The sequence below is a fragment of the Caretta caretta genome, chromosome 1, assembly GCF_965140235.1.
Source record: "Caretta caretta isolate rCarCar2 chromosome 1, rCarCar1.hap1, whole genome shotgun sequence".
In the NCBI taxonomy this organism is placed as follows: domain Eukaryota; kingdom Metazoa; phylum Chordata; order Testudines; family Cheloniidae; genus Caretta; species Caretta caretta.
This window is the reverse complement of record NC_134206.1, coordinates 15,332,100-15,404,188: the sequence shown is the minus strand read 5'-3', so window position 1 is coordinate 15,404,188 and position 72,089 is coordinate 15,332,100. Positions and strand designations below refer to the sequence as shown.

Genomic DNA, 72,089 nt, shown 5'->3' with positions numbered 1-72,089 from the left:
AACACTTCTAGGCCTGATTCTACAGCAATTCAAATAGAATATGTCTATGGTAAATCCTAGAATATGTCTATGGTAAATATGTCTATGGTAAATGGTTCGACTTTAGATTACTACAGCAAAAACTTCCTGACAAATAAACTAGACAAGTTCTGGCAATGCTGGCAATAATTGGTGCTGTTGTTAATGCATGTTACTCATTTACAATGCATGAAATAAAGTTTACCAACAGAAGCAGGAGGAGAGCCTTTTCAGGAGACAGACTGTCCAATTCCTTCTGGCTTCCTGTGCCAATCTGATGGAAACAAAGGGCATGTTCAGATACTACAATAATGAGTGTAGTATAAATGTGTAGCAGTACAGGTGTGATGGACAGAGTTTCAGGATAAATTACAAACCCTTGAGTGGTAGGTAACAAAGAGGAAATATAGGTCAGAACTAAAGCAAAAAGACCCCCAAAATCTCTAGGAGAAATACCCTCTACCTTTTCACAGTGATCTAAACACAACATATCCCAAGTGCCCCCCTGTATCCTCACTGTCAGCTACTCCAATATCTTGGAGGGGCTCAACAGTGACTCCCCTCAGGCTGATTAAACAGCTGCCATTCTTTTAGAGTTACCATGAGAAGCAGTAGTAGAAGTGGCTTCTCAGTGTGGAGGACTGTCTGTGTGGTGCAGACCAGTTCATCTGCTCAAAGATGGCAAAGATATCTCTACCAATTGAGGGTTCTTCATCAAATAGCAAATAGGCAAGAGCTGAAACGAAGAGCACAAAATGGAGGTCAGGAGACTCAAAGAAATGGGTCATTGTCCCCAGATATTCTAGGGCAGGAGTTCTCAAACTGGGGGGTCGGGACCCCTCAGGGAGTTGCGAGGTTATTACATGGGGGGTAGTGAGCTGCCAGCCTCCACCCCAAACCCCGCTTTGCCTCCAGCATTTATAATGGTGTTAAATATACAACAAAGGGTTTTTTAATTTATAAGGGGGGGGGGTCGCACTCAGATGCTTGCTATGTGAAAGGGGTCACCTGTACAAAAGTTTGAGAACCACTGTTCTAGGGGATCATGCATCTTCACCATCAAATATCTTGGGCCATCCAGAAGCCTCCATACATCCCCATGATCAATACTACAACCTAGGGGGATCCCATAAGGGATTTACACAGAGGGGTGTCTTCTCATCTTGCCCTGCCCTGGCTTTATGCTCTTTCTAAAAGTCACATTGTTATTACTGCACAGGGGACAGTGAAAGGGAATGAATATTTGTCTGGGGTGGATTGATCTGAAATATTTCCACTCCCTGCCCCTCATTGCAGACCCCCAGGCATGCAACAATAAAAAGCATATGCAGATTGGCACACAGACATGCCTCCACTCATGTAAACACCAACACTCAAAGAAGTTCACACAGTATTATCATCATTAATTAATTATTAGAGTGCTGTATAAACATAAGAACGGCCATACTGAGTTAGATCAAAGGTCTATGTAGCCCAATATCCTGTCTTTGACAGTGGCCAATAAATAACACTTCCTTATTTACTTTCTCCACACCAGTCATGATTTTATAGACTTCTATCATATCCTCCCTTAGTCGTCTCTTTTCCAAGCTGGAAAGTCCCAGTCTTATTAATCTCTCCTCATACGGAAACTGTTCCATGCCCCTGATCATTTCTGTTGTTCTTTTCTGAACCTTTTCCAATTCCAATATATTTTTTTGAGATGGGACGATGCAACAGGCACTCAGTATTCAAGATGTGGGCATACCATGGATTTATATCAAGGCAATATGATAATTGCTGTCTTATCTATCCCTTAATGATTCCCAATATTGTTCGCTTTTTTGACTGCTGCTGCAAATTGAGTGGGTGTTTTCAGAGAACTGTCCACAATGACTCCAAAATCTCTTTCTTGAGTGGTAACAGCTACTTTAGACCCCATCATTCTATATATATATAGTTGGGGTTATGTTTTCCAATGTGCATTACTTTGCATTTATCAACATTGAATTTCATCTGCCATTTTGTTGCCCAGTCACCCAGTTTTGAGAGATCCTTTTGAAAGATAAAACAGCAAACATCTAATTCTGCACCAAAGATCTTACAATCTCAATGTACTTCTCACTCAGGGGCACTTCTGCAGACTCCCTCAAAGAAGTGCACTTGAAGAAAGACACAAATCTGGAAACACACCTAGATTTACACCTACCTATCTTAGCAGTATCTGAGCACCTCACAATGTTCAATGTACGTATTCTCACCTCACCTTTGTATAAAAAGATTATCCCCATTTACAGATAGGGAACAGAGGCTCAGTCACTTGTCCAAGGTCACACAGGAAGTCTGTGATAGAGCTGGGAATTGAACCCAAATCTTCCTTGCTAACATCATTACTTACCCTGCTGAAACAAGTCTACTTCCTTTTTCATGTATCTTCTCTTATGGTGGAACACCAACTCCACAAATATTATTACAAAAGAAACTGGGGAGGGGGGAAATAACAGAAGTTCCATCTCTTGCAAACAGAAGAATATCTATGAGTCATCATCAAGATTTACATATTGGACTTGCAAATTAGACCTACGAGAGGCCTCTATCACTAAGCAAAAGGAGTATCTGACCCTATATGGCCCATGGTCACTAAAAGGGACCTGACATACATTGCCTGTGGGTTACACAAATATTTGCTAGAAACAGAATAATGGGAATCAGGATTCCTGGGTTCGGTTCCTGGCATTGGGAGGGGAATGTCGCCTACAGCAGGAGTTACTGACATTGTTACAGAGAGGGTAGCCAAGCACATACCTTTGATACATTCAATGTAAAAAGACAGTGTGACTGAGTAAATGAGAGCTACAGTTTGCCATTTTGCGGACTTGATCTCTATTCCAGGCAGTGCCAGAAGTGACCTTGTATGACTTCTTTCCACAGTGAGCCTCCTCCAGCCTTCCCTTGGGAAAGGCACACAAAACACTTGCTCTCAATTTCCCACCACTACTGGGAAAGGTATGGGTGCTGAAAGAGGGTTGCAAACACATAAGGGAAGTGTAGGATGCTCACACATGGTGAGGGTGCTTGCACAGCTTTGGTCGGGGGGGGGGGGAAGTGGAGTGAGGAGGAAAGGAGGGATTAGTCAAGGGCCACTGGTAGATGGAGAGGTGGAAGGTGTTTAGAAATCCCAGTTTCAGCTCAGGACTAAGAGCACCTCCTACACTGGGCTGAGCACACATTGCCTGCCTGGCCTTATCCATATGAGGGGGCCCCAGAACAGAGCTAGAGCCTGAGCCCTGGAGGCACTCTCATTCGCACCTTTCTATTGCAGGGTCCCCACAATGTTGTTTGTATTTCAGGTTTTGCCTTGCTTATTAAAAAAACTTCTAATTTAAAAACAACTTTTCATAATTCCTGATTAAACAGGAGCTCTCTGCTCTTTAGCCCCTTGCTATCCATTCTGGAGATCCCAGGTACACATGTATGGACATTACCAGCCTTTACTAAAGTCAGCAGAGATTTACCAGTGACTAATTTGATTCAAACAAATAAAACATTCTGATATGAAGAAGTGGACTTGGACTTGTTCCTCTACCCCTTTAACTAGAACAAAGGAATAGATGAGCTACAGCATTCCTGAGAAAATATCATCACTTCTAGACTATAACAAGCTTGCAGGCTAGAGCAAGGTTTCCTTCTCCGTCCTTTCTATTCTGGCAACAACAATGTAAAAACCAGGAGATGGTTGGTTTTGTCCACTGGTGCCAGAACAGGAAAATCTAACGGCCGCTTCTATCAGCACTTCTGCTGTTCTTACCTGTTTCTTTAGATGATTTCCAGGCTCTGAGATTAACATTGCTGTAGCTGCCTGTACAGCAGTTGTATCTATTATAGCAGTAGCTATTCCTCAGAACCCTGAAAGAAGCATTTTTGAGAACATGTGCACTATAAAAACTTATACAAAAAAGGATCTAGTCAAAAGCCAAGCGTTCTGAGGTAAGTTTCATGCCCCAGGCTATGTTATTAAAATCTCAAAGCAGGAGTTAGGTTTCCCTTAGTCTTTTGTAAGAAAGTTCTTGAAATGATTTAAATTGTATAGGGAGAGAACCCAGAACATGCAGGATGCAGAGCCTTGAGCATACAGGATGGACTTGGTACAAAAGGGCAGGAGAATGCAGAGGGTGGGGTGACTAAGTACCCTGGTGAATCTGCTGAACAACAGAGTCATTATTCTCTCTCCTCTCTTGGAAGGAGAATGTTCAGCAAAGAAAGTGGAAAAGCAGATCATGTCCCAGATCATGTCCCATATCTCCCTTGAAGAAAGGGAGCCAGAAACCCTTTAAAAGGGTCTGTCCCTAGACGGGAATTCTCTCCCTGGGAATTCTGCAACAGTTGGAGGCAGCCTGAGCGGTGAGAGGCATGGCCAGGAAAACCCAGAAGGGGAGTGGGCCATTAGTAGCAGAAGCTGATGCAGTTCATTACAGGTCTGCACTGAACCTGTGGAGAAGTAGCTGACTGGGGACAAAGGACACTAAAGCCAGAGCAAACTAGAAAGGGGCCTGAAACACACACACAGCAGCTGCTTCTCCTAGAGGGGCTGTAACATCTAATAAAGCTTGTGCAGCCAAGATGTTCAGAAACAATGGATTAGGCTGGGGTAGGAGTCTGATCTGAGCAGGTGTTTGGCACAAAGCAAATCAGCAGCTATATTCACCAAAAACAGAGGTAGACCACACAATGAAGATTGTGGGGTGTGTGGACTGTACCTCCAGGGAAAGCAGCCTGCAAGCAGGTATAAGGTAGCTGGCTACATATGGATAAGCGGATGAAAATGCAGCAGCAGAGAAGTCCCCAACAAGATCACTCATTACAAGATTGAATCCTGGGCAGGAAGACTTCAAGGCCAATACCTAACTGCTCTCTGATAGAGCGATTGATGAGAACAGGCACCCCAAGTATTAGGCCCAAGGCACCTCTCTGGTGGACTGCCACGAGGTGCCAAGATAAGAATGGCTGTGTTTATCTTTTATCATTACTCAGACATTTTTTGCTGTAATGAGCCAAAGATCAGAGACGTGTTCTTACATTACCAGGATTTTAAAATATATTTTACAAAAATATCACACCATGTGACTTAGTAAAACCAGTCAAAACTTGCCATGGAAAAGGGACCTAAAGTGAACAAAAACAAAACAAAAAAAGATTGTATTGACAAAAATGGAAAATTGAGAAAATCAAGCGGTTTTCATAAAACTTTCCATTTTCCAAAAATGGCCAAGTTTTATCCAAAAAAAATTTCAAATGATTTTGAACAAACAGAAAACAAACCCTACCTGAAGCAGTTAGCCTCCCACTGAGAAATGAGGACACTGCTAGACCATAGGTTATAATGCCTTAGAATCATAGGACTGGAAGGGACCTCGAGAGGTCATCTAGTCCAGTCCCCTACAGTCATGGCAGGACTAAGTATTAGCTAGACCAGCCTTATAAGCTCTAACAATGATTTAGAGCCAAGCTGACACCGTTTCCAATAACACTTTCAAAAACTCTCAGCTATCACCTAATCCCCCAATCCCATCCAATGATGCCCAGATATTCATTTCTCTAGAAACCATTTGTTAACAAATCCTTGGGGTATCCAAACTGACCTCAATGCGATATATGTGTCATTTAATTATTACCCCTTATTTACAGACTTTCAGTAACTTCTGAGCCCCATTTGAATTCTACAAGTAAAATTATGAGACTGCTGAATGTTTTTACTAAGATATTACATCTGCTGTTTCCTTATATCTGCTGCTCACTATGTCACCTCTAGCTGTTTATAAATTTCTCCTTATATTGGTTCTAATATTTTTTCATAGATTTAAGGCCAGAAGGTGCCATTATGATCACCTATCTTACCTTCTGTATGACACAAGTCACTGAATTTCACTCAGTAATTCCTATACTTGTGATTGAACTACAGCATAGCTTTTAGAAAGACATCCAATCTTCATTTAAAGACACCAAGCAATAGAGAATTTATCACTTTCCTTGGTAACCTATTCTAAAAGTTACTCTCTACCTTATTTTCAATTTGAATTTTTCTAATTTCAATTTCCAGTCTTTGAATCTTATGTCCATCTGCTAGATTAAAGGGTCCTGAATACCAGTTATCTTCTCCTTGTAGACCATTATATCCCATCACCTCTTTCCAAACATTCTCTTTTCATACATTAAACATATCTAGCTCTTGTGAGGCACATTTTCCATTTTAAGGAACAAAGTTGGACTTACCTATAACAACTGACAGATCAGCTGTAAGATCAGTAGTACCACACTGACTTTTTTGAATTTGGTATTTTCTCCTTTCTCTGATTTAAAATAAATCACTGAGAACATTAATTCTTTCTTCAAAGCACGTCAGCACAGTAGGAAAAAAATTGGTAACCTACCTAATTAAAAAACATAATTAAAATTGAACTAGCGATGTTTGAATACTATACAGTGAATACGCTGTTCAACCAACTAAGTTTGTATTTTGTAGTGGCCAAATAGCACTAACTACTGAATGTTATTTTACCAATACTTATTCAATAACATGACTTTTCTGGTAGTTGGGCTGATCTACACTACTGCAGTAAATCGATTTAAGTTACGCAACTTCAGTTACGTGAACAACGTAATCTATGTTCCCTCTAATTTTTGACAGTCCATGTGCGCAAAAAATGTCTTCTGTGCAAATTTTTGACAGGCCATGTGCGCAAAATTTTCTTCTGTGCAAATTGTTGCGCTTCTGTGCAAATTTTTGAGCGTGCAGTGTTTCACAGTGGGCGCGTACACGCGCACAGCTTAGAGGGAACAGTGAATGTAACTGAAGTAGACGTAGTTAGATCCACTTACCGCGGTGTCTACACTGTGCTGTGTCGACAGGAGAGTCTCTTCCGTCAACTTCCCTTACGCTTCTTGGGGAGGTGGAGTACACAAATTGATGGGAGAGTGCTCTCCCATCGATTTAGTGTCTTCACCAGACCCACTTAATCGACACTCACTGCATCGATTACAGCACTGCCAATCTACCGGTAATTGTAGACATGGCTTAGCTGCAGCTTTAGCTGTACTCTGCATCATCCAGTACACCATGCCCAACTGGTACTGCTGGTATTCAATGTATGCTCATCGGAACAGAAAGACTTCATCTGCACACTGTCGTAAGCACACATTCAGTATCCCACCCATTTAATCATTGTTTCTTTTATTTCCCCACCTTTATTCACTAATCAGCCAACTTTTGCTTTCCCAATAGATTTGTGGAAGTCTTTACCCCACTTCAGGTAACTTTTTCAGACCTTTTCTTTTTCTGAGAAACCTTTGTTTCATTCCTTTCACCTTCCTCCCCCGCCCCTTAGCAATCCATTAAAAATGTTTTGAGCCTGATTCAGCCATGTTTGCTACTTTTTTTTTTTTTTTTTTGAAGTTCAGAGGAAATGCAGGCTCTTGTGGCTTGAACATGGTGTTTTAAAATTCTCCAGATCTCTACCACATTTATGTATTTTAATACTTTTGCCCGCTGCATGTTCCACCAGATTTCCCTAAACTGTATTCTTGAAAATTAAATACCTTAGTAACTATTGCAGTCTGTGATCCAATATCCATAAGATGCTGAATCCAAGTGGCCCATGATTACGAACGCTAAGCTTCACTAAAATTCCAACTTACTACTAGCTCCTGTTGAACAAGTTTCTGCAGCCCAGCATCTCCCACAAATATGCTACACGTGGACCGTTCTGCACTGCAGTTCCTGGAGGTTGTTCAAAAATGGCCATGCCTCCTCTCCCACTTGCCACCCGATTTTCTGCCTCCACAGCAGCAAAGTGGCAGCTCACTTTGCTCCCATCCTTTTCTTTTATATTTGTTATTTTTAGCTGTTTTCAGCCAGGAGTGAGTGTTATTTTTAATTCAAGCCTCCTTGCCTGGGTTTTGAGTAATGCAGTGGTCAGAACTGTGACTGATACAGCAATTTCCTGCAATATCCTCAGAAGACCTTATTGTATGAAGTTTCCATATTATTGTGGGCCGGGATTGTATAAAATCCCTCCAGGGAGAGATGTGACAGAGGTGAAACCTGGGAATTCAAAAGACTATATTCAAAATGCTCCAAACAAATATGAACTTTTGGGACAATAGGTGTTAAGTGGATTTCCTGGAAAATCCCTAGGGAGAGGTTAATGCAAATGATCTCCAATTACGCAAAAACCTTGCCTTTGGAAGCTATGCTGTGAGGAAAGGGTCATTGTCTGCAGAAAGGCCTTAGATCTGGCCAGCTTTGTGTTCTGGATCTAAGACGGATGAACTTGTAACCAGAGGAAAAAAATGAATTGTGGGTTTTGAAGGAATAAAACCTACCAGAGCCCGAGGTTAGAATTGGGGGGGTACCCTCTGGTAGACATTTTTGTTGGTGTGTAGTTTTTTAAAAATTGCTTTAATGTTTTTGTCTGTAATACTTTGACCTTGAGAATAAATATGCCTGCTTAGAAGGAGCTGTATGGTAACTTATAACTACAGTCAATACACTGATCAGAGCCCTTGGAGAGAAGGCAAAATGCAGGTGCTGCCTTGTAGGTTGATGACACAGTAGCACCCTACTAAAGGGCATGCTTATCCCATCAGAAGGAGGAATTCTTCCTAAGGACCCAACAGACAGGAAGGTGGCAGCTACCCTAACAAAGGGACTTTGAAGCTTCATCAGCACATCTCTCACAGCCACATGCTTTGTGAGAGCTACAGTTCCTAGGCTGGAGGACCCTAGGAACCTGGAGGACAGAGATCACCCTGGCATCAGCTCCATTCTTAAGAAAACTTCCCAGGCAACAGTATTCATTGCTGATGCCTCAGTGGATGCAATTTTCAGCCCTGGCTATAGCATCCTGCTCAGCAGCCATGCAACACCTATGGCTCCACCCCTAGAAAGTAGATGCTCACTCCAAATAAGTCCTACATTCCTCTAATTTCACAGGATCTCTCCTCTTTAGAGAAAAACTAGATTACAAAGTGGCAGAAAATGCTGCTAAATCTAAGCTAGGTCCTCCCCTCTCTGCAGAGTGCTCTGAGAGTACAAACCTGCTTTTAGGCAGACACACTCCTTTCGCCTATTCTCCTCAGAGTACCACCAGAGGAAGAATGGCAGATTTATCAAGGGCAAGTCTCAGAACCCAGGATTGAGCAGAAAACCCACAGTTGGTCTCACAATGCCCAAGAGCCCAGCATGACGAGGAAATGTGCCTCTGGCTAAACTTGAATCTAGGAGGCAGAATTTCCCACTTTTCAGAGGACAGGAGTGCATTGACTATAGACCAATGGATAAGAGGGAGAGTGAATCAGGAATACTTCCATAATCTACAGGCTCCATCCCACCCCTTTTTATCCAGTTTCCCAGCTCCAGTGACTCCACCAAGCACAAACTGGTCCAGAATGAGATGTCCTGGACATAGCAGCACTAGAAGGAGTTCCCTTAGAAGAAAGGTTTTCCAGGTTGAGGTTTTCTACCTCATCTTCTTTATTGTTCAGAAGTGCACTGGGGGTAGAGAGACCATTATCAGCTTCAAGAGATTCAACAAGTGGAAGAAAACAAAATTTTGCAAGGAGACCCTAGATTCCACAGTCTCATCCCAAATTTAAGGGGACCTCCTAACCTCAGTGGACCTGGCAGATACATATCTCAGTGTTCCCATATGCCAATGCTCCACAATCTACTGAGATCTGCTTATGGAACAGATCACTACCAGTACCGAATGCTGCCATTTAGTCTCTCATTATCCCTGAGCGTCTTCACAAAGATGCTAGTGGTGATCATAGCCGGACTCAGATTGCAGAGTACTCACCATTACCCGTTTCTGGACAACATTCTAATCAGAGCTGCGACCCAGGCTGGAGAGCACAATGCTATGATTTGGATTCTGGATCTCCTGTAAGTGCATGGCTTTATAATAAACATCAAGAAAATTCCTTGATTCCGTCCACAAGGATAACTCACCTGGGAGCGAACACAGACACCTTGAAGGCAAAAGTCTACCCATCATTTGACAGATTACAGAAAATCCAGTATCTCATATCTATACTGCAAAAGTGCATGAGGCCAACAAATGCTCAACTGTCTTCAGTTAGTGGGCCCCCTGGTTGCATAAACATGCATAGGGATCATCCCAAGAGTGTGACTGCACATAAGGTGTCTGACATATATTACTGAAAGTATGGGACCACTCCCTGGAATGCATGAAGGATCACATGCTGGTCCCAAAGCAAGTACTCAACTCCCTAAAATGATGGGCAGTCCAAAGGAATGCTCACAAGCGCATTCCCATATGCCTTCCAGACTCTCTGGTTCACACAACTGATGCCAGCCTGTAGAGCTGGGAGCACATCTGGGACCTGGAACCACTCAAAACATCTGGAACCACCAGAGAAAGGGACCATGAGATCAATCTCCTAGAGCTCTGTGCCTTCAGACTGCCCCTATGAAGGTGCCAGAACCATCTAGTAGAAAATCATGTCCTGGTCCAGTCAGACAAAATAATTCCATTTGCATACATAAGTAGGTTATAAGAACAGGGAACCCAGCACTACATGCAGAAATAATGAGATAAGGCAGAAAAGTCTGTCCCTTCCCTAAAAGTGATTCACACAAAAGTGGAGCTGAACCAAAAGGCAGATGGGCTCAGCAAATGCAAAGTCAACAACTCAGAATGGTGTTTGAACCAGAAAGTCTTCAAACTGATCTTGCAGTTGTTTGGTCTTCCAGCACCCGAATGCAAAATGTTTGAAGTACTTTGCCAAGGAAGCATACCCTAAGTTCTTAGGAACAGATGCTTGCTGTATTCATTCCCCTTTCCCAGTCACAGAGCAAATGATCCAAAACATAAAGTGGGAACAAGCAAAGATGACAGTGTTAGCTTTATACTGGCCAAGGAGACCCTGGTTTGCTGATCTGCTAGAACTGGAACCACTGTCATGGCTACCAGCAATACCAGACTTCTTTTTGTGAGGTCTGTTTCCCCACCTGGACCCAGACCATCTTCATCTAACAGCCTAGCTTTTGAAAGGAAAACATCAGTAGCACTTGGCCTGTCTTCCAGGGTGATTGGGGCTTTGCTCTCATCCAGGAATCTCCACCTTAAATGCCCATTTCTCCATCTGGACCAAATTCAGTATCTGGTGCCAGGGGCACACAGACCCAGGGATTCCAGCTATCCGGGGCTTTTTTCAAGGTGTGTATTAATGTCTTTAACCCAACACCATAGCACTCCAGGTATCAGTGGTTACTAGCATTCTATTCACAGGATCCTCAGGATACCCGATAGCGAACCCCCGGGTTTCTAGATTTCTCAGCAGTCAGACTGGCTAGACCAGCCATCAGACCAATCTTTCTTAATTGGGATCTACCATTAGCACAGAACACCCTAACCACTCAACCCTTTTGAGCCTCTGGCTTCCATATCAGCATTCTTCTCTCTATCAAAACCAGTTTTCTGGTTGCCATTGCATCTGCTAGGCAAGTTTCTGAGCTGGCAGACTTACCTGTGCAGGGACATTACTGTATATTCCACAATGACAAAGTGGTGCTGAGAACTCCAGGATCTTTTCTCCCCCAAATGAAATCTCCTTTTCATGCCTGACAGGAGGTTATCCTTCATTCTGCTCAAAAACCACAGCAGCTGACCAAGAAGCTGTGGCACACTTGAGACAGAATTGTGGGAGACACTGTGCTGCACAATGGAAAATGTCTTGCCTGATAATTTCCTTTCTATTAGCAGCATCTCCCACAATTCTACCCACCGTGGATAGCTTTACAGCCAAGGGTCAGCATTTTATATGGATTATTACTATGTACGCAGTCATCTACTGTACATAATTAATGAATTAGCATGATGTTATTGTTATTAATATTCTTTCATGAATTTTACAGTTTTGGAATGACTAATTCCAAAGCAAGCAGAAGTGGGGATGGCCAGCACACACTGTGCTGCAGCTTTGAAACACCTCTGCGAACTCCAGAGAGGAGGGAAACAGCCCATGTGTAGCAGAATTGTGAGATACTCCTAGCAGAAAGGAAATTTGGTAAGGAATTTTCCATTCCTTTGATTACAACACACCAATTATTAATATAAACAAAAATAAGCAATTCTACACAGCTCATTTTTGAGCTATTCCATTGCAAAAGACAGGCAGGAAATCAAATCTCTTCCATTTAAGGAAGATGCAACTTATCTGGCAAGAGTGAACTGAAAATAATTTCAAGCATATACCTTTGGCAGATAGCGACAGCGATTGTTTGTTGGACGTGGCAACTTAAAGAGTACATGTTTTATTTCAGTATAGCTTTGATAAGGATGTGAAGAGTAACCACGAAAGCAAAGGAAATTTAATGGATGACATACTCTACTTTCAGCTACTGTAACTGAAACACAAAACATAGTCTGGACTTTAGGTGCTGAATCAAAGCCTGTTAACTTGTAAATTTCTTTGTAATGAAACTATTACCAATTCCAGCATATTCACCAAAGATCATAAACCAAACAATTTTGGGCCTCAATTCACAACTGGTTTGGGAAAGGATTAGGAAAGAAGGCAATCTGAATTGAAAGTTAATGCATAAAGGTGGGAGTTAGGATATCAGCATTCTTTTCCTGTCTACCCAACAGACGTTGTGTATATCTGTGGGCAAGACAGTTAACACGCGTCTCAGTTTACCAATCTGTAAAGTATCTACCTCTCATAACAGAGGTGTTGAGAGTCTTCATGTTTATAAAGGTTCAATGAAAGGAAATGACACTGTAAGTGCAAAATATAATTTCACTATAGATATAACCCTGTTTCATGGGCTTCTCTAAAAACTTCTTTGCAGCTATCTTAAAACAAGACCACCACAATATAAACTTTTCTGTCAAGAAACCACAATTGGGCCAGAACTTCAATTGTGTAATATGCTATGAGTGTTGATAAATTTAACACTTCATTTGATTTTTTAAAATCTGTTTGTAGAAAGAAGAGCAGCCATCTAAAGTTACATAGAGACAATGAATTTAAGCGTGGAGCCATACTTTATGGCAAAGTTGTAAACTTTTTATAGTGAGGCAACAGAAATACTGACAGGGGCTTTCTTCTCTCCTCCCTTTAGCTCAGCCTATGACAGGGACATCCAATAAACTGTAAGACCACGAGTGACAACAGCTTGGCACAAGCCACAGCGATTCATCTCATCTGCACAGAATTTTACATCCATTTTATGAACAGTAAATATACAGAACAGGCTCATACTAACCCCTTCAATGCCAGATGACTAGAAAAGACAGCTTGCTTGAATATACTAGCAATAAAATCTGCAGTTGATAAGCTTTGTTGTCATCTTTCTTGTCAAGCTCTGTTGTCACAGCATTTGGTTACTTTAAGTACCCCTGTTCTAGAAACACACACAGCTATTAAAACCGAAATACCATCTAGAATGACTGACAATATTTCTGTATTAATTTTTAACTAGAAAAAAAGGCGTAAGGTATTTTCCATTTCATATATTCTCTCTTCTCTCCAACCTGAGTGCTTCTAATGTTATGTAAAATAAAGTGGAGGAACAAGTGCTTGTCACAGTATTCAATGTTGTAACATGTAGGTGATGCAGAGAAGACAATCGAATTCTTACCCAACTATGTACAGCTTTTCCATAATATTCAGACTGAACACTTCTCTTTGCCATCATAAAAGATAAAAATTTGCCATTTAGGCTTATAATTAACAGACAAAACAGAACAAAAATGAAAGTCACAAGGACTTTATAACTGAAGCAACTGCTAACAGCGGCTAAAAGGAGAACCAAGAGCACCATCTACAGGAGACTACAGTGTTATGTACATAGATGTTCAGGACAAATATGTTAATCTTTTTAGGCTTTGTATTTTAGTCTGATGAGCATTTCTTCTATTGGAATTTAAAAAACTACAATATCAACAGTAAAATCACATCTTAAAAAAGACTGACGCAAAACCTGTATTATACTTTGGATGAATTATACTTACAGTAGTACTTCAGCACCAAAAATGGGCAGTTACGCTGATAGATGTATGTACAATTGAATGAGATGTCAAAGTCTTAAAATGCTTATTTATAATGAAATCTATACAAAATGGTTAAAAAAACTTTTCTATATACATTTTTTAAAAAAAAAGAAAAGTATTGTCTTCATTACCAGAATGTATTAAAACAGCCTCTGCTGTCATTCCACCTGCACCCAAATCTCTCTCCGTGGCCTTTAACTATCATAAAAACCCAACATATTGCTTGAACAAGTCAAGTCATAAGGCTGAGGATTACCTCTGAAACATACAACTAATCAATTTAAGCTTTTAAACCCCCAAAATGGTCATTTAAAAAACAGCATGTAAGAGTAAAATATAGATCTTTAAAAGCCTCAGCTTGCATCTGAATACAACAGGCTGAAGTTATGAGATAATGAACCAAATATTCCCAAACTCTAAGCATTTGTTTTAAACCATAATACATTTCTGCTACCCCACAGCATTAGAATGAAAACATCTGCCTGTTTAACAGGAACTAGTTAAGCAACTTGGCCTGGTTTTAAATCATTGCATTTAAATAAATTATCAGAGGTTAATTAATTAGACTAAATGGGCATTTCATGTGCTTGTGACACAAAAAGAAATGTTTTGTACATTAAACTAGCATATTTCTTGCAATATATGAAAACAAAATCCACCAAACCATGTCACCTGTTAGTGATTTTGCTTATGTCCAAACATTCACCAACAAGTAATTAAAAAAATAAACTATATTTTATGCTTATTAAAAATATGAACATTAATTGAGCTCAAGTGCAAGAACACTAACCAATTCAGAAATTCTTGGGGCTTTTCCAGTACGGGTCAGAGATACCTTTTATCTCACACGCTATTTAAAAATACAAATATCCACTAAACATTCTTTGTGATGGTGTTTCGCTCAATAGCTACAAAAAGAAAGACACGGCAAAGTAAAAGGTCCCTTTTTACTGAAAAGTTTCAGTATCTGGTCAAGAGCTTCATAGCAAGAACTTCTACTCAATCTTTTCAATTCACTGTAGATTTGCCTTTTTTTTTTCTTTTTTTTTTAAAGACATACATTCCACTGTCACTGGTTTACCATATCTTGGTAACTACACCTTTTTGGAAACAATTTTAAGATGTGGTTTCTGCAATACTGTCTTGTTAAAACACACTGATGCTTCAAGGGTCCAATGAACAACTCTAATAGGCAAAGTGCTCTAATACATCACAATACAAGGACATCTTGGACACTCAACTGCCAAGATGAATTTAAAGTGCACTCCAGTGTCCCAATTCATTAGGATTGTTCAGCAGAACTTTGAGAAGGGCTGGGCTCAGTGCCTTCCTCAGTACTGCTGTCCACATCTTGTTCCATTGCTGTCTCCTCATCATCAAGACGTTGACTAGTAAAGTTATTGAGCTCCAGGAGCCCACTGGGTTCCACTACCACATTGGAGCTGGAGTGACAAGGGATGGAGTATTGAGGGATAGTCTAAAGGAAAGAAAAAATGAAGTTTTAATATGCAGTTTTGGATTAAGTGAGTTAAGGATTTGTATGTTTAAATGAAAAAAGATACTCATGCCTATTAAACAGTTGTAAGAATCCCAGAAACACTTTCCCAAAGTCAATAAGTTTGTTTTCACCCTATTGTTACAATACTGCTAAATTAAATGTAGCATTAAAGCATTTTGCAGGATTTTTTCACTGAAGGATAAGTTGAAATTATTACAGTTAAAGAAAGGATAGTCATGTGGTTAAGGCAGTTGGCTGGGATTCAAAAGATCTGGGATCAGTTGCCAGCTCCGCCAGACTTCCTGTGTAACCTTTGACAAGTTACTTAATCCCTTTGCTATCGGGGCCATCTGTAAAATAGGGGTAACACACACTCACTCTCTGTATGTTCGGTCTATTTAGACTAAGTATTTTGGGGTCGAGACTTCTCTGACTGTAGTATGTACAACATATTGCACAATTGGTTCCTGAAACTGGTTGGATTAATACAAAGAAAGAATAATAGATTTAGACTGATAAAAGTACTATGGTAACAAACGAATACAATAAATGACTAAATTGTTTTTTGTTTTTAATTTCTAGATCATATGGAAAATATATCTACATTTTAATTATTAAATTGATCATCAGATAGGTATTTTGATTTTGAAATTACCCAGACATCACAACCACACCTAAATACTATGGTGATTAGCATCATATAAATATCTATGATATTCAGATGTAGTAGAGTAAAATAATCAATCTCTTAGCCCTCACTCCTCAAGAGATACAAAAACCTGAATATTTCCTAGAAAAACTACTTAGTTTCAAGGAAAATATTACAAAATAATTCAAAACATTTGTAAACTTTATAAATAAATCAAAGTTGGCGTATTTGTTTTCACTACAATTTTTCACCATAACAAGTGTATATAATGTACAATAAAATCTCTAATTCAAACACTGCATAAAAACACAATGGCATTCTGTCCACTTCTCTGCAATGAGTCAGTATCATAGCATCATAGAAGTGTAGGACTGGAAGAGACCTCGAGAGGTCATCTAGTCTAGTCCAGTCCCCTGCACTCAAGGCAGGACTAAGTATTATCTAGACCATCTCTGACATGTGTGTTTCTAACCTGCCCTTAAAAATCTCCAGTGATGGAGATTCCACAACCTCCCTAGGCAATTTATTCCAGTGCTTAACTACCTTGACAGTTAGGAATTTTTTCCTAATGTCCAACCTAAATTACCTTTGCCACTAAGTAGATTGCTTCTTGTCCTACCCTCAGATGTTAAGGAGAACAAATTTTCTCCCTCTCCTTATAACAACCTTTTATGTACTTATACTTATGTATAATTAGGGTACTGTAAGTGAGATTTCAGATTTTTAAAATTTCAATACTTTGACAATCTAGACTATGGAATACAATAGTACGTTAAAAAGTATTAAAATAAAACTAAATTTGACTAAATGAACATTTTCACATTTGTTCACTTAGGTCCTGATTCATCAAAGCACATAAGCATCTGCTTAATTTAAGAATGTACGCAGTCCTGTTGACTTCATATCAATGAGATTTACTCATATGCATAAAGTTAATAATGTACTTAAGTGCTTTGATGAATCTGGCCCTTATTTACTAATTTGCAAAAGGTCTCCCAGTCAGTTTGAATGAATGAGATTCTACTATATCGCCTTTATGCTGAAGAAAGTTTTACACTAAAAAACAGGTAAGACTGTTAGACGCTGTAAAAAAAAAACAGGGCACAAATCATATCTCCATGGTAACAGCAAAAGTTGCATGTTCAAGCATTTCAGTTAGAAGGTGATTTGGAATATCTAGCAAGTTTGGTTTGTTTCCTTAATGGGAAAGCAAAGCAGAACACTTACAATGCTCAGGAGACAGACAATAGGAATGCAGTGACCAGCATGTTTGAGAAATTGTATTTAACAACTCATTGCCAATTTAATAAACAAGTGCCAAACATTTTTATATTCTTAAATCACGTACTGTTTTGGAGTGGAACCAAAATAAGGAAAAAAATACTTGAACATTATTCAGATGCTATTTAGGCTTTAGAGACATAAACCTAGAAATAGCTGCTTTTTTTTTTTTTTTTTTAACCTTTATTTGCTCTGCTCTTCTCTTACCTGGATAATAATTTCAGATGAAATCTCTTCAGCTTTCTTTTGGGATATATTCTGAATGTGTATAAACTGGTTTGTTGAAGGCACTTCTTGTGCGTCCATTTTCTTCTCTGTTAAAGCAGGATCAGCAGCAGGAGGACTTGAACAGGACTCTTTACATTTCAGTTGCTGAGAGATGGAAGTTGCCGTCATGCCTACTGCAGTCACCCTTGGCACCTGGATACAAGGTGATGATTCTGCTTCACTAGCGAGTTTACTAGTGGACATGGCCTTGTTTGGGGGATCCACTACCATATGTTCTATGTTTGTGTCAATCTGAGCTTCCATCATAGACATTTTCAAAATGTCTGCTACTGCTGTCTTCACAGATGCCTGCATGGGAAATAGGCTTGTAACTGGCGATGCCAGTTTGGGCACAGAATTGCCGCCTGCTACCTTTGAAACAGTAGGAGGCTGTCGCCCCTCAAAAGTTATCTTTGTAACAGTGGATCCTTGAGTTATAATTGGCTGCTGCACCTGAAAATCAAATTTTTGTTGTGCATGTTACAGCTATTTTTTTATTTAAACCTAATCAATATTTATCTGGACAATACGGCACAAACAACATACTTGCTATTAGGAAGACAGTTGAAGCTCAGTGTTTTAAGAAAGGAATCAGCAGTGATACGATAACATTTAATTGAAGCCTGGGGAAGGTAGTGTTTGGACTGCTAGACAAAGTTTCTAGCAGAATATCACAGCAGCCTCATTTTCTTTTGGGATTTATATCCCCATGTGATGTATATTAATCCCTTCTTATTATTTTATATATGCTTCAAGGGGCTGGGGAGTAGTAGGTTTTTGGAGTTAATTAAAATACATATACAGTATTTCATTTTCCTCAGTCTTTACATCTTCCCCTCCCAAGGAAAGTAAAATTGCTCCTCTAGGTAAAATTATTTAACTGAAGGGTGATGGTGATGTAAACTACCAAGGAAGACGTACAATGGAGATCCTTGGGAGACTGCACTGTATTCGTCTTTATTTCCACCGCATTTTTTTTAAATGTTACGGGAACGGAAATCAATAATATGTTATACCCAAAAAAATAAAAGAAATTAGGGGCAAATTCCATGCACTGTTGGTTGCAGAAATTCACAAAAAACTGTCCAACAAAATTGACTTGTGAGCTCTATGGATTTTTTTCCCTATATAACAACATGTGCTTCTCTTTCCTAGTGTCAACCTTCTGATGGGGAAATTAATACCAGCGTAATGAGGAGTTCTCTCTTGCCAGGAGAAAACACGGCTACAGCAACTGGGTTGGTGTTTGGATTTTTCCTTGAACAGCGACGTTTTATTTTGCATGCTATCAATATTCTGTTACCTGGCTGGCGGGCTGTTTCTCTGAAGAGGCAGGTAGCTGCAATTGACTCTGGGGGGGTTGGGGTTGCACGTAGATTTTTTGTGCCGTTGGTGCCTGTTGCAGTTTGGGCAGCTGCTGCGTGGTTTTTACTGCAAGCACCTGTACTACAGTTTGCTGTGGCTGGGCCACTAAGGTAGGGAGTTGCCTTTCTTTGGCCATCATGTGGTGTGGGGTGTGCTGTGCATCTGGTTTGGTCTGTGCTTGCTCTTGCTGAAGTGGGGTTAGCTTTTGATGCCGGATAGAAAGCTGGGGCATTTGTGGGAGTTTGTGCTGGATCTGATCAGCCTGCAGGTGGATGGTCTGCTTTTGTTTAGTCTGGAAGCACTGCAGAGTTTTCACTTGCAGTTGAGTCTGTTCCAGCTGTGGTTGACTCAGTTTCTGCTGTTTTTGTGCCTGTGACTGCGTCAGGGCAGATCTGTAAAACAGACCAGTCTGAGGATCTAGGGTATCCATCTCTTCCACTTCTCCTTCCTCAGTTCCAAGTTGTTCACTGTGTTTGGTAAATGCAGTGTGGCTGCTTAAAGCCTTAATAAAAAAAGTTACAAATGAAAAAGTTATGAGACATCATCTAATTTACTGCAGAATACACAAATCTAGTGACATTACAGAATATTTAAACTGGACTGTTTTAAAAGCAGAATAGGTCACAGGACTTCAGGCATCCAACTCATGTATAAAAGCAGAAATACCCTAAGATGCTGAGTTCCCAAAGCCATAGCACTTCAATGGCTATTTCCATACCATAACAAGCTAAGCCCTGGTGTTCCACCCACTACCTGCCTTTTAACTGTAGATGTCTTGCCCTCAGTGAAGCTTAGGTTGTTCTTACATTTGAAAGATTAAGATTCAGATCACCTCAAACTCCATGATGTCTGAATGGGAAATGGAAGGGATTGGCTGATTCAACAGAGATCTTAGGTTGGTGAATAGATGGTTCCTAGCTTTAACAAGAACCTATTATCTTAAGAGATTTTGATTCTGTTTCCTAACACTGTCTCCTCTCATGCTTCTTGGTGACTTCTTCTACACTACTTTTTACACATGGAACCTGCCCCATTTCCCATGCACCAAAGCATAATCTCTCTCCTTTTCAGATCCAGTTCTTCCTGCGTTGATTTCCTCACCACTGCGTTGATTTCCTCACCACTGCCATGTCTGTACCTTCACACACACCAAAACTACAGTCCCGTATATCACATTAGAGTTGGACTAAGTTCCTTGGGGGGGGGGACGACACAAACACTGTCTTATTACATGTTGTGTACACAATCCTACATAATAACTAAGTAGCCTCATTCAGCAAAATTCTGCCTCTGCAGAGGCTTTACGACAGACCTTATCTAAATATGAACTATATAAAAAGTGAGTGGTGTACATTTACCCAGGGGATCTCACAAAACTAGAGTAGCTTTATTTTTGTTACTGCTGACAGATAACAGAAGTGCTAATTCTTGAATTAGATAAGAAAATTAAACTATTTAAACAAGAACACACCACAGGCTTCTTCCTCTGCTTTTTACTGGGTTGTCCCTTTCACTTGGGCTGTTCACCACACATTTTAAAGCAGTCTCACAGTTGTGACTTCGCAAGTTGAGAATTTGCCAGAGACCTCTGCAGTTTGGCACCTTACAAAGCCAAGCTCCAAATCAAAGGCATCCTGCTTCTTTATGGTCTCAATTCTGCTCCTTTTCCTTCCCCTGCTTCAAGATTAAGGTCTTGTCTAAGCTACAGAGTTTTGTCAACAAAAGTTATGCCACTTTAATTAAACCACTGTTGCATGTCCACACTGTGCTCCTTGTGTTCACAGAGTGCATCCACACTAGCAGCTCTCACATTGAAACAGAGAGAAGAGCACTGTGGGTAGCTACCCCACTTTGCAGCTGGCTGCAGAATGCTTTGGGAAGGCTTTGCAATGCCTCGTGGGACAGGTACAGCACCACATGATGCAGGTTTCTCAATCCCATCATTCCATGGGAATCCTACTAGATTGCCAGCAGCTTTTCAACTGAAGTGTGTGTGGGACGAGTGACTGTGTGACAGGGTGTGTGTGGTGTGGGAGAGAGACAGAGTGGGTTGTGGGAGAGTGAGTGTGTCAGCATGCTGTCTCGAAGTTCAGACAGTGGCCGGAAACATTCAGTCCTGAGACACGAGGAGGGGGACACCCCCATCAGCCCCTGCCCCCCTTCCTGGCTCTGCACAGCACTGTAGTCACACACACACACACACACACCACCTCCCCTGTCTGCTGCTGTGTTCCTAGTGCTGGGGAAGAGCAGAATTCCACTTAATGATTTGCTCTTTGCTGCCAGCATGCTCAGCTTTCAGAACTTCCCAGAGCTTTGAAAGGGGAGAGCCGCATGCCTGTGTAGCTGGAATGCAGGGCAGCCAAGTTCAAAACAGCGAGCAGAGGCGTCATGGTGGGCATTGTTGGATACTGGGAGAGGTCAGTTATGGTGACAACGAATGCAGCGTCTACAATGACGCTTTGTCGCTTTAACTTCATCGCAAAAAGCTCTATGCCTCTTGTCAAGGTGGTTTTATTTTGCCAACAAAAGTAGGGTTGTAGCGTGTGCACCTCCACTGTTTTGTCGGCAAAAGCTGCGTTTTGCTGACAAAACTCTGTACTGTAGACAAGGCCTAACACTGAACCTTTAGGGCCCTTCCCCCTTTCATTACTGTGTACAGAGACAGGCAAGTCCTATACTGCTGTCAAGTGGACTCCACACAAACAGAGAGGGCTCATGTAGGCAGCAACTTCCTTTCAAAATGGCCAACAGCAAACATGTAGCATATACAAAACTCCTCCGCTTACTATACAAGATACATGAGGTAATACCTTACTGGACCAACTTCTGTTGGTTAAAGGTACAAGTTTTCAAGATAAAAGACATTAGCCCACCTACCTTGTCCCAGATCCTGGGACCAACATGGCTACATCAGCATTGCAATCAACCATGGAAGATATTCTTAGATAGTCTTTTTTTTAGTCCCACACTCAAGGAACAGCAACTCACAATGGGCCAAATTCTGTCCTTATGCTTGGGTTTCCACTGACAAACCAACATGACATGTGCATTCAAATCAAAAACCTGGCCCTAGATAATTCACATAGCCTACTTATGTTCACAGACTGTTTGGAAAAGAAAAGGTACAACCTGCTGCATGATATGGGTAATTGCGCCTGTGGAAGATGCAGGGATAGATTTCACCACAACAGAAGTCTGTGTTGCTGTCTGCGACTGAGCCACATGCTGCAGCAGAGTCCTCTGGGGCTGGGATGACTGCTGGTGGGGCTGAGACCGATGACTGACTGAAAGTAAAGAGGTCAATGGCACTTCCCCAGAACTAACTGTAGTAGCTAAAGCTACTTGCTTTGTTCTTTTACCTTCAAGTGAAAGCAAATGCGGATGAAATAAAAATCTGAGTATGAAATAAGTCCTTTACTGTATGCTAGCTTCAATCTTAAAGTGTAGATCTATTCTGAGAAGGATCTTAAAAATAGCATCATGGGGTCCGGTGTTTGTTTCAGTGATTTCTGAGCAAGTGTGAGCTCAGTTTTAAAATGTCCTCCGCCTCCCAAATGCTAGTCCTGCAAACTGAATTTGTGCTCCGGGTTCTTTCATACATCATCAATACGGACCATTCTGGAGTCCAAATTATGCTGTTACATGTTTGTAACTCCACTGAAGGCAATGCAGTTGCACAGACATAACTAAAAATGCCAAAATGTGATTACAGAAAATTACTGATCACATGTGAGAATGAGAGAACTTTAGGACTCTCAAACCTTACGTTAAATGTACAGGGCTGGCAATTAGAAAGTGTTTACTTGTAAAGAATTTGAGCAAATTTTCTCAGAAGTCAATGAGACAACATAGACCCATCATACCTGTTTTTAGAGTCACTTATCAGACTAGAACCACATCAACTTTGGGGCTACAGTTTTGGCTCCATAATTAACCAAATGGGTGGTCAAAGTGAAATAGTCCTAAAGTCAGATAATGATTTATTCTATTATCTAACAAAGCAGTCAACAGCATAAGACAACAGCATCAATGGAGAACCCAAATTAGCTTCTACCAACTCATACCATTATGTAGATATTTGCTTTAATCAAAAAGAAAAGGAGGACTTGTGGCACCTTAGAGACTAACCAATTTATTTGAGTATAAGCTTTCGTGAGCTACAGCTCACTTCATACTCAAATAAATTGGTTAGTCTCTAAGGTGCCACAAGTACTCCTTTTCTTTTTGCGAATACAGACTAACACGGCTGTCACTCTGAAACCTGCTTTAATTAACTTATTCCTAAATGCATCAGGTACTGGAAAATATGGTATGGTACTGGATGGCTCAGAGGAATATGATTATATCCAGATTAACTGACAGTGACTAGAAGTCAATATTTTCTGGTAGTTAGAAGGGAGGCCAAAGTTTGGATGAATATGGAAAGTTAACTTGCCACTCCGAGATGGGCTTGGATAAACTCAGCATTGCCTTTCATGCTGTACTAGCTATTACTGGATATCCCCAACAGTTTCTACAGAATTTAAAACTTCATTTAAAAATAAAGTTTCTAACCTATATGGTTGTGTAGAAATTCTTCCGAATGTGAACCAATACAGAGTTGTCTTCCTGAGTCTGCAGACAGACAAAAAATGATAATACTAAGAGGTGTGAACTGCCCCATTCAATTCAATGGGTGTTAATACTGAAGGCCAACAGCTATTTAGATTTATTTAAAATGTACCTAAAACCTTTGCTCTAGGTGCATGTATAAAAATTCACAACATATAAATGTCAGTATAGTACATTATTTCACTGCTTATCATTTTAGCAGAAAATCTACCTATTGTGGGATTAGTGGCATACTTATTTGTTTTATATACACATTCAATGACCCCCGTTCCTTAAATTCAAATGGGAAGGAACTGGTGAAGTAACTGTAGTTGTATGCTGTTACGAAGGCTGCTGCTGTCCAACCCATGGTTGGTTGCATTTAATTGGTGGGAAAAGCAAATGACCCCTACCATGCACATTCCCTGTAATTCTGTAAATCACTTTGAGCTCTGTAAAAAAAACCCCAGTTTTAAGTTACTGATTATTTTAAGTTCAGGAAAGCGTTAATTGCTGTCATCTGTTATCCTGGATCTGTGGATAAAGAGGACTTCAGACTACACAAATATTGAATGGGGATCTTTTATAAGCACTGACTTAAAATATATACATAGTTCAACTTGACTTTTCCCGTAGATCTTGGAGGAAACTGAACACTCGAATACAACGTACAACACACAGTGTATGGTGATGTCAGGGAATATGACTGACCTTCAAACAACTGGTGATCAGTTTAATAATGTTATAATGTACGCTTACTTGTTATTAAATACTTATTATACTTCTTGTTATTCAAACAACATTTTAATATTAAGTCAATGCTTTCCCACCAGGGATCCATTGGAGTTATGACTCTCTCACTCACAATTGAAGCCAGATACAGTAAGCAGTATAAAAAAAAAGTCCCATCCAACTTAAATCTGGATACCAGGGGGCAAAAGTGGAGGGGGAAGGAGGGAAGGGAAAATGAAAAATGGAAATACCAGATTAGACTTTAATACTAAAAACACTGAAATCATATTTTAAATATATTTGAATATAAACAAGCTTTATCCTGTTTTTAAACAGATTTTCACCGCAGTTAAAACTTAATTGGGAAATGCAAAATGCAAGCATGTAGAGTATTCATTCAAGTGCTGAATTTAAGAAGCTAAACATGCTAACCCTTTCACACTGAATTTATTAAATGGTGCAAATGTCTAGGGGCAGACGAGAGTGTTCCAGTTTATGGGAGATATTGTTTAAATTAGACACATGTCCAGAGAAAAACACTGAAGGACTGATGCAACATGAGGACTAGAAAGATGCTTCAAACTGGCACATCACACTTATTATTGGGATTCAGCTTTCACTAACCTTAACTGACCTACTCTCTGCCTAAAACTTCCAATTTGGCACTGCAAAATGGATACAGAAAACTTTACCAGCCCAAACACAAAATGTACTTACCCACTATATCATGAGGATGGCAATTATAATGGAAAATGCCCACCTGGCCAAAAAAAGGCTACCTGCTCAGTATCATTAAGTGAGTTGAATTCCACAAAGTTGGGTGAACTACTTCTGCAAGAAGTCTTTTACCCTTTCACAACAGATATGCCATATAATGAATCCTGAGCTTCATTTTCTACTTTTCCTTCCCAAGAGTTTTCCCCAAAGACATCAACAAGGGCACTTTGCCCTTTCACCACCAGATCAGAGTATGTTTAAATGATATGCCTTGAAACAATGATCTTTTGTTTCATTTTACACCAGAAATAGATAGATGCACATTCTCTGATCTACCAGGGAAGAGCAGAAGCATCCCATGCCCCTTGATGTGTCCTCAAAGTAGTGGAAGAAGACTAGCATGAATTTCCTCTACAGAAATACTATAATGAAAGGAAGACAGAAAATACTGATCCCCTGCCCACAAGCAACAATAAAAACAACAAAAAGGCTTTCCACTGAAAACCAGCCATCCTAATTCTAGCATTCATAGTATGTTTTGTAGCCACTTACCAGTTGTGATATATTCAGCAACTAATTCTGATTCTACCACAGCAATGGAAGGGCTTTCTGGAGAATGCCTCTTCTCCTGAGTCATCTGAATAGGAACTGCCATTTGGCTCAGGTCAATGGTAGGTTGTCTTGGTTTTGATTCTAACTTCTCCTTCACTGCTTAAAGATGGGGGGGGTGGGGGGGGGAGGAGAAGAGAAGAGGAAATGCACCTTTTAGTAAAATAGATTCCAACTAAAGTTAAATACACAGAAAGATAAGAGAATCAAACTGTCCCAAGAAAGTAGGACATAATCAAGATATACCGTACTTCCAAGCTGAACACTTGCAGGAGCAAAAATACAGAATTTTCATCTACAAAAATGTAAAATATAGTTATTTTAACAATGCAATTGACTAACATGATTCAAAGTGATCCCAAACACCCACATACCTGTTGTCTGCTGAAGTTCCAGCAGTGCTTTTATTGTAGAAGTAGCTGATTGCGATTCATTGGATACATCTTGATAAATTATTGTGGGGCTGGTGTCCACAGCAATTTCATGTTCTGACCAATCCTGACTTCTAGATGCAATCACATGAACGACAGGCTGGGAATCTGTTACCCAGAAAAATGAGGACAAATCGAATCAACCAACTACAACATTTTTATTCAGTGTTCATTACAGGCGGTGCTGGTAGCAACACCTATTGTTAAGGTTGCCTAATACTTTCCATTATAAAATATTATTTTCAGTTGCTTATAAAACCTTGCCAAACTTTAACCATTCAAACTGAAGTTTTTCTTAGTGTCTGCCTCAAGCTGACTTTTTTTGGAAAATTTCAGCTGTTCAGATATTCAAGTTATTCAATATTCAAATATTGAACAAAACAAGCCTTAATTTCTTTAAATTTGATCACATTAAGTTCCTTGAAAACCAGGAGTTCCCAAAAAACACTATCAATGTGCAAGCAGAAGTTACTCACCTTGTGCAGTAACTGGAGTTCTTGGAGATGTGTCCCCCTGTGGGTGCTTCACTTCGGGTGCCAATGCGTCCTGCGCTTTTGATTGGAGATTTTTGGAGCAGTGCCTGTTTGGCCTGTGTATGTGCCCTGTGCTGAGGCTATATGGCGAATCACTCTCAATTCCTTTTCCACCAAAGTCCCCCAAAGGAGATTCTGAAGCAGAGGTGGAGGAGGGCAGGTAGTGGAGTACCCACAGGGGGACACATCTCAAAGAACTCCAGTTACTGCAAAAACGTGAGTAACCTCTCCTTTTTCGAGTAGTGTCCCTGTGGATTCCTGACCTCAGGTGACTCCTGGGGAGCATCCGCTAAGGAGGCAAGAGGTTCAGAGTAGAGTCCAATACAGGAGAGAGAACTTCATTGCCTATAGCATCTGATCTTGCAGCAGGCACCAAGGCATAGTGATCAGAAGTATGAACAGAGGACTAAGTTGCCGCTCTACAGATGTATACAGTTGGTACATCCTTAAATTAGGCTATAGATGCAGATAGTATATTTCACAGGAGCACTATCAGTCTCACAGGGGGCTGAACATGAGTTGGGTCATAACTGATCTTAATACATTCAGAGATCCACTTTGATATCCTGTTTTGAAATTACCAAACCCTTGTTTCTGTCTGCGATGGATACAAATAGTCTAGGAAATCTTCTAGAAGGTTTGATCCTATCTAGGTAAAAAGCTAATGTCCTCCTCTCATCTAGGGTATGGAATATGGCTTCTTCATTAGTCCAATGTGGCTTTGGGACAAAAACATGACCTTAGTTAAGAATCTTCGATAGGCCCATAATGAGAATTTCTCTCTGGTGAATACCATAAATAGAAAGGATCTGCCATTAAAACTCGCAATTCTCCAACCCTTCAGGCAGAAGTGATAGCTACCAGAAAGGCTGTCTTCACTGATAAGTTTAACAAAGAACACATAGCCAGTGGCTCAAAAGGATGCTTTTAAAAAGCAATTAAGGACTAGGCTTAGGTCCCAGCTAGACACAGGATCTCTTATTTGTGGGGAGAGATTCAACAAACCTCTGGCTGGGTGAGCAAAGAGCAAAAATCCCTTTACGGGTGTGTGAAAAGCTGTTATTGCCATTAAGGGTATCCTAATGGAGTTCAGAGAAAGACCCAACATTTTCAATTCCAACAGGTAATCCAGTACCCCTGGGAAAAGAGTGAAATCTGACAACTGTTACACCAAAGAAAATATCTCATCCATTTCTGGAGGTAAGTATTCCTGCAGGTTCTTTTCTAAAAAGGTGTACCTTTGATGACCAGGATCCCTCTATTCCTGAGAGCCATTGAGGAAGCACGCTTGGAGACCCAGAATCTGCATGTTGGGGAGGGAGTGCCAGACCAGCATCCTGAGTCAGTAGGTGAGGAGTGATCCGTAGATGCCCCGGAGGGCAAGAGATGAGTGATTAGATAGGGATACCAAACTTGTCTTGGATACCAAACTTGTCTTGACCACGTTGGTGCAGTGAATATGACTTTGGCCTGATGTTGTTGAGAACTTTCAATAGTAATGGTGTTGGTGGATATGCATATGAGATGAGAAAAGCATCTTCCAGGGATTGGGGATCAAGACCACCTCTGAACCAATACTTGATGGATTTTGCATTGGCTGCCGTGGCAAACAGATTGACCTCCAGGAACCGTCAAGTTAATACCACCTTGAGGAGGACTCAAGAGTTACGTTCCCACTCATAATTTAGAAAAATTGCTGCTGAGGTCATCTGGTGTTCTAATACCTGGCAGGTATGAAGCTGAGATGACAATCGGTTTGGCTATGCACCAATTTCAGAGTTTTATTGCTCTGAGAGCACAGAGAGATGGTGAAGGTGCTCTGCTCCTCCCTGGGGATTGATATAAGAAATTCATGCCATGTTGTCTGTCATTATCTTTACTGACTTTTATCTGTTTAGAGGTAAAATAGTGTAGGCAAACATTTTTGACTGGTCCCAATTCCAAACCATTGATATAAAGAAGCTACTCTGGTAGTAACCATTTGCCCTGAACCTTGTAAGGTTTCAGATGTGCCCCCAACCCAAAACTGAAGTGACTTATGTTATCCCTACAGGAGGGCGATTCTGAAAGAATGTCACACCTACACAGATTTTGGTCAGTCCTTCCACCAGTTGCGAGACTGTAGAACCCATTGGGAAACAGACTAATCTCCCTAGGCTGTGCTTTCTTGATTTGTAAACCATTCAAAGCCATCCCTATAGGCCTCTGAGATGTAACCTGGCATGTTGCTCTACAAAGACGCAAGCTGACATGTGTCCCAGTAGTTGAAGACACTCTCCTATTGTTACTTGAGAACTGCACCAAATCCTTGAGATTCATTGTTAGAAATCTTCTGAGAAGGTATGCTCTGCCTGTCAGTGCATCCAGCGAAGCCCCTATGATGTCTAGATAGAGTCAAAATGGATTTCGAGATTGATTTGAACGCCCAGGATGTGAAATAGAGAACACATCATCTTCACTGCCATTAACACTTCATGATACAATCTGCCCCGATCAACCAATCATCCAGACACTGGAAAACTATTACACCCAAATGACATAGGTGGGCGGCAACTGATTTCAGAATCTTTGATAATACTCTTGGGGCAGAAGATAGGCTGAAAGGGAGCACCCTGTATTTGCACTGCTCACTGTTGATTAGAAAACAAAGAAACTTTTTTTTGTTCAGGGTAAATAGCAACATGAAAATATGAGTCTTGCAGGCTGATTGTCATGAACCAATCTCCTAATTCTAACAAGCCAATTATTGCTGGAAGAGTCACCATCCTAAATCCCTACTGTTTTACATATCTGTTTATAAACTTGAAGTCTAAAACTGGTCTCCACTCTCCATTCTTTTTGGGGATCAGGAAGTACTTTGAATAGAATCTCCCTCCCCCATGCTGTACAGGAACTGGTTCTATTGCTCCTAAACACAGAAGTGAGGCAACCTCTTGCACCAGTAATTGATCATGAGAAACGTCCCTGAAAAGAGACTGGGAGGAGGAATGGGTAGGAAGGATAGATTTGAAATGGATAGTGTAACCAGATGTTATGCCTTCCAAAACTCGTTTGTCCAATGTTGTATTCTCCCATGCAGCTTGAAAATGGGAGAGGTGGCATCTAAAAGGAGGGAGAATGTTGCAGCTGTAAAACCTCGTTGATTGGATGGTTGAGACTCTCAGTAGATCCATCAAAACTGTTGCTTGGAGGTCGCAGATGGCTGAGAAGATGCAGATGTAGCTGAAGGAGGTTTCTTTTTAAAGTATCTTGGCCTCTTGGATAGTGGCTCTGATAGAGGCTATGGCAGGATGGTCTATGGTAAGCTGAATATAAGGCTAGGAGTGCTCTCTGTACCATCTGAAACCTAATGATCTCCTATTTACAGGAGTATAAAGCCTTACAGATTGCAGTGTGGCTCTCATGTCCTTTAAAGTTCAAAGAGATGTATCCATCAAGTCTGCAAAGAGCTTGCAACTAACAAAAGGGAGGCCTCTGACAGTGCTCTGAACTTCTCTTGGAAAGCCTGACAGCTGCAGCCAAGACTTTCTTCTCATGACCACTGCAGTGGATACAGATTGTGCTGCTGTATCTGCAGCATCCAAGGAGGCCTGGAGCAATGTCTTTGTATAATCGCATTAAATTGGTCAGTTCCTTTGACAGGTGTTCAATAAAGGAATTAGATCTGTTGTAATTCGAACAGTCGTATTTGGCCATGAGTGCCTGATGGTTCGCTATTCTGAACTGAAGTGTAGCTGAAGAGTGAGATTTGCAACTAAAAAGACTGAGCCTCTTGTGGTCCTTACTGTATGGGGTGGACTTTGAGCTATGCTGTCTGCCACACTCATTAATGGCCTTCACTACCAGGGAATTTTGAGATGAGTGAGAAAATAGAAGCTCTGACTCTCTGGCAGGGACAGAATACTTATTATCCATCCTTCTGCAGGTAGGTGGTGCAGTAGTTGGGGTTTGCCAAACAGTCTTAGCAGGCTCCAGAAGAGCTTCCAATCTTCATAGATGTGGAGGTGTGTAAAATATCTAGGAGTTTATAGTGGGACTCCTGAACCTCCTCTGAGGGAGTGTGTAACAGGTCAGTAATTTGGTTCATCAGTTCTTGAAACTGCTTGAAGTCATTGGCCATAGAAGGTGGTGGAGGCATCACAGTTTCATTAGGTGATGAGGAGGCAATATTAGTAAGAGGTGTCACCTCTTTATCAATCCTTGTTTCTTGCTCCTCAAAAGTCTCCTCCTTTGGCATAGGTGGTGATAGAGGATGTTGAGGAGAGTGGGCCCTTCTCTGCTCCCTCCAGCAGTATGGAGACTTAATTGAAAACTGTTGACAACAGAATGCCTACATGCCCCAGCAAGGCCACTGAGAGGGGCCAATGGCATTCATCTGTGTTCCCGCCATGGGTTTATCATTTGAGATCTATCCTCCTGAAATATGTCAGTGTAGGAAGGAGAGTGATGTGACCTAGAATCCCAGGGGAACCCTGGATCAATATTTGAGAGTCTGAGGAGTGCTCTTCCACATGCTCCAAGGGAAAAGGGTGGGAGGGGAATAGTTGTTCTGCCTGCGAATTAGGCAAGGGTGCATATGGCACTCTAGGAGATAGAGGGGTCTGTGACCGAGAGAGTCTTGAGGCTGATAAACAGAGGAGACTCTGGCTCCAAAGATGTTAACAGGTCTTCAGGTTACCTAAATTTTTGCAGGCATCATAGACTGGGTCGAGTGAGAACCTGTGGAGGATGGCTTCAGTACTGATGCAGTTGGTACCAAGTGCTTGGCATGGGATTGAATAGGCTCAATCTGTAAAAAGAAGGTATATGAGCAGTCTTTGGTACCACTTACTTTCTAATGTTATTCGGGGATGTGCTTAGCATTTTTTCAACTGCATATCTGCCACTCTAGGAACTCAGTACCGACTTTGGCTTAGATGATTGACTCCTCTTCACCTTTGTGGTACTGGCATCACCGCAAGGAACTCCCCTTGGGACCTAAGATCTCTGTAGTCATCTTGTGTGTTGGTGACAGATTTTCTTGGAGATTTACTCCTTGCCTCCTTCTGCTTAGAGGCAGATATTGAGACTAATCTCCACTGACCAAGATCTTGATGTGGATGCTGCACTAGTGGTACACCAGGAGGTCTATGTTCACAGGTTCCTCCATCCCCTGGATCCGAAGCTGGTCATAAAGCTGGTTCCATTAACAGGAGTTTAAAGTTGATTTCCCAATTTTTTTGGGCTCTACCCCTGAAGGAAGTGCAGATCTTGCACTTACTGGGGACATGAGCACCACCCAGACAGTGGAGGCACTGGGAATGCCAGACACTGATTAGAGTAGCCTCATGGCAGGATAGGCACCTTTTGAATTCCTAGGAGCGCAGCATTCCTGAGCAAACAAAAAAAACCTGACCCCCTATAAAGGGGAAAAATCTTAACATCTAACTGTATCTATGAATAATTTGGGGGGGAGAGATGGTTGTTTTTCTTTTTTTCAGTGAAAGGAAAAGGGGAACACCTGTTTCAACAACTAAAAACACTAAAAGGTCACAGACTATATGCTAACTAACTAGCTAATTGCTGAATACTAGAGAGAACAAACACAGGTAAATGCCATCTCATGTTGATTGCAGTTGAGAAGGAACTGAGGGGCAGTTTGCCTGTGCAGCTTCTTCTAGCCTTGGTGTGGAGCACAAACACGGGTGAGGCGCATGGGCGGGCCCAATGGGAACTACCACCAAAAATCTCCAATCTAAGGCACAGGCGCACCTGAAGTGGAACATCCACAGGGACACTACTCGAAGAACAACAACTTTTAAAAAGTTGAAGGGATGAATGGAAGAGGAGGGCTATGTATGTGAAAAAGATAAAAGGTGTTTGCAGATATAAACTGACCATTTTGTTTTTATCTAAAGAACATGCTTAAAAATACTTGTGTATCCAGCCTCTTAATGAGTGCGCAAATCTCCTAATGTTACAATGGATATCACTACCCAGGTTAGCTGGGGATCAAAGGAAGACCTGAACCATATGATTTTTTTTTAAAAAAAAGTAAATTTGATATTTAGAGAACTGATGATTTTGAGGTGAAAAGTAAAACATTTCTGATTAATACTACATACTTCTCTAGAATATGTCATCAATCTCAAATCTCAAAGTGCTTTCAGAAGTTAATCCCCAACACCCCTGCAAGTAGTAATATCCTCATTTTTCAGATGTGGAACTGAGACATGGGGTTACAGGACTCACAAAAAGTTAGTATTTGGAAGCAGTTTTCAGAAGTCCTGATCTCCAGTCACCTAACCAGACCAGATGACCGTGCATTTAAAACATAATAAAGAGATACAACAGGTTATAAAAAACTAGCTTACGTCTTTGGGAGAGGGAATCAAAGCTTATTACTTAGCAAACAAAGTGATTATATTTACCCTGGGAGCTCTGGGAGGACTCTGTAGAAGAGGAGCTGCTATCAGTGTAGCTCTGTGGTTCTTCTTTCACTTCTGGGAGAGAGGAGTTTCCTGCCTCTGCCACCCTGGATGCCTGCTGCAATGTTTCAGTTACCAGCTGCCTTGTCTGCTCACTCACAACCGTAGCTTGAAATGTCACAGGCTTTGGTTTTATGAGAACCTAAGAGAAAAAACAATTTCTCTATTTACAGTAAGAGCACTCAAGAAAGGACCAAACACCTATCAGAGTTTCTTGAGTGCACTGTCTCCTGATATGTAATCAAGACAGCATATACAAAAGAGGATTATATAGAGGTTGTATGTTCCTGTCCATACAGGAGCATGGCAAATTCCTACACAACCACTTAGCATCTGTGAATACTAAGAACTATATAGATCATCTAATTTAAGGTCTATTATTAAGGTCACAAGCTACTGATCATTATGCTATAAGGAACTAATCCAGTAAAGTACTTAAGCATGTGCTTAACACAAGTGATTTATGGGATTGGGCACTAATTTATTTAGACATACAACAGGTTTTTCTAGTTCTGACCAATTCAGATAAATTCTGAAAGCCTGTATATGAATATAACTTTCTTTCATTTATTGATACAAGATTAAACTTGAACTCTGTTTAGACGTATAGAGTGCCCAGAATTAGGATAGATTCAATAACACAGGGTGCTGAGGGCTAATATACTAGTCTTTTAACTCTATAGTCTAATTTTAGGCATAAACTTTAGAGTATACACTTCAAGTTGAGAAGCCTAGTGACCATATTACATGCCTGTGTACTACAGTTGTCAATCTGTACTCAGTGGCATAAGGACCGGAATAGCAGGAGTCAGGACTAAGGTTCATTAGAAGAATTGACGTTTGCAAGGACCTTGCCTACTTTGTACTTGGCTCAAGCCACTGCTATTAAGCCATCAATTTTATGAGCAGTAAATTCAGACATAATCATCATAAAAAGGTAACAAACAATTTTATGGCACCTATCTTCACAGTACTTAAGTTCCTACATCTAATCATCATTTCAGATTGTTTTGAACAGGTTCTGGCAGACAAAAAGAAGATAATTACCACCATATCAGAACAGACAGAGTCTTAACTACTCTGATATCCTGTTGATGCCAGATGTTTCAAAGTCACTCCATAGGGCAGGATTCACCCTGCTTCTTCCCAGTCCCTCAGGTTGACAGATTATGGAGTGATTCCTCCCATCTTTCATGGACTCAAACCTGGCTACCTATTTTCTTTAGGCTACAGTTCAAAGCAGTAGATTCCCTTCAGGAATATGAGCAGCCCTGAAGAATGAGGTGATTTTTATTCCACACAAAATGTGTTTTTGCATGTGCCATTTTTAGCCATATATGATTTGCCTTACTACTCTGAAGCAGTGAATTCCACAAGCTAGTCATACATTGCTTAATAAGTATTTCCTTTAATGTTTAAAATGTGTTGCCTTTTAATTTCATCATGCATGTCTTCTATCATAAAACAGAAGACTGAATAGTGCTTGACTGGCCTTCTCTATATATTTCTACCATATAACTGTATCTCAGTCCTTTCAATCTCTCCTCATATGGAATAACCTTCCCTTCCATACCTGTAATCCTCTCTCCTCCTCATTATAGCTTCATGCCTTATCTGATTTTTGGGACCTTTGTTGCACAGAATGTTTGCTCAACTGTATAAATCTTCCGGAATGATTCAATCTTAAAATATTCTGCTTGAGCTTTACAAATACAGGCTCTGGCCTCAAAGGTGAGTTAGGCTTCTTCCCCTGGAAAGTAATGTGCTTAAATACCCATCTAGTGTGCTAATGGAGCACCAAACTGCCAATCTATGTTAGGCTCCAGGGAGAGACCTACTTCATGAAGTGCATAAGATACACATTACTATAACCAGATCAATTTCACCCCACACCAAAGGCTTTGAAGTGCAAAGGACTGCCAACACCATGAAGGCTTGTTTCTCTTTTTATAGAAATCTAAGTATTTTTCATAAGACAGAAGGAGTCCTTGCTGTACCTGTGTTTTCCCTTGCTGCCCATAAACAATTTTGGTTGGGATGATTTTGGTGGCTGGCTGGACAGTAGATCCTATTCCTTTCGGCTGTGTGACAATCATTTTTGTGATGGGTCTGGTTGCAGTGATGATGGCAGGTTTTGCTCCTGCTGGCACTGCTTGAATAGTTTTCTCCCCCTGAAGTAAAGGCAAAATGTACATGTTAACTTGCAATGCAATTTCTTCAGTGATATATATATAACACCCTCCTACCTAAACATCGGTAAAATTCACATAAGAGGCAGCACAGTGGCTGTTCTGTAACATGCCAACCAATTTCTTTCATCATCAGGTTGGTTTCAAGGAGTAGGTGCATTTAATAGGAAGTAAATTCAAAAACTAAGCACAAAAATAAAGACTAGTAAGAGTTTATGTGGCGTTAAGAAAAAAAACTCTCTTCTCTGGGAAAGTAGAATTGTATGAGATGTTTAAAGGTATACTCAAAACTTTTAAGAGTTGCTCTTTGTCAGTAGCAACATCTTAGATTATTAAAACTGGAAATATTTTACTATTTTATTTACCTTTTACAATTTGTGCTGTTATGAATTTATTTTGGTTTCCACAATGAAACTAGTTTGGCCAGTTTTATTTCTAATTCTCGTGTGGTTTTCTTTCAGGTGTGGTGAAGGGAAAAGGTGGCTTTCAGCAGTGCAAGCAAATGTTCACTTTTAATTGGTTAAGCACATACAGATGCTATATAAGACAGCTATCAAGATAATCTCTGCTTCAAAGAATTCACAGAACAGAAAATAGAATCCTTTGCAACTCATTTGCAAACATGCTTTAAAAGAAAGTTAAAAAAATACCAAATCTTTTTTAACATTATTTTTTATAAAGAATTTTACCAAACCTAAATCTGGAGTTTACAATTTTTTGACAGTTTGTTCCTTTAATCTGTCTTACATTATTATGCCTATCACTGGGGTATCCAGTACAGCTAGTCAGGAATTTTCCAACAAAATGTTTTTTTTTAAAATCAGAAAATGCTGATTTGTCAAAATTGAACCTTTTCACGGGAATGGTTCTATTTGAGTGAACTTCCAAAGGACCCCAAGCAGACGAAACTCTTGTTAACTTGACAACAAAAGTCTCCTCAGTTTCACTGCTGCCATTTAGTGGTTGGAAGCAGTAAAACTGTCAAGAATCCTGTCAATTTCATTCAGCAGCTGCCCGGGCTTCCAGGGTCCCTAGCTCTGCTGCAGACGATGCTGGGGAGCATATTTTGTTTTGGAACATCACATTCTGGTGTTTCCAAAATATTGTAGGATTTCAGTTTAGTGAAAATCTGAGTGTTCAGCTTTTTATCCTAATTCAGAATTGCCCTGAAAAGCTTAGAAGTTAAGGGCATACATAATTAACAGATATACAGATGGATATCAAATTTTACAAACTATGTTAAATGTGTAGAATAATTGAAAAAGGACCCTCCCTTCACACATTGGATCAGACAATCCCATTCTCATATTAAAAGAACTGGTACAAGAATCCAGTCATTTTGTATGACTCCACCCTTTTTGGACCGGACAGCCTCTGTAACCCAGAGACAGCTGGACAGAGAACACAAAGAAGGAGAAGATATGAGGCTTTAACCCAACTTTAACAGTCCCTATTGAACCCCCGCTTTTGTTAACTGCTTTAGTCCCAAAGAGCATACTAGCCCCTCAATCATCCCTGACCTAGGCCCAAGCTACATCTGCTAGACAGCTAATTAGAGTTTTGCTAGCCAGGACCACTATATGAAACTAGGTTTATAACAAACAGAGAAAGGCAGAAGGCAACACACACTCTTACTTGGTCTATGGATTCTAGCCTTAGAACTCTTGCTTACCCCAGCATTTAACAATGTTGTAACAACATTTTTGCCTGGAAGTCCTTGAATAGTTGTTCCTTTTCCAGTAGTCTTTTGCACAACAATCACATTGGGCTTGGAAGTCATTGGGATTGTAGTAATTTTGGTTGTAGTTCCTTAAAGCAAGTGGGAAGAAGAGAGGCCTGGGTTAAAAGTGATGATGCTCCGTTATTTTTATGTATATATTTCATGCAACTCTAGAATCTTTATAAACACGCTTTGGGTGCAACATAAGGAAAATAATTAGGGCTTCTGATTTTCAGTTTTAATCATTAAACACCAATAAAACACCCCGGATACCCAAAAAAAAAAAAATGAAAACAGTGTTTATCCAATAAACACTGGAAAAACACCAGAAATGGTTACTTGTATATAAGGGCTTGTTTGTACAGAGCAGTAATACGGACAAGGGATGTGACTTCTAAAACATGCTAATATGTTGCACATTATGTGGTCCAGGTAGGCCCTGCTGGTGTGCACTAAAGGTTCCTTAATGTGCTTTAATATAGTGCTACTATGTTAAAGAACACTAAGGGACATTATAAAGAGATTCATTACAATGTGTACAAAGAGAGTCCTGAAACCCCTCTGATTTTTGGAAAGCTACATAAAACTTGAAAATTGCTAAACATAAACCCTGAAAAATGAAATGGATAAACTCTGAAAAACAGAAGCCCTAAAGATAATCCTACCATCACGGCAAGTTTAAATGCAACTGAAAAAAGTTAAACTGCTAAAGAGACGACATTTAACGTGTGGCCCGTAGGGTGCACAACAACTGTAGATCCTGTGTGGGGAGCACAGAGCTGAACAGTTTTCATGGTTGATACAAACCAAAGGACAATTTCTGAACAGCTATCACGAAAGGTACAGGCACAGATATTATGGTTGTGTGCATTTATCTTTGACATATTCTGTAATGCGCATTAGCTCTGGCTCTCAGTGTTGCAAATTTTGGGCATCCCTGTGCTAAAAGAAAGTTGTCTACCAAATAAATTACTTCAAAAAGAAATAAAGATTGAAAATGGTAGATCAAGCAATTCTATCTGTAGCAGATTTTGCAAGAGAAAAATCTTAAGAGTTTACATCTTATAAAAGGGAGGTTTCCCGTTCAGTAGAAAGCTGTTCATATGCTGAGAACACATTAATACTATTATCTCTCTTTTCCACAAAGGGAGGCCAGGTTTTTACTATGGCTAATGTATGGGAATACAGAATTCTGTTACTGGAATTATAAGACAAACTTGTGGTTTCTTTCACAGCATTATTTAAAAAACAACAACAAACCTCTTTCCTTTTGAAGCCCAGAGTTCAGAAGACATTTTTCTACTGATGAACTTTTTGTTGTTCTTCCCTCCTACCGTATAATAACTTGCCTTTAGTGGCTTCTTGTTTATTTACAATGACCCTTTCTGAACAGCTCCTCACAATGGCTAACAGAACATACAAGTCACCAGTGGTATCAATCTGCCCATTTCAATAATTACTTTTCTGCTCAGATAACTACCACTTCTGTTTTTCCCTAAAAATAGTTCCAACTATCTGTAAAGACATCATACCTAGCTGCTGACATGCATGCCAACAAAGAATCCTGGTCATCAACTTCAACCCATCATTGATGCCTGGCAACTACCTCATAACACATTCCAGATTTAAAAATTCATTTAATTTGTACCAATTTTGAGAAAGGGAAATAATTCTAAGATGGTGAAAGTAGGGTTTCTCTCAATTCTAACCTGTTCTAACTGTTCCTCTCATCAATCAGCCATTTCTGATATGTATAAAGGAGAATAACCCTTTTCCAATAATTGGTCCTAAATGCAAAAAATATTTTTCAAACATGCAACAAAATGATTTGTCTTTGTACCCACAGAGATAAATCAAACGTGAGGCCTAAAGTATTTGCATGTCTCTAGAAGTTTTGTATCTCAGATAAGACTTTATATCAATACACCTACCAGAAACAATATTACTGCTTATAATCTTGCCTCCCAGTGTAGCCAGCGATTTCGGCACTACCGTAATGATGCTGCCACTGGTGGTTTTCACATAAGTGGCAGCGCCTGGAGTTCCAGCCATCCGAGCCCCAATAGAGGGGCTTACCGTTGGACGAGTATATGTTGCTTGTGTCCCTATTTCAAAGTAAAACAATAAAAACAGGCTTGCAATTAAAATATGAAACACCATGAGTATTGCAAATTGTGAAAGAAGGTTTAGATCAAAGAGAAGTATTTAGTTCCACTATAAGAAACTGAACATAGGAACAGAGGAGAAGAAGGGACATCACCTGGGTCTAGTCCAGTCCATTGCTATCACAGGCACACTCATCATACAATCCTATTCATAAATTTATCATGCTCCCTTTTAAAACTAGTTAGGTGGTTTGCCCCCACTACTCCTATTGGGAGGCTGTTCCAGAACCTCACTCTTCTGATGATCAGAAATCATCTTCTAATTTCCAGTCTAAATTTATTCATGGCCAGTTTATACCCATTTGTTCTTGGGCCAGCGTTGTCCTTTAGATTCAACAGCTCTTCTCCCTCCCTGCCATTACCCCTCTGATGTATTCATAGAGAGCAACCATATCCCCATACAGCCTTTGACTGGATACTATTTATCATTATCCTTTAAGATCCTCCAGCTAGTTTTCAGTCTGCATCACGTTCAGATACATGCCAATTTAAATTAAATTAAAGATTTCATAAAGCACTGTCAAATGTTTTGTCTACAATGTTTCAAGTTAAAACTATTCTAGTTTGTAATGGATTTGTTCTTCATAAACTGATGTCCTTTATGTTCATGGCTCTGTTGTTCACAAGGTGTTTAGATTCTCCCTCAATATTTGTCCTTTATTTTATTACCTGCCAAAGTGTGATTTATTGGATAGAATTTGCTAGAAGCGATCTCTTCCTCTTTAAGAAGAGTGGGGAGAGAGCACATAAACCAATAGAAATGGCTTAACAGAATCGACATCCAGCCTAAATTTCGCTTTGCGAAAGTTATACCATCACTCTTTAGAATACAATAGCTACAATAATAAATACAACTATACATTTTAGAAGTATTTATGAATTCAAGCTAATCTTCTCAATACCCAAAAGATACATAAACCTGGTGTTCGTTTTCTTTCTCCTATTAACTTCAATGGGAGCAATACAGGGCCCACAGAGGTTAAGGAACTTGCCCAAAGTCACAGAGTGAGTCACTGGGAGAGGTAGAATATGAACTCAATTCCTGACTACCAGTCCCATGCTCAGTCCTCTCAACCACTACGATTAACAGGTATTAGTTAAGGAAGGGTAACTTTCTACTCCAGTTGTACTTCTGCACATACTGTAGACTAAGCATTGCAGAGCTTTGTCGCTAAAAATTATTATACAAAACAGCTAGATTTAATTGGGAAACCTAATATTCAAAACTGGTCTGAAGAGAGAAAGCAAATGGCCTAGTCAAGATTTACCAATTAAACATGAAAAAACCTTCCAAAAAGTTATATTCACTTGTTCAAAATATATCAGGATAATGTTTTATCTGGGTAAAGAATTTAAAGGTGAACTGAAAAGTTGGACTAAAAATTGAGTTAAGCACAGATTTATACCACCTACCCCAACATGTGTGGCGCACTTAGCAAAGAAATGAATTTTGACCAAACTTTAAAGAAATTCAGCCTTGCCCCTAAATCTTCTTCATACATCCAACACTACCCTAATACATCAGTCTGTAACATTACTGATATAGAAAGGAAGTGTACCTACTGGTGAATACACAGAACAGAGTTGAGGGATCTGGGTTCTATTCCTGGCTCCCCTATGCACTTACTGTGAGACCCTGAGAAACTCAGCTGTCTCTCAAATCCCCCATCCATAAGACAGGAATAATGATATTTACCTACCTTCAATGGATGTTGAGAGGCTTAATTCATTTGTTTAACATCCTCTAATACAAGGTGCTACAGAAGTGCAAAGTATCATCATCATCGGTTTCAGTGACATTTCTCTCTCAACCAGTGGGAAAGGAATGATTAGACTTATGTGTGTCAAACCAAAGAGAGTACAAGAGAAATAAAAGACCACCCAATGGCAAACTTGAGAGTTTATAATACAGCATTTTAGTGTATGACAAGGATAAATGTCCTAACCTAGTATGTGACTATCAAAAGGTTTACAAATTTGCTGTTATACCCTTTTTTTTTTTTAAATAAACAATGAACAAAATGCTATTTAACCCTGCTAAACAGGATTTATCATCAGTATTGCTGGGTTTACCCTCCCTTCCCTTCTAAGAACAGTAACTTACCAGTGGGAGTAGTGACCAGTTTAGTTGTCATGATAGTCCCATTACTGCTAACCACCATAATAGGTGAATTGCTACTGCTGGGCAAAGTTGCTGTAACTGGTTTGGGTAGGATTTTACTGGGCTGCACCTGTTGAGTGATTATTTTAACACCTAGAAAAGGAGAAAGGTCACTGTTAACATACAGGCACAAGAAGTTACTTGCTGAAATGTTTCCCCAGACCAAACCCTAATGGGCAAGTAGCTGCACAAGGCTTTTATTTTTGAGCCAATATATTCCTAAGCCTGAAAATATTTAGATTTTTTGCTAGTACCAAGACAACCACCACCTTCACCTTTCACGTGCCTGCTAGCACTTCCAAACTACTCCGATCACCACAGGTGCTTGTGGCACCATTAAGTCATGTAATCTAGTGCAGAGGTTTTTAACCTTCTTTGGTCCGTGACCAAATATATCTCCCCAGGACCCACTATGTTAATCAATATCAAGTTGGTCCAAAACCAATGAAATATCTAAAAAATGCATCCATACATTTGTCAGTTAAGTCTCTTCATTATCATATACTTTATTAAGAATTGTTAAATTTCATTTTGATAGTAATCAAAAATATGTAAAAATGAGAGTGCCGTTTGGAGCAAGGGAGTGATGGTGACACTGGATTCAGGAGCTAGGGGTGAGGACAGCAGCTAATTGGGATGGGACAGGGGCTGACCAGAGACAAAGAGTGAGCGAGTGAGCAAGTCACTCCTCTCCCCTTCTAATGGTCCCTACCGTCTAGGAGGATTTGTTTTCTCTTCCCCACTCCTAACCTGTGGGGCACGACCCAGCAAATACCTCTTTGGGATACACTTTTGGGTTGCAACCAAAGGTTTCAAGTAGTCATGATCTAGAAGTCAGAGCAAGAGTTTATCTGAGCCAAGTGAGTCCTGAGTTCTACTCTCTGCTAAGTAGATGCACTGTGTTGTTGGCTGAGTTATTTGACCCTCATTGAGTCAATACAGAGGGAAAACTAGATAAAAAGCTAAATCTCAGTTAAAACATCTGACCTAAGCTTTCCAGAGCAAATAAGTATTAGAAGGTAAGCTAAAGGTGACTATACGTGAGTGATTTTAAAAGGTTATAACCATCTTGAGTTTAAAAGCATAGTAAAAGGTAAAGAATGAAGCAAAAGACAATGCAGCTATTTTAAATTTGAACTTTGGTAATTGCTACTCCTTCTGTACCAGTTCTTTGTACCAGACACAAAAATGATAGTTACTGATTAAGTGATGAGCAATGACTGTAGGGTGGAGGCATTTTATAGTGTTCATTAATGAACTTTTATCTAAGCAATGGTCTCATAATCCACGAGACATTTTATCACAGATTCCCACCACCACCCTGCGGTCCTATCCTTTTAGGTACTCTGACCTAAAAGGTCTAGAACTGAAAAAAATACATGTTCCCTTACTACAGTGCTGATTTCACGTGCATTAATATAAAATAAACAAGGACAGAATAATACGTTGCACTTTTATAGCACTTTTCCTTAAAATTTTCTAAGAGCTTTACAAACATTACTTCTCAACTCCCCATGAGGTAGGTATTAGTAAACTATTTTACAAACAGATCAAACTGATGCAGAGAGACTGACTTGCCCAAAGTCAACTGTATTAACTAGAGCTAGAAACAGAACTGGAAATATCAAAGGAATCAGTGTTGGAAACAGAACTGAAAGTTGGACTGGATTCTAAGTACTGCATTTGTTACGACAAAAGTCAGTGTAACTTTTTGGTTTTTGAACCAATAGTAGCAGTAAGAGATGGGTGGATGGATTACCTTTAAGCTTAAGTGATACAGCTGAAAAGCTGTTTGTTTGCTCAAATGTTTAAATCTTCAGAAAACTGCCATCTTCCAGGTTGCCAGCAAGGCATGTGTATACCTTTCTTTACAATCTCTAAAGGTAGGAAGAAAACTTCCTATTTAATAGTTCATTCTCTTTTCTATGGGGGGTGGGGGGGGGGGCGCCAGGGACAGAACAACACAAACACTTTTCCACAAAGGTAAACTAAAATCATTACCTACACATACCCTGTTAACCACCTTTTCCAGTTTCAGAGCCAAATTCTGCCCTGAAGTGCCTCCCATTGAAGTCAATGAGAGCTGCCTGTGCACATTTGGGGCAGAATTTAGCCCTTAGTTCTTGTATGGTAGTCAGACTTCACTCATTACTAATACTGCCCAAGATTAATTCCAGCTACCTGATTCTTGTTTTATCTGAATGGTGGGCTTGATGCCAGGTGGCAACTGACACTGTTGTGATTGCTGCTGATGTGCTACTGGAGAAGACTGTGACAGCTGCTGCTGGGTCTGTTGTATTTGATGCAGCTGCTGTTTTGGGGTCTGCTGATGCTGTTTGGGAAACTGTGTTAGAATCTGGGTTGGGGTCCCCACCAAGCTTTTTGGGGAAGGTAGTCTGGTGGATGCAACTTTAATCGCCGACGTGGACACACCTGTGAAAGAACAAACAAATGTGGATTTAACAATGAAACAAGTGAACAAATTTCTGTTCTTTAAATGCAACACAACCACTTTTCCATTGCCTTTACAACTGTGAAAAGCACGTGTAAGCGTGCATAGGATCTGACAAGATGCAATACCATTTTTAATTCCAAAGTATCCGAATTTAGAGACAAAGAAAACCTTACATAAGTTACCAATGTGTGAGCACAACAGGGTAAGATAGTTCAGTGGTTCTCAACCAAGGGTACTTGCACCCCTAGGGGTATGCAGAGATCTTCCAGCGGATACAGCAACTCATCTAGATATTTGCCTCGTTTTACAACAGGTTACATAAAAAGCACGAGTAAAGTCAGTGCAAACTAAAATTTCATACAGATGATGTTTATACTGCTCAAAATACTGAAATGTAAGTACAATATTTATATTGATTTATTTTATAATTATATGGTAAAAATGAGAAAGTACGCTATTTTTCAGTAATAGTGTGCTGTGACACTTGTATTTTTATGTCTGATTTTGTAAAAGCAAGTAGTTTTTAAGTGAGGTGTAACTTGGGATATGCAAGACAACTCAGACTCCTGAAAGAGGTGCAGTAGTCTGCAAAGATTGAGAACCACTGAGATAGTTAATGCAGAGAATATTGCAGTCTACTGTGTGCTTTTTGTAGTATAATTAACATAACCCCCTTTCAAGGCTGACACCCAGGACCCCCGCAGCTGGGGAGGCAAGGGGGTTGGCAGGCTCCCTTCCTGGCTTCATGTGGCTCCCCGGAAGCAGCGACATGTCCCTCAGCTCCTAGGCAGAGGCAAAGCCAGGGGGCCAATGGGACCTGCCTGGCCACGCCTCTGCCTGGGAGCCGAGGGGCATGTCACTGCTTCCTGGGAAGCCCCTCATGTAAGCACTGCCCAGATCCCTCACCCCCTTCCACGTCCCAACCCCCTTCTCTGAACCCTCTCCCACACCCAAACTCCTGCTACTGCTGGGGACGGGGCGTGGTGGCCCAAGACTTCTCCAGCAATGGCCAGTGCAACTGGCCTAGGGGCTGCCTGAGCTCCTCAGGTCGCCTCTAGGTCAGCTGAACTGGCTGCTGCAGAAGTCACGGAGGGTTCCAGAAAGTCATGGAATCCGTGATTTCTGTGACAGATTCGCAGCCTTAATAGTGATTAAAACAAAGCCTGCAATAAGAATCCCACCTTCCAATTTTAAGCAATCACTTTAAAGAATTTCCATTCCTCCCTCCCACCAGGTTTCCAGTAGAATCTGGCTCAATCTATAATTCTAAAGACCACCTCCACTAGGCAACACATTTTTGCCAGACCTTTGGGAGGTCATCAGACATTTTTTACTGTGCCATGCAAGAAGTGGAGTGTGAAAATTATCCTCCTGCTTCAAGTAGTTAAAATAATAAACAGAAAGGTTTCCTCAGAAATATTGTAAGGGAAAAAAATGCCTTGTATCGCTATCTTCTGAACCCCTCTGACCAAAATTAAGAATGCAGACGAACTATAGAAGAACCTATATCAAATCATCCTACACCAAAAGGAAAGTTCATGGCAATACAGGAAAAGACAGGGTAGGAAATGCAGGGAAACAGCAGGGGAATCTTTGGGTTCCAAAAGAGGCTGTGAACACTCTTAGGAGAGAATGGGGAAGGGGAAGAAAATGAAGAATATGGGCCTTGAAGAAGTACTTTATGACAGCCAGCGTGATCTAGCATATTTAGTTTGGACTAGAAGCCAGCAACTCCTGATTTCCAATCCCAGCTCCGACAGATTTCTTCTGACCTTAGGTAACCCATTCTCTACTCAGTTTCCCTACCTCTAAAATGGGGATAAATTTTATAAATACTTCTCCACCTCACAGAAACATTGAGGATTAATTGGTAAAAACTCAAGAAGCAATCTGAAGACTAGATATGCCAAGTATTATGATATATCTATTTTTGGGTTTCATTTTGTGAGCCTGTCTAAACAAAAAGAAATTTCCCCAAAAAATTATCCCCAGAAAACTTAGTTATTTTTCATATCTGGGATGGGTAGGGGGAGTGTCAAGGCTGACTCCCCACTCTGGTACTTTGAGTGCAGAAGGTGGGGGCCTGCAAGAATTCTAAAAATTAATACTGGCCACTCCAGGCTTGTATTAAATTTCTAAGGTTACAGCTTCTCTCTGACCTTGAATGGGCAGATGCTGCCACCACCCAAATGCAAAACTCCTTGGAACCCAGGAAGGCGCACCTGGGAATTCCTTCCTGTGGGGTACCCTCAAGTGCCACCCCCCCGCCACTCCCAGGGAAGAGCCGACAAAGGAAAACAAAAAAATCAGCTGTTGCCACCAGCTAACTAAAAAACATGTGCACAAACCACTTAAGATACAAAAATCCAAATCCTGTTCTTAAAAAGGGTAAATTCTATTAAAAACAAAAAGAAAATACATCTGAAAACTCAGGCTATTGCTAGATTTTTAAAAGAGTAATTCCAAAAATTAAGCAACCAAAATAGTTTTTTGGGGGTTCAGCTTAAAGGTTACAAGCAACAAAAGCATTTGGAGTTAGCACAGAAGAATCCACAAGCCATAAGAAACAAACAAAATAAACCTAATCGCACCTTTCTACACATTTTCTGATCTACTTACATATCTGGGTTCCAAATAAGCAATTCTAGGTATGATTCTGATGATTTTCATACCTGGCCGTCAGCTTCTCACAGCATAACTGCTGCCCTGTTCCCCTTTTCCCCAGAGGGCAACAACAGACACAAAGGGAAAGTTTTTTTCCCAATTTTAAAAAGTTCTAGCCTTCACATTGGCTCTTTTGGTCAGGTGCCCACTCCCTTCCTCTACCTGTGGACTTTTTTAACCCTTTACAGGTAAAGCAAGTAGAGAACAGCTACTAACAGGGATTTTATAGCTAACTGGCTGGCTGGGTGTCCATAAAAAGAAGCTATCCCCCCCACTTCATTTATCACAGAGAGTGTATTAAAGGTTAATACAAGTCAGCTTGCAGTTACAAGTTTTTAATACTGCAGTTAAGTCACGTTCACAGTGGAAAGCTATACAATATTTTCCGACAAGATTCTCTTTGGAACTATACAATTTGCATATATTAATTGTTGAGGGGGAAGAGAAGAAATCTGGATTAAGGATTCGGTTACAGAATACAGCGGATTGGCTGCATTGAGAATTAGAGGTATACATACTGTTTTCCACGTTCCATGCACTTTACAAAGTATATGTACCAAGACTGGCGGCAAACAAGTCTGTCTCAAACAAAGGGAATGTGTGCTCTGCTCAATTAACATTTAGGCAATAAACAAAATCATCAAGCTGACAGGGAAATAAAGGAAGCTCAAACAAGGACTACTGTACCAGTAAAAGTTTTGATAAACATAACAACGCTCATACCTTGTGCTACCGTTGACATCACCACTGACGGCGTCGATGACACCACAGCAGTCACAGCAATGGTATTTGGAGTGGAAGAGGGAGTGGAACAGGTGCTGCCATTTCCGCTGCTACTGACCAAAGAGGATTGAGACGCTGTTATAACCACTGGCTGCTTCTGAGTAGTTGAGGCAATGACAGACGTTGGAACAAGTTTAGTGACTGCTGCGTAGTTGTGAGACTTGGAGAGAATGTTGGGTACAAACGTTGAACTTGGAGAGGTGGTTACTATGATCACCTGAAACAACAAAAAATTAATTCATCACTCACATGTATTTAGAAGTTTTATAGCAACTTTGTAATACACTACACACACACACTGGTATTTAGTTTTAGTGATCTTAGTTTAGAGTTCCTTTTCCAAATCTGAATATACTTGCCAGCAACAAATAAAAAGTTTATCTTGGTTGGGGGCCGGGCAGCTAATCTATCAGTTTCTGAAGGGACTATATTTTCGATTAAAATGGATATGTTTTTGCTTTTTGGTTAAGAAGAAAACAGCACGTATGTGGCTAAAGTAGTGTTATCTGATGTTGCCGACAAATTGAAACAAGACAGGTATGAATTGACCCAGTTCATCTCACTGGGGCACAAAGTCTGAAGCCTGACTGTCACCATCACTCAAAACTGCTCCATGTCTGGAATTTCAGGAGGGTTTTAACCTTCATTCTCCCAAACCTGCACGTATCCCAAGATCTGGCAACGAGCACAAGAAGCATAAATTCTTTCTTTAATAACCTATTTGCCAACAATTGATCATTTAGCTATATGGATCAAAAACTATTTTTCAAATAATTATTACATTTCCCATCAGTGCAATAAGTTTGCCCCTCCCTAATGTTTATCAGTGAACAACCCATTTTAGGGATCAGAAGCAATTTATCTGATTATCTATGGATGTTTTAAATAGATAGGAAATTCCTTCCTCTCGGGGCAACAGTTGTCTGCAGATAAAAAAAAGCTATACCTAGTGAATTACAATTGCACCTGACTGACTGATCACTGAAATACCTAGAATTCATTTTGAACTTTCAAGAGAGAGATTTTACTCTTATGCAACTGTCTGGTTTGAGAAACTGATTGTTTTATGATCTGGATACAGATATATAACATAAACATACACATAACATTTTGTTTTGATCTTACTGTGTATGTGCATACACAATATACTACATGCTATACATTACATATGTACACACAAGTTAAAATAGAAACATATATTGTATAACCCACATAAAACCTAAGGAATACTCATCTGTCCTATATAGTGGGACACTAGAAAGGAGAATATTTCTCTAAAGTACAATTATTAAGGAGTGAGGGTCCAAACGATTATACTTTTTTATACTATTTTCTCTAATATGTAAAGATGATAAAATGAATCTAGGGAGGAATACTGAAATTGCATAGCATCCTTCCACTGGTAAAAGGTTATTTGACTAGCTGACCAACTATAAGTTATTCAGATTTTTAAGAGGAACATCTGTTTATTTTGTTAAAGACATTTATTGAATGTATACTGAAGCTAATCCTGGCAGTTTTGAGAAATGCCAAAAATTTGGTCCTCTAATCACTTTGTCAAGAGGTATTGAAAAAAGATGTGAGTGTAACAGTTGCCACTGGACTTGACTAGTAAGAGTAGTTACTAGATTGTCCTCCTTTGTATAAAGCTTTATGCAACAGAAAAATGGAAGAGCATTGATATCTTTCAGTGGGATCTATGAATTTTCCTCCAACCTACTGAAATATCACCACAATCCTGAAAACTGGTAAAAAAGAATTCAAGAACCACATTCAACATCACTTATTGTTTAAGGAACTGCATATCAAATTCAAGCCTAATCCCAAACCTCAATAATCCTTTAAAATTACTAAAGCAGCATTATCACTTTGGTTGGAAAATATGATATACAAACTCAATTTAAAAGAGTATCACGGTAACAAATTATGCAATATACAAAAACTACTACACTTCCTATTAGAACAAGTTTAGATCTTGTCATTGTGAATTAGCATGGGACCTGAGTGAGATTTCACTTATAAACTGAAGCATGCATATAAAGCAAAATGAGAAATATTATCTGTTTGAAGGTTTTTTGAGAACAAATGACAAATACCCTTCTGTAAAGGCCTGAGTGAAAGAAGATAAAATTAACAGTATTTCCATTTTCAAAAAGATGGCACCTATTGTTCCATTCAGAAAGGACAGTGAATCATCAGATTGTAATAGGTTAATGTCCTATCTTGTGCCTGTACCTTGCCTTTGCAGGTCTATTTCATCTTGAACTACTACATCCTCCTTTATAATCTATGCTTTTCAATTTCATTTTGAATATAAAGGATACTAAAGCACAGGCTAAAACTTTGTTTATTTACAGAGTTCAAAGGACCTGCTCTGAAAAAGGAATAAGCTGTATAAGTAGTATGGAAAATGAATAAAGCCTGGATAATGATATGTAGATGAATACAATAAGCCCCCCACTTTTCTTCAAGCTAGTTATATTTAGTACAAACAATAAATTACTTGTGTTCATCCAGACAAGTGTTCTGTCACCGGTTAAATCAGACTTTAATCCAAGTAATATTTGCTGCATGGAAAGCAAGACCTTATATTTGATGTGCTCATGCTCATTTGCATGCCATTAACCAGAATGCTTTTCCAGCAGACGTTTGTTTGAGCAGTGATACTGCTGGACTTCAGGGAACTAAATGAAAGCATCCCCTATTTTACACAACTGAACAGACATTATGAAAGGCCAGGAACACACACACTATCTTCACACTAAAATGTAGGAAGTTACCCCACTGAACTAAGCGTCCAAAATCAGGACATGGGAAGTGTGCTAATCCACATAAAGTTAGAAAGTAAATCTATGAGTCTGACAAAGATTATGGTGGGAAGGTTGGGCTCAAAAGTCAAGAATCTCTCATTATTTGAGAAATGCTTTCTAGAGGCCAATCTAAATCAATGCTCTTTGTGTCAAGGTCAAATTAACCTCTCATATAAATCTACTGAAATCAATAGATACGCCAAAGATGAATTTGGTTTGCAGTATTTTCACTGTCACTATTGTGTTTAAATTTAAAGATGATTTATTTTAGTTAATTAAAATACATCCAGCCAATACTCTGGACCCACAAAATCAAAAACAAAATGTCACGGAGGACCAGTCCAACATTTAAAACCCTCCCCCAAAGCCTGAGAGAACAAGTAGGTCTTGCAGCATGATCTGGAAATCAACAAATGCAGGGTCCATTTAAAAAATATTCTACAGCTGAGGACTGCTTGCCTCCAGCCCCATTATGGTCAAACTTGGGCACTGTTAGTTTGAGTACCTCAGTTGAGCTCAACTGCCACAATACTATGTAAAGGGAGTAGAATGAAGATGAAAATAACGTCCCCACAATCTCTGTTCAGATCTAGCAACAAGTCCTGCTGGGCCCAAAGAGAAATCTCATGCCTCCTTGGAGGCATGATCTCCTACATGAAGTAGAGTGGGCCATGGAAAGACCAAACCCAGTTTCCTGGGTCTTACTACTGCAAAAGTAGAATAATTTAAATTAAGGAAAAGAGAAATAAGAAAGATTACCTTTGACCAAAAGTTGTTACCATCTGATGGCTGTTCATTGGCCTATGTGATCCAGTTCTCAGTGGACTAGTGCCCATATCACAAAACCCAACACCACAAAAGGTACTAACTGGCAACTTGTTGGCAGTCTCACCAGAGAGGCCAATAACTGAGTGAGCATGGAGACTAAATTCCCTCTCATCCCTAGAAGTGATCCCTTCAGGTCAGGGTTGATGCACATTGGTGGGGCAGAGTGGGGGAAGCTTGCACTCCCACTGTCTGAGCTGTGCCTGTTCTGTGGATAAAAAAAGGGCTTCAGTCTCCAGGGCTGTCAATCCAGGTCCCTTCACGCGAAGGTGCACTACAGTCACACCAGATTTTTGTTTTAAAAAGAGGGATTATCTTACCCAAAGAACAATCCTTAAAATATAGCTTGACACTTTGTAGAAAGGAAAAAGCTAAATATCATGTCTTATTCATTGACAGAAATACAATTACGTAATGCTTGGCGGATTCCCCCACGTACCTTCTGTGTTGTTGTGTTTGTCGTCTGTGTTGAGGGTTTAGTGAATGTTATTTTCACAGGAGACATGTGTGGTGGTAAGGAGTTGGCAATGCTCTGCATGATATTACTCATCTTGGGGCTGCCGCTTACAGGCACCGTGATAGTTTTAGTGACAGGAGTGACTGCTTTCGGGACTTCTTTCAGAAGAACAGGAGAGGAACTAGAAGAGTTAGTTCGTCGTCTTTTACGGGGCTTTTCATCATCATCTGAGCAGCTGACACCTGGAAGAACAGGACTTTTCAATTATATAGCACTTTTCATCTGACCATCTCTCCCTGCTTTCGAATAACATTAAGCTTGTTAAGTCGTACATTTATTTTCAAATGGGAAAACACAAGGCAGAGAGAAGATAAAACTTTCCAAAGGTCACAGCAAGTCCATGACACACCTGAGAACAGAATCAGGTGTTCCAATTCCCTCCCACAGATCACACTTGTTTTCATAATACTGAATTTCTCTTAAAAAAAAACAGAACACTAAGGGTATTGAGTAATTTTGCAGTTTAATTCTGGTTAAGAAATTAAAAGAATGTAATAACCTGTGTGGGGCTTTTGCTATTCTGTGTAAAAATGGCAGAAGTTACGCTAATGAGACTGCACATGTGTGAGGGGGATGGGAAGACATTTTTCAAGTGCGTTCCTGTTCAGAACTCCACATTCAGCTTTTCTAGCAGTTTTCATCTATGGCAATTTTCCACATGTAACTAAAATTTCCCCCTTTGCTTCATCACACCATGCCCCCTTACCCCTTGTGCCTTCTTTAATGCAACCCAGTACATTTTCAGCAGCATCCCTTTCTCCTTCAAATAGCTTCTGAAGATCTATTTATCATATGATGCATTCCTGATGCCAAGACCACATTCCACTTTGTCAACTTGTGCCTTTAGCAGTTTGAAGCAGTGACTATTTTGACACATTTACTCACATTTTGAAACTTCTACCAATATGCAATCCTGCAAAAGAAACTTTTTGCCTCAAAAAAGTTTCTTCACCCCCACAATCACCTACCTCAGGTGCAGAAAATATATCTGCTGTAACACTCCGCTGAACCACTGACAATAGCTTTCTAGAACATGCTCTGTTGATCTTGATAAGCAGTATGGCGCTACTTTCATAAAATACTAGACCTCGTCCAAGACTGTCTTACTTCAGCTGGCCAAAAGGGTCACAGAATGTCAGACATTATATGCATGGAGGTGTATTGTAACCCTCTTTGACAATATCGCATACAGCCATGATGCCGCTTATGGGCAACAACATAAGTCAAAGGCGATGAGTTGAAAAACATGCTAAATGCCTGCAGTTCACCTTTGTACAAGATGACTGGAGATGCTCATGGTCAGACCCTCATCTTGCAAAAGAAGAATTAAATCTGCTCTCAGCAAAAATTCAAATGCAAAAAATTGAGGGATTGGATGATTTAGGGAATTGATGAGATTTTTTCATCCCTGTATCATTTGTTTGAATCCAGACCAGTCTTATAGTTATTACTAAGGCTATGATTTTGTCATGGACATTTTTAGTAAAAGTCACGGAGAGGTCATGGGCAATAAACAAAAATTCACATAAGCTGTGACCTGTCCCTGACTTTTACTAAAAATGTCCATGACAAAATGGGGAGGGAGGAGGGTCCAGCACCCTACCCTGCTGTGGCTGGAACTGCGGCCCCTGCCCAGTGGCTAGGAGGGACCCTCACCCGCAGCTGCGGAGCTGCCGGGGATCCCCTGACGCCTATGTGTAGGCTGGGGAGCTGCGGGGGATTCCCCTGCCAGCAGCTGCAGCTGAGGAACTGCCAGGGATCCCTCCCACCCCGGCCTGCAGGGACTGGGGACCTCTGGGATATTCCCCCCTGCACCTGTGGGGGCTGGGAAGCTGCGGGGCCCCCGCCACTCTGGGCGGCAGGGGTACCCTGCAGCTCCCGGCCACCAAAGGCAGTTGGGGTGCGCTGCAGCTCCCAGCCACTGCAGGCTGAAGTCATGGAGGTCTGCGGAATTCACAGATTCCATGACTTCCGTGACCTTCATGACCAAATCATAGGCTGAGTCATTACTATGTGATAGCATTTTTTTAAGGTTTCGATTTCAGTTGTTTGAGCTAAGAGAACATCAATTTTTCTAGATCTTACATCTGAAATAATGTACCTTTCTATAGTAGGTAGGGCAGATTGATTTAAATCCAAGTAATTTACAACTGCAAGTAGGAAACCTTGATTTAAATAATCAGTTTTAATCTCCATTTGCATTTGTACTTTTCAATTATTTTCCTAAAGAAAGGTTTATTCTCATTGGTTGATATAAGCATTAAAACACGTTGATTTCCCACCAAATAAAACCTTTAGACTAAATTTGGTATTTTTTTTTGCTAACCAGGAGGATATACTATATCTGTACATTTATTTTAGTATTCATATGGCTTAACATACATTTATTCAAATTCTTAATTTTAATTTTTTTTTTAATGTTAGAAAATGGTGAATTGATCCAATTCTTATGTATTAGGCGGAAATTTTTACTGGGCATTTGTGTCAAGCTACACTTGAATGGAATTTGGAATTAAATTAAAACTGTACACAAGCAGCATTTTTAAATTGTTACTTCGTTAAGTAAAGTAATGTAATTTAAAGTAATGTAATGTAATTTAAGGTAATGTAAAATTACCTTAAATGTGCTGGATACACAAGAAAACAAGTTTACCAAAACACGTTTGCATTTTAAACTGATTTATTAAGCAAAGGAAGTATTAACTGTTAGTGAATTGACGCATTGTTTCTGGTCACCATGGGCCAAATATTGCAAAGATGTGTAGATGCCTTTCTAAGGTGATTTCAGTACGAGTTAGCTGCCTAACCTGCTTGGGCATTTTTGAATATCCCAGCAGACACTTACCTGCATCTTCAGGTACCTAAATACTTTTGAAAATCTGACCTCATAACCTTCAAGTATTTAGAATTAATCTCATCATCTCCCACCCGGCTTTTATTTTTAGACAAACTTTCCTCCTTTTTCAACTCCCAATCAGTTTCTAAATTTTGACTGAACTAGTCAAAATGAAGAAAATATTCTCTCTGCACTTGCTAATTACCTTTGGTTTCAGTTTAGTTACAGCTAAAGCTTTTCTGGAAAATGTAAATTGCATTCACTCCTTTATAAAGACTGAAAACAACAACAGATAATTACTTAATTACATTACATTGTGACATTTATAAAGCTTGAGTTGACCTCAAAAGCTGTTTTCTCTCTGATTCTGTATGTAATTAAAAACAGAATAAAAATCTGAGGAGGGCTCATTGATGCAGCATATTTTCTATTTAAATTATTTCAGTAGATTATAGCACATTGACACTAACACAGGTTATCAACTTCAAATTTAATTTTAGATAGGGTTATTTTTTAAACAAAAATGTATATACATTTAAATAAAAAAATCTGATTTCTGATTATTTTAAAGTCATCAATTTTTATCCGCCGTGATAGTAGGAATAGTAAAATGATGTAGTTGGTTTCTAAGCCTGTACTTCCCAACACAGTGCAAAACTATAGGAGTATGCAAGCCACAGCACTGTGCAAGTAAATTGTAATAGAATCCCTGCGTGAGGTTAGTTGTGTAGTTTGTTTAAAAGTTCAGCTACTGCTCAGAAAAAAAACAGCAGGAAAGCAATATTATTTTAAGTTTATATTCTTTTGGTAATATCCATAAAGGGCCAAATCCTTACCTGATTTACATCAGGTAAGGATTTGGCACTTTACCTTGACATGCCATATCACTTGCTGCTTTAGGGCACATGACTGCTTGTAGGAAAATGATATTCCTAGAAATTCTCCTGCTCATCTGAGAAGGGAAAAAGGGTTTCTCCTCCTTCCCACTCCCTCAAATGACAGCAGTCGGCCAGGTGCATACTTTGGGGAAGAGGTGAAAGGGAAACCTTCCTCTGAAGCATTAGCCATGACCACATCAGAGGCAAAATTCCAAACTAGATGGACAAATGATCCATTATTGCATGGCAATTCCTAGGTTTTATTTTTCATACTTTGCACTTCTGTTATCCCATACATCAAAATATCTCCATCAATGAATTGAGCCTCAACATACCCTGAGGAAGGGAAGTATTAATCCCACTTTAACATCTTTGTGCCTTAGTGTATTTATCAGTAAAGTGACTTGCCCAAAGTCACATAGTAAATTTGAGGCAGAGCTGGGTCTAGAACCCAGATTACCTGAGTCAGAGTCCTGTGCTTTAACCACAAGACCATCCCCTTTCTGTTTTGTTAATCAAAGTTACTGGTATCACTTACTTTTGACGTAAACAGTACTTCCACTTGGCAAGACGACTACATTGGAGGCTGGACTGGCAGGTCTGGGGGACTTCACTGTTGCTACACTGCCACTTGGAACAGGGGTAGATGTTGGGGTTGAAGTGGTACTTGTGTAGGAATAGCAAACCACCACTGAAGAGGAGAGAAGACACCTTCCACATAACTACAGTAAATAATTCCATTATCCTAGCACTATTTTGACAGCTTTGAAGATAAATTAAAGCCTAAGGCTTATTGGGTCACTATCCACATTTTTGCCTCTGCGGTCCTGCTACTGTGGAGTGGTGTCCTCTCTGACCCAAGAATGACCATAGAATTAGTTGCTTTCAAAGCAGATTTTAAAACGTTTTTATTTGAGAAGACCTTAGAGACACCATTGATATTATTTTCTTTTCTACTGACTGTGTGTTTTATATTATAGTTTATCTTATACATGTTTAGTATTTAAATTAACTTTGTTTTAATGTGCTTAGGACTCTAGCGTAGATCAGTGATATAAATATAAAATTGTTATTGCATTGTGTTCAGTGGCATGTCAGTCCTAGAATCAATCTGAAAACCCTCTTTAAATTAAGACAGATTAATGTATTTTAAAATGGTTTTCCTTGTTTAATTGCTGTAACATTGATGTTTACAAGCATTAGTAAGACAAAGCAGGTGGTATAACGTTTCCCAAATCTGTCAGAAAAAAACTAATTCAGGAAGTGTTAGGTTTTCTGTAACTGTGTAAATATACTGTAATTAAACCCATAAAACAAAGTAAAATAAAACTTTGCAGCTTAGATGGAGTTTGTAGGGGGTACGGGCAGGATGGGGGTGGCATCTTTTGACTTGTTAATTTAGAACATTTGATCTGGAGTGACAAAATAAGAATGGAGATCCACGTCATTTTGCAAAGTCAGCTTTCTGAGTATCACTGTACCTTAATGGGGCCTGTAACAACAACTTTTTTTATTTCTTTCATTTTTAGGAATTTAACTTTGCACCATTTATAGCAACTGCCACACTTTACATCTTCCGAACATTTAAAACATATGTGGTTTACATTTTTGCTTTTTCCTTCGCATAGATAGTGAACCAGTCAAGTTCCTTTGTGCTTTTGGTCAATTTCATATTCCGGTTCCTAATGCACTAGCACAGGGGTTCTCAAACTTCATTGCACCGCGATCCCCTTCTGACAATAAAAATTACTATATGACTCCAGGAGGGGGGACTGAAGTCTGAGTCTGCCTGAGCCCCGCTGCCCTGGGCGGGGGGCCCAAAGCCGAAGCTCAAGGGCTTCAGCCCCGGGCAGGGGGCCCGTAACCTGAGCTGTGACACCTGGGGCTGAAGCCCTTGGGCTTCAGCCCCAGGTGGTGGGGCTCAGGCTTCGGAGCCAGGTCCCAGCAAGTCTAAGCTAGCGCTGGTGACCCCATTAAAACAGGGTCGCAACCCACTTTGGGGTTCCGACCCAGTTTGAGAACCGCTGCACTAGCACAATACTACATTTAGGTTGCAAAAACTCCTAAAGGGACTTCAAATCCAATCAGATTTCATGAAAACATTTCTATTAATATTGTATGAAAATGAAGGGGGATTTTTGTTTTTTATTTTAAATATAACCTACACACTTTGGATCTAAGCTAGCTTATGGTATCCCTTTAAAATGTGAAATTGTTCTTCTCACATCCTCACTACTTGCAGTAAAATATTGGGATTCCCTCACCTTCTTTGTTCCCAGTTTCTGCAGGAACTGGAAGAGATGCATTGTGCTGAATAGCTGCATTGGCAACAGCATTAGCTGTTACAGTAAAGGCTGTTTGTGGAACCAGCCGTGGCATCAGCGGCACCAGTCGACGACCTTCTATAGACCATTCTGAAGAGCTGTTCGGTCCAGACATACTAAACAGAAATGCATATTATGTGAAAGTGTTCTCTTATCCAGCACATTTACTGACTAAATATACTTTTCCAACAGAAAAAAGCTACTAGATAACAGGATTTCTCTTCTAGTGACAGCCTAGAATATGCACAGTAAAACATAACTCAAAAAGCAGACTTGCAAATTAGTGTATATTATACTCCTCTAACTAGCTAAAAATATCAGAAGCACAATGTTCATGAAACAGCTATCAAACTAAGTGTGCTATAGAAATAATCGTTTCTAAGGCAGATCTCGTTCTACTTAATTAAAAATATTCTAAGCCCCATCACAATAGCCCAAACAAGATTGCAACATGTCAAATGACTCAGCCCATGCATTTCCCTTAACAGAGGCCAACCACCTGGTCTTAACTTCTAATTGGCCTCAAAGTTTGAAGACAAAATAGAATACTTAACAATCATGTTGTCTCCTTTTTCAGCTAGGCAGAAATGCTTCTGTTTTGTATGACCATTTCACTGAATCAATGAAGCCAGAATTGTAGACTATAATTTTCAATGAGAGTTTCATTTAACTTATTACCACATACTGAAGAACTACTTTTAACTCTGGCTAACAGTACTAAGTAACTAGTAAAAAAATTAGCGCTAATTAGTCTATTTCTCAGTTAAACCCAGATTTGTTTCAGCATCTTCCATAAATTTTCTTACAGTACTTACTGATTAGCATCAATTGAGGTAAAATTTAGAATTTTTGTTGACAATAACTGCAAACATGAGTTTATATTAAGAGTGCTAACTCCAGTATATCTAATGGCAATACTGCACTTTCCTAGCATCACTAAGAATTAATCCACATCAGTCAAATGAGCTCTCTGCTATATTATTTCTTAATGTGAAACACAGAAAAGAGATTTACAAAAAGATATGGCATTCCATAAACTAGCACCCCCTTTGGGTTTCCTACTGTGTGTTCTAGATTTTAATCCCCTTGAGGTAGAAACTGCATGAGTTTTGCAAACTGCTGACATCGTCATCAGCATTTAACAGGAAATTCAATTTAAGAAATCAATCCTGATTGTTTTATTAAATAAGCTATTCTTTATTCACTTTTTTTAAAGAAAAAAATCTGAACTGTTGTGCTATGTAGTTGTTTAATAGGCCAGACTATTTCCAAGCCTTTAAACCTGAAACATTTGAATGAGAGGTTTTTCGTAGCAGTGGGTGGGTGAGATTCTGTGGCCTGCGTTGTGCAGGAGGTTGGACTAGATGATCATAATGGTCCCTTCTGACCTTAATATCTATGAGTCTGACAGTTTACAAAAGAATATGCCTTTTGGTAAGTCTCAGTTCAAAATATTGCTAACTGATATGATAGGCTCCTTATACATGATTGCTTTATTGCTTTTTCCCCTATAATTTCAGAATTGTAAGATTCACACTTAAAATCTATAGCTGTTTTATATTAATTTATGAAAATAAAGAGAAATTCTTATTCTCTAGCTGAACATTAAATAATTTAAGGCATTTCTTTCCCCCTTAAAATAAAATCTCTCAAGCCATTTATTTAATTCTGAAAACTACTTTTAGATAATTAGAGTACTAAGCATCTCACTTATCTTTAAGTGAGCACCAGTTTCTCTCCCCCAGTCATGTGGTCTTTGGGGAAAAAACCGTAGGGAGCTAGCTAGAGACTGAAATTGGCACAACAGTTGCAGAAAGCAGTTCAACCATGTCCTGCTGAACTGGGGGATAAATATGGCCCAGCCAGGCCACCCTTCCCTCCAGAACCCAGAACTGATACCACTCCCCACCCCTTAGGGAACTAGGACCCAGGGGGCATCCCCTTCTCCACAGCAACTGTGAGCTTTGGGAAAGAAAACACAGGGAGGAGCCAGCCAAAACCAACACTGCCACAGCAGCTGCATAGGCCAGTTCAAGCAGGGAGTAATGGACAGTGATGATGTCACACTGCTTTCTGAAATTTTCACTCTAAACATTTTCTCCAGTGTTGACTGGCTGTTTGCTCCACCCTCTCTGACCCCCTCCCTCAAGGTCACCAAAGATCCTTTATCCTTCCATTTAGCTAATCCTCTCCTATTGTAACCCAATCAAAAAGATTTAAACAAAACTAAAATCATGGCAAAACATGAAGCTTGCAGCCATCACATTGTTCACTCTCCATATACATTTTATCAGTTTCCCTACTTTCTGTTTGTCTTATCTATTTAGACTGTAAGCTCTTCAAGACAGGAACTCTCTCTTATGCTATGTTTATATACGACACAATAGGGCCGCATTTTCAGCTGACTCCTAAGCACTACCTTAATGAACAAAACAGTGACTCATTAACCGCAGATTTCAACAACTTCCACACATTTTCCGGTAGTACATACTACAGATCTGCAACAGCTGAGGGTATAGTTACATGTACTACTACAATTGTCAGCTGTGTTATTCCTTCAAGGTTGCTAGTGGTTTAAAATCTCTAGTATTTGGCTTAAAAGATAAAGGACTGCCCAATGCAAAGACTATTTGCTAACTTATGGAAGTCATGTTCAGTATGAGTAATAGCTTACTTATGCGCAATAGTTGTTAGCCGTTCATCATTTACGGCTCTCCGAACTTCAGCACGATGGCGCTCAGTGGAAATGCTGTCAAAAAAGAAAGCAGCCAATATATTTTAGATATGGAAAGACAAATATATTTATCTGATCCTGTTAGCAAAAATGAAAATGTTAGAAACAGCACCACTCTGGTGGATGGAGGGGTCAGCATTTACATTTTAGAGATTGCCACTTGCTTCTCTTCCCTGTGACAGTGAAAATGAAGTGTTTTATTATTCAGAAGGTAAAAGATAATTCTCTGGCCTAGAGAATAGAAAGGATTTCACCATAGTTACTAGAGATTACATTAGTGGCTACATGGCTGGATTTCCAATTCTGGGTTCCAATCTTACAAGGATGGAAGTGAGGAAAATAATTTCATTTGCAAGTTAAGCAAATGCGACCAGGAATCATTGAAAGGAAAATAAATATGGGTTCAAAATAAATATGGAATCACGGCTATATTGTTTGTTGTGTCTCTTTTCTGATTATGAATTCATTTTAAGAGCTGAAGATGCCTCTGGTAGGAAGTATGTGCAATGCTTTTAAAAGAAAACAGGCCATAAACCAATTATACACTCACCACATTTACCATAAGTAGTGTGAGGTTTACCTAAGCACTTTGGAGAGTTCTCCAAGAAGGTCTTTCTTTTCCTTGGTAAGGTCCCCCTGTGCACGCAAGGCACTGATAACTCCAGCATATGCCTCCAGTTCTAAGGAAATATAGAAATATGATTAGCTCTTAACCATTAACATCAAAAAGGGAAAAATAAAATCATGGGTTTAAATTCAGTAGATATACATCTGTCCTATGATCTTCACTGTCTGCTAAGATGCTAAAACATAAATTTCAAGGTCTTAATATACTGGCTCTGCATAAAAATACAACAACCTTAACTCAGACATCGAGTGAATGACTTATTGTTCTAGTTATTGAACATTTCACAAAAAATGTGTGACTGAAAACCTTGTTTTAAATTAGCAATCTAAACCCTTTCCACACTAAACATAGCTATACAAACCAACAAAATCAAATCCCAGTTAACATAAAAATAAGTATTAATAGGGACAGAAAGAGTAACAAAAAAGACCGACTAGTGCACAGATAGCAGTCAGATAATAGCTTCCAAAATAAGCAAGACTTGCATTGTTTTCAAAAGCTGTCAGCAAGTGAGTCCAGTGGACCCAAATTACAAAACCAGAGAACCATGCCCAAAACAATTCCTACACCCAGCCCAGTTCTGACGAAACCTAGGGGAAAACAGAGAAGACACACTGGTCAGCCATAACCCCCAAACCAGGACATTGGGCAGACAATAACTGCTTAAGTATTTAAGGCTTAGGTAATAAAGCATTTTATATACAAACCCAATTGCTGTCTTTAAAGTCAACATTTGCTAAGGTACCACACAGTAATACGAGAGATACTACAGTGTTTTTCTGTGCTTAGACTATGAAGTTACTTTACTCAGTAATCACTCGATGTCTGAGTTAAGGTTGTTGTATTTTTATGGAGAGCCAGTATATTAAGACCTTGAACTGTATGTTTTAGCATTATAGCAGACAGTGAAGATCACAGGACAGATGTAAAGTGATGCACACTCGAAAACATAATCCCAACTATACATATAAAATGATGGGGTCCAAATTAGCTGTTACCACGCAAGAAAGAGATTTTGGAGTCATTGTGGATAGTTCTCTGAAAACATCCACTCAATGGGCAGCGGCTGTCAAAAAAGCGAACAGAATGTTGGGAATCATTAAGAAAGGGATAGATAATAAGACAGAAAATATCATGGCCACTGTTGGAAGACAAGATACTGGGCTGGATGGACCTTTGGTCTGACCCAGTATGGCCATTCTTATGGCACCACCTTCCTCACTCCTATCCCTAAGTAGTACAGACAAATTGTAACTGGTGCAGTCTCTATTCAGTCAAGGGAAATCCAGTTAAATGGCCGAAATAAGGTATAAAATTAGGTTTAACAAACAAATGAAAACAAGCAAATTCAAATTTAAGGCTGCCACATCATCCCATATTTCATGCTTCCTCAGCTATGTACTGCAAAGATCCCAGGGCAGTGCTAGATATCACACTAAGATATGATTTAAGTATTGACACATTTTTCTAAAATCTGCTATGGCGTTTAATTTACTATGGAGTATCTGAGCCTTGTAGAGTGGTCTAATGGATACAGCACTGGACTGGAAGTTAGGAAACATGGGATATATGCATTGCTCTACCACTGACCTGCTTTGTGACCTTGAGACAGGGCAAGTCTCTTCACCTCTCTGTGCTTCCATTTCCTCTCCCTTGTCTATCTTGTCTATTTAGACAAAGTTCTTTCAGATAGCATAAGCCTCTGTCTCTGTCTGTACACCTGAAATCTCATTTAGGGCCTCTAGGTGCTACCACAATACAAGTAATACATTTTTAAATAATAAAAATAATGGTTCAGATTCTATACTCAATGTGCTGTCTCTTAAAAACAAAACCCCCTCCCCACGATAACGGAGCAAGATGAGAGAAAATAGTTTCACCCTTTTCTCTCTCTAATAATAATAGTTTTATAGCATAATCTGAAGACCTCAAAGAACTTTACAACATTAATCTTCATGCCTCTGATGCAAGATACGTAGTACAGTACTTCACTTTTTTTATAGATAGATAAAACAAAGCCCAGAGAGGTTAAGTGATTTGCCCAAGGTTACGTAGGAAGTCAGAAGAAAAGTCTCAAATATCAAATATCAACTCCCTCTACTGTGTTCAACCACTAGACTATGTTGCCTAAATGAAAGTCTAAAAAGAAAACTAAGATTTTTCTTCTTCCAATATTAAAATGCTATTAAAAACTATTAAATATAATTGCCTTACTACATATGCATGTTATTACAGATATAATACCCAGAAACTTTCTTACAGATAGCCCTTTTCATTTGGGCAAAGCATCCAGAATTCAACGCATGGCTACAGCAATTCAAGAGGCTCCTATTGTTATGACCATTAAACTAATTGAGATTGTTTTCACCTCTCCCAGCCAGTTCCTGTCCTTCTGTAATTGAAGACTGGAAATATTGTATTGCGGGACATTTTCTTTCATTAAGAATCTGCATTACAGTAGTTTTACTGATGTAACTCTAACCACTGTGACAACTAAACATGGGTAGCATTGCAAGATTCATTTTGACCTTCATATGTTTTCTCTATATAAAACCAAAAAAGGAGGTAGGAAATTAATCAGACATAGCAAACTGAGGAGTTACTCACTATTGACAGAAATGTCTCCTATTACACATTAATGTGCATGAAAACATCATAATTTGCAGTGTAGGTACCATCCAACCAAAATGATTCTATGAAATTAGGTTTAAAACCAGCTCTATTCATTGAATCCATAAAGAGCATCCACCCCTACCAACTACTATCAAAGCAAGAGCTGTGAAAACAAACACTGACACCTACTGATCACTTTCTGTATCTTATATGTTGATTGCAAACATATGAAAGTGTTTAATGAAGACAGTGGGCTGGCAATTCTTTAAACAGAGATAGATACACAAAGTCCCAGCAGCCAGGCGGATGGAGGAAGCAGAGAGCCACAAATTGTACCCAGTTTGCGAAGAATCCTCTTGCATTCATCCCTGCTGAGATCCAGAAGGGTTGGCCACACAACAGGCATTCTTTCCCTGCGTTTGTGCTCCCACAGAGCTCAACCTCCCTGAAAAAGAATACAAATACTGTAAGTAAAAGTCCATGCTCTACATCTTAGAATTTGATTAGTGCAATCTCTCCCATCCTCCAGCCTGCTCAGAACTTCACCAAGGTCATCTTCCTTTCCATCCACGTATTCCCCTGCCTGAACTCCTGCAAAAGGCTTGCCATTTCACTATAAAAGAATTCTGCAACTTCACTCCAGACATTGACTTCCTATAGCCATTTCCTCAGGCTAGGTCTACACTTGAAAATTATACTGGATAGCTATGTCAGTCAGAGGTGTGAATAAACCACACCACTGAGCACTGTAGCTATGCCAACATAACCCCCAGGCAGACAAAGCTATATCGATGGAAGAGTGCTTCCACGGAGGGAGCTAATGTTCAGAGAAGTGATGTTCTTATACTGACAGAAAAACCTCTTCTGTCAGTGTAGGTTGCATCTACATTGTGGGGCTATGCCAGTATGGCTCTACCAGAGTAACTATGTTAGTATAGTCTCTTTAGTGTAGATACACCTGAGGGTCATCCTAGCCTCTCTCCCGGCAGATGCCTATATCTTTCTCAGATCTTCTTTCATGCCATGCTCTCTCTTATATCTGGAACTATCTCTGAATTGATGTAAAAGTCCCCTCCCTCTCCTTACGCACAGAGCATCTATTATAGGAAGTCTTCCAGCTACAGTGACTCTACCATCCATGGGAATATATTTGGCATTTGTCTGTTATGTTGCACACTGGCAAAAACATCATGAAAATGTACTTGTTCAGGCACACTACAGGCACAGTATCTAACTTGTCCAACCACATCCTGACAACGATGAAAACCACTCATTAAAATGATTTTATCCACCCACTAAAAAAATTACTCGCCAGAGGCAGACAGGTTAATAGACTTGTGCAAGACCATGCCAATACTTGTACTGCACTTGGGCCGTTAGACTGAAGCGCCACAGAGCAGTGATTATGGTTCTGTGTTTAGCAACGTGAACAAAAACAAAGCATCGATCGCATCATACACTTTGCACGAGATGATCTGGCAGAGCACGCACAGGAAACTGTGACAGCAGACCCAGGATGCACCTACCCCTACTCCCAAATTCATTGTACCCATTATCACTACCCTGTAATTGTCCTGGTCTCAGTGAAAACAAATGATCCCATACACAAACAACAAGAGGTGATGGTCAATGGGCGGGCAGGAGCTTAGTGACCCCCAATACAACCCCCCAAGATGGAGGAAGTGAAATGCTTCCTCTAGCCTCCATAAACTTGGGGAAAGGGACAGGAACAGCTCCTTCAACCCCCAGCTGACAGAGCTGCCCCTGCTTTCCTCAGCCCGAGGGGGGCAGGCTTTGTGGGGGAGGGGTGGAGCACACAGCTCCCACGGCGTGGGGGGAGATATACACTATCGCCCCCTCTTCTTTCAGCTGGCTGGGGGGGGGTGCTGTGTGTGTGGGGGGGGGCACAACTCCCTCCTTCCTCAGCCACAGCCCAGGGGGTGTTGTGTGTGTGCACACATGGAGGGGAGAGGGATGCCCAGCTCCCTCAGCCAAGCCAGGGGTGTTGTGTGTGTGTGGGGGGGGTGCACGGCTCCCTCAGCCACAGCCAGGGAGTGTTGTGTGTGTGTGGGGGGGTCCCCACAGCTCCCTCAGCCACAGCCAGGGGGTGGTGTGTGTGTCGGGGGGGGTCCCCCCACAGCTCCCTCAGCCACAACCAGGAGGTGGTGTGTGTGTGTGTGGGGGGGGTCCCCACAGCTCCCTCAGCCACAGCCAGGAGATGGTGTGTGTGTGTGTGGGGGGGTCCCCACAGCTCCCTCAGCCACAGCCAGGAGATGGTGTGTGTGTGGGGGGGGGGACCCCACAGCTCCCTCAGCCACAGCCAGGGGGTGTTGTGTGTGTGTGTGTGGGGGGGTCCCCACAGCTCCCTCAGCCACAGCCAGGGGGTGTTGTGTGTGTGTGTGTGGGGCGTGCACGGCTCCCTCAGCCACAGCCAGGAGATGGTGTGTGTGTGGGGGGGGGGGACCCCACAGCTCCCTCAGCCACAGCCAGGGGGTGTTGTGTGTGTGTGTGGGGGGGGGGGTCCCCACAGCTCCCTCAGCCACAGCCAGGGGGTGGTGTGTGTGTGGGGGGGTCCCCACAGCTCCCTCAGCCACAGCCAGGAGGTGTTGTGTGTGTTTGTGGGGGGGGGTCCCCACAGCTCCCTCAGCCACAGCCAGGGGGCCGGACGGAAGCCTCCCGCTCACCCCGGTGGGCGGACGCGTCGCCCTCCGCCAGCCGGGCGGGGGGAAGCGGGAGCTGCCCACTCCTGCGCCTTTCACTGACGTGGACACAGCACCCAACCAGCCCACGGAGGGGCCAGTCGCCCTCCCGCCCCCGCCCCAGCTCCCGCGGGGAGGGGACCCACCTGCCCGGCCGTTCCGGGAACATCTAAAGGCTCCTCAGCGGCAGAGCCCGGGTGGCTTCAGGTTTGTTTAGTGGCGGCGGCAGGCAGCTCCGTCCAGCCAAGATGGCGGCAAAACAGCAGCTCGCATGCGCGGCCGCGCGGGGCCGTGTGGGAATTGTAGTTGCCCCTCATCGACGCCCTGCCCACGGCCCGCTTCAGACGTCACGACGTACTCGCGGCCGTTGCGCGAGACAAGGGGCGGGCCAGCTTCCAAGACGGTGGCTTGAGGCCGCCGCGCGGCGCCCGTCTGGGAGGCGTAGTCCCTTTGTGTATGACAACGGAGCGCCGGCGGGAGTCTTCCGCCACGCCCAGCGCCTTGGAACGCACGACGGAGCGCGAGAGGGGGCAGACTTCCTGCTCGCGTTGCGCGGCGCGGCTCAGAAGGGAGGGGAGGTGCAAAGCAAGTTGCAACGTGTTTGCCCTGCACCCAGCGCCATTGTCCTGGGGCTCCACTTGGCACCCTGGGGCGAAGCGCACCCAGGCGCTAGCCAGAGCCCTCTGCATAGCCGAGGGGGGGGCTGCGTTCCTGGTACCCGGGCTGAGAGGCTGTCAGGGAGTTAAGGCCCTGCAGCCTTGCCACAAGTCTTCCTTCTCTCACAAGTCTTGTGATATTTGTTTGCCTTAAACCCTCAGCTCCTGGAGTCAGTATGAGCCTCCACTTTCATTTTTTAAAAACAAAAAGTCCTCCTGGCTAAAGACGAAAACTCCACAACGGGAGGCCAATAAAAAGAACTCTGAATTTATTATTTTTTTTAAATCTCCTACTAATCCACAGAGACCTCCCTACCAACACTGCAAAAAGAAGGATTCTAGGTGGACTCCTCCTGAAGGTTGAGACAGCAGACTGGACTTCTACATACAGTGCTTCCGCCGACGTGCACGGGCTGAAATTGTGGAAAAGCAGCATCACTTGCCCCATAACCTCAGCCATGCGGAACGCAATGCCATCCACAGCCTCAGAAACAACTCTGATATCATAATCAAAAAGGCTGACAAAGGAGGTGCTGTTGTCATCATGAATAGGTCGGAATATGAACAAGAGGCTGCTCGGCAGCTCTCCAACACCACTTTCTACAAGCCATTACCCTCTGATCCTACTGAGAGTTACCAAAAGCAACTACAGCATTTGCTCAAGAAACTCCCTGAAAAAGCACAAGATCAAATCTGCACAGACACACCCTTGGAACCCCGACCTGGGATATTCTATCTGCTACCCAAGATTCTGCCCTCCGGAGAGTCCTCTCCACTTCCCGTTGGGAAGTGGCAATGCTCCTCCCCAGACCTGGCTGCATTTCAGAGGCGGGGGAGCAGAGCCCTACCTCTGACCATGCAGCCTGTCTCTCCAAGGGAAGATCATCATTCCTCCCCTTCTTAGAGGAAAAACGGCCAGGCTGGGTTGGCAAATCACTGGAAATCCTGGGCGCCCCATCATCTCAGGCATTGGCAACCTGACAGCAGGATTGTCTGGCTATGTAGACTCCCTCCTCAGGCCCTACGCTATCAGCACTCCCAGCTACCTTTGAGACACCACTGTCTTCCTGAGGAAACTACAATCCATTGGTGATCTTCCTGGTAACACCATCTTGGCCACTATGGATGTAGAAACCCTCTACACCAACATTCCACACGAAGATGGACTACAAGCCGTCAAGAACACTATCCCCGATAATGTCACGGCTAACCTGATGGCTGAACTTTGTGACTTTGTCCTTACCCATAATTATTTTACATTTGGGGACAATGTATACCTTCAGATCAGCGGCACTGCTATGGGTACCCGCATGGCCCCACAGTATGCCAACATTTTTATGGCTGATTTAGAACAACGCTTCCTCAGCTCTCGTCCCCTAACGCCCCTACTCTACTTGCGCTATATTGATGCCATCTTCATCATCTGGACCCATGGAAAAGAAGCCCTTGAGGAATTCCACCATGATTTCAACAATTTCCATCCCACCATCAACCTCAGCCTGGTCCAGTCCACACAAGAGATCCACTTCCTGGACACTACAGTGCTAATAAACGATGGTCACATAAACACCACCCTATACCGGAAACCTACTGACCGCTATTCCTACTTACATGCCTCCAGCTTTCAGCCTGACCACACCACACGATCCATCGTCTACAGCCAAGCTCTGCGATACAACCGCATTTGCTCCAACGCCTCAGACAGAGACAGACACCTACAAGATCTCTATCAAGCATTCTTACAACTACAATACCCACCTGCGGAAGTGAAGAAACAGATTGATAAAGCCAGAAGAGTTCCCAGAAGTCACCTACTACAGGACAGGCCTAACAAAGAAAATAACAGAATGCCACTAGCCGTCACCTTCAGCCCCCAACTAAAACCCCTCCAACGCGTTATTAAGGATCTACAACCTATCCTGAAGGATGACCCAACACTCTCACAAATCCTGGAAGACAGGCCAGTCCTTGCCTACAGACAGCCCCCCAATCTGAAGCAAATACTCACCAGCAACCACGTACCACACAACAGAACCACTAACCCAGGAGTCTATCCTTGCAACAAAGCCCGTTGCCAACTGTGCCCACATATCTATTCAGGGGACACCATCACAGGGCCTAATCACATCAGCCACACTATCAGAGGCTCGTTCACCTGCACATCCACCAATGTGATATATGCCATCATGTGCCAGCAATGCCCCTCTGCCATGTACATTGGTCAAACTGGACAGTCTCTACGTAAAAGAGTAAATGGACACAAATCAGATGTCAAGAATTATAACATTCATAAACCAGTCGGAGAACACTTCAATCTCTCTGGTCATGCGATTACAGACATGAAAGTCGCTATTTTACAACAAAAAAACTTCAAATCCAGACTCCAGCGAGAAACTGCTGAATTGGAATTCATTTGCAAATTGGATACAATTAACTTAGGCTTGAATAGAGACTGGGAGTGGCTTAGTCATTATGCAAGGTAGCCTATTTCCCCTTGTTTTTTCCTAACCCCCCGCTCCCCCCCCCCAACGTTCTTGTTAAACCCTGGATTTGTGCTGGAAATGGCCCGCCTTGATTATCATACACATTGTAAGGAGAGTGATCACTTTAGATAAGCTATTACCAGCAGAAGAGTGGGGTGGGAGGAGGTATTTTTTCATGCTTTGTGTGTATATAATAAGATCTTCTAAACTTTCCACAGTGTGCATCCGATGAAGTGAGCTGTAGCTCACGAAAGCTTATGCTCAAATAAAATGGTTAGTCTCTAAGGTGCCACAAGTACTCCTTTTCTTTTTGCGAATGTTTTTTAAGTCAATCTCATGATTTTGGGTGGGCCTGATGTGTGGTTTCTGAACATTTGGGGCTCGCCATACTGCTTTGGTCATATGGCTTTTCCTTTATCTCCATGGTAATAGGTTTTAGGTTGATGGGAAATTCTGGGTAGGTCTCACAAATTTACATTATTTATGATAGAATGTGGGTGCTGTGAATGTTGAATCACCCTCAGTCGTGTAAGTGTTATGGGCAAAAAGTCTCCACATACCTCTCTCCTATGAAAAAAATAAGATAAAACAATTTCCTTCCCTCCCCCCCCCCCCCAAAAAAAAAAAACAGATCCAGTTGGGCTCCATTCTATGGGCTCCCTGTGCCTATCAACTGTGAGTACAGTGACCGTGTGGTCCCAAAAGCCAGGAATGTTGTTTTCAGACCCTCATCCTGGATATGGAGTGACCCAGGCCTCAGCTAGGGGCTATGCCTACTGTGGGGGGAGGCAGAGGCAAACCAATACAATGGAGATAATTTTAAACTTTATAAAGGAAAAACCCAGAATTTAGGCAGGAACAATAATGTATACATAATAGAATAATATAATGTTCTTGCTTAGGAAAATAAACTATAAATTACCAGCATTATAAAAAGTTTTTTCTAAAACATTGTGTCACCCTAGGGGAATCAACTCCTTCTCTCCCTGGCTACAAAGTCCAGCTTCACCAATACTGTCCTGCTTCCACTTTTATCTGGTTTGTGATGCTCCTTTGCTTTTACCCTGCGATGACCACATGTTTATCAAACAGGTCCACCTGTGAACTACAGCCCCTCACCTGGAGAGCCACACCCATTGTATTTCCCTCTGTCAGCATCCCAGTGGTTAACCTCACTGGTCATAGGCTCTGTGCCCCTTGCAACCAGACCCCTTACACATGGCCCTTCATGGTCCAGCTTCTATTAATGCAACTTCCTCTGGTCAAGCTCCTTTTCACCCCAGCAGAGTCTCTTTTCACCTTCTTCTCTAACCAGCTTCCAACTACCCCCTTGGTGCAGATTCTGAGCTCCTCTCATGGGCTATTTCTTTCCCCAAAACAGCATTCGAGGCTGCTGTACCATAGCTGCAGCAGGTGCAAATGCCAAGGTCAGAGTTACTACACTTATTTTAAAAATAAAAATTGTATTAGAAAAGAGCCAAAGTGCACGCAAGTAGAGCCACCTGTACACGTTAGCTGAAAGAAGAGTTTGGCTTTAAACGTTGCACGAATTCAGTGAGATTCAGCAAAGTTAGTGCAGGGGGGTATAAATTGCACTTCCCTTTGCCAACACTACCCTGCCCTGGCAAACTTTGGGCCAGATGCTGCCAATCCTCATTTGTGATGTCAGTGAGACAATTTGGCAAGATCAGGCCCAAAACGTCCTATGGATATGGTGGAAGACAACCTTTTGTGGTTCATTCAGTGACAGCAAGGATTTTCCGTAATGCATTTGTGTAAAAAAAATGTATTTGGCACTTTCTGCCCAAAAATTGTTTTATAAAAAAGAAAAGATACTTAAATATGTTCTGTCTGAAGCTGCAGCTGCTGTCGTCCTGCTGATGTTGTAAGATGATGTCCAAGAATGTAATGCAGCGGCAAAAAGGGATAAAGTCATGGGGTATATTAATAGGAGTGTTGTATGTAAGACACAGGAAGAAATTCTCCCGCTCTACTCAGGACTAGTGAGGCCTCCACTGGTGCAGTGTCCAATTCTGGCCACCATACTTTAGGAAAGGTGTGGACAAACTGAAGAGAGTCCAGATGTCAGCAACAAAAAATGACAAAGCATTTAGAAAACCTGACCTATGAGGAAAGACTATAAAAAACTGGGACTGTTTAATCCCAAGAAAAGGAGACTGAAGGGAGGACCTGTTAAGTCTTCAAATATGTTAAACGCCGGTATAAAGAGGATGGTGATCAATTGTTCTCTACGTCCATGGAAGGTAAAACAAGAAGTAATGGGTTTAATCTGCAGCATGGAAGAACTAGATTAGATATTAGGAAAAACTTTCCAACTATAAAGGTAGTTAACTCTGGAATAGTCTTCCAAGGGAGATTGGAGAATCCCCATCACTGCAGGTTTTTAAGAACAGGTTGGATAAACACCTGTCAGGGATGCTCTAGGTTTACTTGGTCCTACCTCAGCGCAGAGGGCAAGACTTGATGACTTCTTGAGGTCCCTTCCAGCTCTACATTTCTATGATTCTATCTATGCAACTAGTCTGGAAGTTTAACTCTCCTCTCCCATATTTATATATGCCATATCCTTTTGCTTTCATGGTGTCACCAGAATCATGGTCAACCAACAGATGTCAGGGTTGATTTTTGTCTGCCACCACACATTTGAGCACATCTTAAAAGGGATACAATTCTGGAGGTGCACTCCTTTGCAGTTTAACTTGCTCTCCTTT

At 40.9% G+C, this 72,089-nt stretch overlaps 2 protein-coding genes across 8 annotated transcripts; one reads left to right on the top strand and one right to left on the bottom strand.

The window, feature by feature from the left end:
• Nucleotides 1-13,067: 13,067 nt before the first annotated feature.
• On the bottom strand, nucleotides 13,068-66,482 carry EMSY (EMSY transcriptional repressor, BRCA2 interacting). Of its 6 annotated transcripts, none has more exons than XM_048839814.2 (21): nucleotides 66,365-66,482; nucleotides 63,856-63,964; nucleotides 60,859-60,958; nucleotides 60,219-60,293; nucleotides 57,485-57,660; nucleotides 55,759-55,911; nucleotides 51,429-51,688; nucleotides 47,295-47,571; nucleotides 43,634-43,885; nucleotides 41,396-41,545; nucleotides 39,058-39,231; nucleotides 37,079-37,215; nucleotides 35,215-35,388; nucleotides 33,161-33,359; nucleotides 26,161-26,325; nucleotides 25,730-25,888; nucleotides 23,693-23,752; nucleotides 22,268-22,422; nucleotides 19,074-19,637; nucleotides 17,711-18,223; nucleotides 13,068-15,552 (listed from the first exon to the last, which is right to left on the bottom strand). In XM_048839814.2, the coding sequence occupies exons 2-21, from the start codon at nucleotides 63,923-63,925 to the stop codon at nucleotides 15,358-15,360; spliced, it is 4,008 nt and encodes a 1,335-aa protein (XP_048695771.1). In that variant the 5' UTR covers nucleotides 63,926-63,964; nucleotides 66,365-66,482; the 3' UTR covers nucleotides 13,068-15,357. The 6 variants fall into 6 exon arrangements, with proteins under 6 accessions (XP_048695771.1, XP_048695781.1, XP_048695791.1 ...); XM_048839824.2 differs by having other exon boundaries at nucleotides 25,730-25,885; XM_048839834.2 differs by lacking the exon at nucleotides 23,693-23,752.
• On the top strand, nucleotides 66,338-69,642 carry LOC125632178 (uncharacterized). 2 transcript variants are annotated; one of them, XM_075126171.1, is made up of 2 exons: nucleotides 66,338-66,425; nucleotides 67,179-69,642. In XM_075126171.1, the coding sequence occupies exon 2, from the start codon at nucleotides 67,996-67,998 to the stop codon at nucleotides 69,355-69,357; it is 1,362 nt and encodes a 453-aa protein (XP_074982272.1). In that variant the 5' UTR covers nucleotides 66,338-66,425; nucleotides 67,179-67,995; the 3' UTR covers nucleotides 69,358-69,642. The 2 variants fall into 2 exon arrangements, with proteins under 2 accessions (XP_074982272.1, XP_048695915.1); XM_048839958.2 differs by lacking the exon at nucleotides 66,338-66,425 and adding an exon at nucleotides 66,522-66,796.
• The last annotated feature ends 2,447 nt before the right edge of the window (nucleotides 69,643-72,089 follow it).

Bases quoted from the DNA above. Each gene is read 5' to 3' on its own strand.
- LOC125632178 (XM_075126171.1), top strand. From the start codon at position 67,996: ATGGATGTAGAAACCCTCTACACCAACATTCCACACGAAGATGGACTA.
- EMSY (XM_048839814.2), bottom strand. From the start codon at position 63,925: ATGCCTGTTGTGTGGCCAACCCTTCTGGATCTCAGCAGGGATGAATGC. The intron at 60,294-60,858 runs GTAAACCTCACA...CTTTTTTGACAG, and splicing joins GAACTCTCCAAAGTGCTTAG to CATTTCCACTGAGCGCCATC. The intron at 43,886-47,294 runs GTATGAGCGTTG...GTTCTTTCACAG, and splicing joins GATGTCAACGGTAGCACAAG to GTGTGTCCACGTCGGCGATT.